The sequence below is a fragment of the Brassica napus genome, chromosome A6, assembly GCF_020379485.1.
Source record: "Brassica napus cultivar Da-Ae chromosome A6, Da-Ae, whole genome shotgun sequence".
NCBI classification, from domain to species: domain Eukaryota; kingdom Viridiplantae; phylum Streptophyta; class Magnoliopsida; order Brassicales; family Brassicaceae; genus Brassica; species Brassica napus.
The window spans coordinates 19,261,427-19,332,756 of NC_063439.1; the positions used below are offsets into that span (position 1 = coordinate 19,261,427).

The window sequence follows — 71,330 nt, forward strand, 5'->3', positions numbered from 1 at the left end:
GATTTGATTTTATGAAGTGTTTAATTAGATAATTAAGTTTAGGGCTTATGTTTAAGGTGTGGACGACTTATATTTCAGTCGTCTGTTGAATAATTTACTCGGACGACGTATATTTCAGTCGTCCACATCGTACCGAACCTTTAATTTTACCAATGTACGTTTTAACCTAACCGGATCATTTACCGGACATATAAAAGCTAGTTTAGGGGTTATGTTTAGGGTCTAGACGACTTACATTTCAGTCGTCTGGTGAAGAAATTAAAACAGACGACTTACATGTAAGTCGTCCAAATATTCCCGCCTAATTTTTTAAAAAAAATTATTTTCCCGCTTAAATAATTTAAACCAGACAGACGACTTACAAGTAAGTCGTCTGGAAAGTCTTCTATTTTAGTTTCCCGCTAAAAATATTTAATTTCCCGCTAAAAATATTAAACTCTTCTGGACGACTTACATGTAAGTCGTCTGTTTTAATTTCTTCACCAGACGACTGAAATGTAAGTCGTCCAGGAAGTCGTCTGAGTCAAAAATATTTAACCTAATTAGATTTTTTGTCTCCCTATATAAAGAAAAATTTACACATTCTCTCTCGTCCTCTCAAATGGCTGCAACAAAAATGTAATGTTCATCATTCTAAAACTCTCCAACCTCTCTATAATCTCTTTGACTTGAAAACACCAAACTTTATATGAATTTTTCAGTTTTGTCTCATGTATTTCTTACTAATCTATCTCTTTTGCAGGTTTTTAATCAAATGGTACTCATCTTCAACTAATTTAAAGGTAAATCTATTAATTTTATATATGTATTTTAGTGTGTTCTATAAATGTAGATTTATCTAATCTTCCACTCATTTTCTCTATTTTTAAGTCATTTGAACGTTTTTGGATATACAGGTTTTTCAGATCTGGATTTGATATGCAGGTATTTCAGATCTGGAAGACTTCTGGGACGACTTACCTGTTAGTCGTCTGGAAGTCGTCTGGAAGTCGTCTGGACTTCTTGGAAGTCTTCTGACAAAGTCGTCTGGACTTCCAGGAAGTCGTCTGGACTTCCTGGAAGTCATCTGGACTTCATGGAAGTCTTCTAACGAAGTCTCCCTTTCATAATAGATCTGAGCGTTTTGGTAAGTTCTTATGTATGATTTTTCTTCATCTGGTAACTTCTTGTTGTATAAAGTTCTTACTTTTTTCCCAAACTAAAACTCTCCAAACCCACTCTAATCTCTTTGACTTGAAAACACCAAACTTTATATGAATTTTTCAGTTTTGTCTCATGTCTTTCTTACTAATCTATCTTTTTTGCAGGTTTTTAATTAGATGGTACTCATCTTCCACTAATTTAAAGGTAGATCTATTATTTTTAGATATGTATTTTTGTGAATTCTGTAAAGGTAGATTTATCTAATCCTCAACTCATGTTTTCTGTTTTTAAGCCATTTGAACGTTTTTGGATATGCAGGTTTTTCAGATCTGGATTAAATATGCAGGTTTTTGCAGATCTGGAAAACTTCTGGGACGACTTACCTGTTAGTTGTCTGGAAGTCATCTGGAAGTCGTTTGGACTTCTTGGAAGTCTTCTGACAAAGTCGTTTGGACTTCCTGGAAGTGGTCTGGACTTCCTAAAAGTCGTATGGACTTCCTGTAAAGTCGTCTGGACTTCCTAAAAGTCTTCTGACAAAGTCGTCTGAACTTCCTGGAAGTCGTCTGGACTTCTTAAAAGTCGTCTGGACTTCTTAAAAGTCGTCTGGACTTCCTGGAAGTCTTCTGACAAAGTTTTCTTCCATATCAAGTGGAGTCCAAGCTTGTCTTTGTAGAGGAATGATCTATAATAGTTTTGTTTGTGGTCTGTTTTGTGAATTGCATGTTTACTCTTTTAGTTGTGAATTTTTTGTAAAATCAGTAATAATGTTTTTCAAGATGTATTAAATGTGCTAACAATGTGTTTACACATTTACAAATCAATGAAATAATAGACTTCACTAGCCTTTTTCTTATCTTTGGATCTCCCATATGCAATAATAAACTCCAATGGCCTTTTTCTCATCTTAATAAACAAGAATGTTGGTAGCTTCATATTGATACAACATTTTAAGAAGCATTTTAACTCTTCTTCCAACTCATAACAATAGTCATCATTATTGTCTATAACAATAATACTTAAGAGATGGAAACAAACAATAGTAACTAGTCAAAGCCTATCATATTTTTTATAAGTTTGCGTTGAAAAACTTAGTCAAATTTAGTAAAACTAAGGGAGAGAACATATTTTGTAAATATTAGTTTTACATATCTGGAAGTTACTTATCACTCTTAAAAATAAAAGTTATTCAAAAACTAACGTAGAAGACTTAAAAACTAGTGGAGAAAACTTCCATGGAAGTCTTCTCGGATCAGTTAGAAACTTTAACTAACGTGAATGTTGGTAACCTCATAAATATCACCAATTAAGTTATAAATTTCATTCAGTAGCCCAAATATTCATTAATAAACATGAATTAACAAGAAAATATTAAAAAGTCTTTATAGTTTTAGAGAAAATGCAAGTTTAGTAAACATTGACGCAGACGACATCCACATAGGTCATTTAGTAGACTTCCAGAGAAGTTGTCCATTTAGGACGACGCAGACGACTTCAATCTAAGTATTCCAGATGACTAAAATATAAGTCGTCTGGTCAACGCATAAGTTATTTTTGTAATTGACTTTGAAATCTGTTATTTCGGACGACTGAAAAATAAGTCGTCTACTATTGTTTGGTTAAAAAAATACTCCAAAAAAGCTAGACGACTTACATTTCAGTCGTCATAGGTTAGTTTTGCATTTGACTGTATTATTTCTGAAGTTTGACTTTCCTGGACGACTTACATTTCAGTCGTCTAGTGAAAATTAAAATAATAATATTTTTTTTTTAAGTAGACGATTTACAGTTAAGTCGTCATAGGTTAGTTTTGCAACTGAAAAAAAAAACTTCAAGATTTAATTATATACAGACGACTTATAATTCAGTCGTCCACGAGACGACTTACATGTAAGTCGTCCAGGATTTACGAGGTTTGACAAGAATCTCGGAAAAAAATCCTGGACGATTTACAAGTAAGTCGTCTCGTGGACGACTGAATTTTAAGTCGTCTGTGTATAATTAAATCTTGAAGTTTTTTTTTTCAATTGCAAAACTAACCTATGACTACTTAATTGTAAGTCGTTTACTTTTTTAAAAATATTATTATTTTAATTTTCGCCAGACGACTGAAATGTAAGTCGTCTGGGGAAGTCAAACTTCTGAAATTATCCAGTCAAATGCAAAACTAACCTATGACGACTGAAATGTAAGTAGTCTAGGTTCTTTGGAGATTTTTTTGAAACCAAACAAAAACAGATGACTTAACTTTCAGTCGTCTCAGGTTACAGATTTCAAAGTCAATTGCAAAAATAACATCTGCGTTGACCAGACGACTTCCAGGTAAGTCGTCTACAGCCAGACGACTTTCCAAGTAAGTCGTCTGACGAACAGATCTGGAAAAAAACTCGATGTCATACCTTAAATTGGTGAGATAAGTTCCTTAGCATACATAAGGCTTCTCTAAGCACACATAATCACAAACGAAAGTGACCCACCGAGAATCGTTAGCTTTTATGACTCTATGAACCATAAAAATTTTAGAATCAAAATCTTGGGTTTTTTTAGCTCATTGTGGAGAGAAAGTGAGAGATATGTTGTGTTTAGTTCACAAGAATGGAAAAAGAAGAAGGGTAAATCGATTTTGAGAGCATTAAGAGCTTCAAATTGGTTGTTCATGGTGGTTGTGGTATTGATGATAATGGTAATCTTGTAATTACTTGAAGATGATGAGGGTGAGAGAGTAAAAATGTCATTTTCGAAAGAAAAAAAAAATTAATAGCATTTTCGTAAATTATATGAACTTGTGGGGTGAATAGGGCAAAACCAATTTTTTTAAAAAAAATTAGATTAATTTTGTGTTTAACTTTAAGTTGTAGGTCAATTCTGCAAAAAAAAAAAACCCAATTAACAAATGGTATTTACGGTGGGAAAATTATTATTTTCTTAAAGGAGAAAGGGAAAAGCTAAAAGAATCATAGATACCACCAATAAGCGAGAGTGTTTGGTAGTGACCCGTGACGGTGGCGTATTATCAATCAAAATATCAAATGGTAAATTTTGTCGAGCTTCAAAGTGCAAGTTGCTTGCCTTCTCTGTTTCGAGTCCGTGAATCTTGATGGTTTACAGTTGTTTTATTTGTGTGACAGACATTGTATACTCAAAAAGAATATATAATTACATTTAAAATCAAGTATATCATCAAATGTATATATGATATAGATCGAGTTTTATATTAAACGCGTTTTGCTTTGTGTCGTTGCCAATTCATAAATAGATAGATTGTAAACTCGGGGTTAAAAGTATTTTCGTTATAGTTTCCAACAAAAATGTATATATTGTCGAGGAAAACTTTTAAAAATATATGTATTATTTTTATAAAAGATATATGATTGGTAGTTGATGTAGGTGCTGCTGTCCACAGCCCTATTTATTTCTACAGCAACAAATTCAGAGCAATCAAGTTTTTTTTTTTTTTGAAATTACAGTTTTTGAAATAATCTACAGCTGTATAAATGCTCTGCAGAGCCAAATATTCAAAGCAATTATTTAGTGCTTTTCATAAAATTTTATAGTAATAAAATCTAAAACCACTACAGCAAAAATTTTAAAGCTACCGCCATTACCAATGGAACCCTATGCATGTGTCTGGACCATATATCACCCAAAATAAAATAAAAAGAAAAGAAAAAGAAAATTGTGTTCACGTATAGTTTCTATTGATTGACTGAGAAAAATAATAACAATGGGTTGTGATATATGTATATATATCTTCAAACCCATTGTCTAGAAAGTGATTCAAACTAAATAAAATTGTAAACTATAAAGTTTGTGTTGTTGCATTGCAAAATCGTTGTAGAATCCTCTAAAAATATTACGTTTCTAGAATCCTCCGAAAAATATTACATACTTCCTTTTTACCAAAAAAAAAATATTACATACTTCCTCACCTATGTCACGCTGAAATTTACAAGTTAATTATTTTGAAATAGAAAGTATAGACGAAGAATAAATCACTTGATTAACGTGTTACTTTAATTTGCATAGGACACATGTATCACTCACAAGTAAGAAAGTGTCTACACTCTATTTGCTCTATTTGCTTAATGAATTAAATTCCCAAAGATAATGATTATGAAGGTGTAAATTATTGGTTTATATATGCTTCTCATTAGATAAAAAATTATGTTAATATATATAATTAGCATAAATTATTTTTATTGTGTTATATATATGTGCTACTACTTTAACATATATTAGTTGCTAATTTGCCACGATCAGTGTATTTAATAATTGATAGTTAGGTTTTTGGCATTTGGGGACATATATATTCAACATAAATTACAGATTGGCTGAATCAAAAACAAACTAAAGTTGCATGGCTACGTGTAAGCAAATTGTGGGGAAAAATACATCAAATTAGGTTATTTACGTCTCGACTACGTTACGACAATGTCTCGATCATTAATCCAAATGTTTTTTCTAAAGTATAATCCAAATGGTTCTGATTTTTTTCCATATAATGTTTATGAAATGCACATTCTTATTTCAAAACTATGATATATACATATATATATATATTAATATATATATATATATATATATATCTATTTGTGCGTTATATGTAAAATCAAGGACTACGCGAGTTTACTTCTTTATTTACCACATAACACATACTCATTTTATGATGATATGCAGTCACCATATGATTATAATTTTATATATTTATCATTTTATCATTGTATATTGTCAGTTTTGCATGATACAACTTCTTTATGATTCTTCCATATATACGTTAACCACTGGAATCATAACTTGTCGGATATTACTTCCGTTTTGTATTTATATTCTTCATAAAGAAACGATTGGATATAAGGTCCTCAATATGATCTTTCACTATTAATTACATAAAACTTTTTGACCTAACGCTTTGAATAATATACATATGGTAGACTATGTGTTGTACACGGCATGTGGCATAAGGTAGACATTACTTACTATTTAGTTAGAGCAGGTGAGGTAATGATCGACGAAGACATAAGTACGGTCAATTATTGTAATTGGTTACATTTCAAAATCCAACAAATATTATTAACTTGATTAATGGATAGACTTTCAAAAACATGTAATACTAAACATAATCATAACATATATACTCAAATTAGATCGTGGAGGAGAATATATTGTTTTGTAGTTTCCTGTATTATGGCTATAACATAACTAATCACTCCGATAACTTTCTTGAGTAGTATGGATTTTCTTACACAGTTAACAATATGTAAAGCTAATATTATAGACTTTAGTTTATTATATACATATATATATACACATATATATACGAACCTGCCATGAATAGAAAAGGATCATACCTACTCAATCAATTTATATTTTAGTTTCAAATAATGCAATAATAATAATAATAATAATAATAATAATAATAATAATAAGTACTACCAACTTCAATAACACTCGCAGTGGTGTCACTAGACGATAATCATGTTCTTCAGTCGGTAGTTGCTCAGTCTATGTATAGAAATGGCTCCAGGCTTCTTTTTTGCCATATGTTTTTAAATTTATATTTAAACAAGTCTGTTTTTAGTTAGCAAAAAAATAAAAACAAACAAGTCTGTTTTTTCCTTGACATTGATTACTATTTCTTAAAATATGTCAGGTTGAAAATACACTGAGCATTTGTTAGTTAGATGATGAAGGCACTAACTGTACCTTGACATTGATTACTATTTCTCAAAATAAGCCTGATTTAGATGTTAAAATTAGTTAGATTTCTGTTGAACTTTGAAAACCTAATAGGATGAACTACTTGGTAGATATCAATTGCGAACAATCCCGAATCAATATATTCCAAATACAAAAAGGACCCCTTTCATACCAAATTATATATGATATGCAAACGAAAAGTTTGAAAATGGTGAACATATTACATATATTTTTTATTTATTTAATTTTATGAGTGAGTTATACCTTTCATAATGGATAACTTGAAATCTAAGCAACTTGTTCATTTGTGGACCCAACTTCAATCAAGTAACAAAACTATACCTCTACCATTTACATGTTTACATGTAACTTACTAACGAAGAAGATTATGATGGTTTTGATATCGACTTGCGACTTTATTGTCGCCATTGGTTAGGTGTTCAAATTGACAATGTCTTTCAACATCTCCATGATCTTTAATATAGATAATGAAATCCATCTCGGCCATGAAAACAAATCGAAAGTATATTTGAAAAGAAAGAATAAAAGCAACTTGATATTTTTCCAAAGTGACATAAGATTGCATCGACCTTTTCATTTTATCCATGCCCTACAGCCAGGCAAGTTGCATCAATTAAATGAATACAAAACTAGTAAATAAATTAAAGAATTTCAAAAAAAATTTTAATAAAACTGATCACATCTAATAGTCTAGAAAGATATAACATGTTATGTTGTGGTCTTTACTAACATTTTTTTTTAAAGAAATCTTATTGTCTTGTAGAATACATAATAAGATGAAGAAAAAACCACCAAATAATTTTAATTTTTTAAAAGAAATGGGTTGCCATCAAGATCTGAGGTTTCTTCTTTTCTTCTTCAACTTGAATGACAGCTTCTGTTTTGATCTCTTTAACCTTTTTATCCCAAATATCATCTACTAGTTTCCATGTGTCATCACTGATGATTTGCGTCTGCATACAACACAACGTAAAGAGGAGATATATATATAAGGGAAAGAACATAGTAGTTGCTAGTGTTATTTTTGATCTATGTGTTGATATGTACCTCCATGGGACGAGGAGCACCAAATGTTGCAAAACCAACGTTTCCTGGAGAGAATGTTACTCTCCCTGGAAGTGATACACCGTGAATTCCCCATCTTCCCGCATAGATCAAAGCTCCATATTCATCCACAGGTCTCACAGGTTTCTGTTTTCATCAATCAGAAAGAGACTTGGAAAACAGAAACAACCAATAAACACACAGAGAAGATAGAGAGTTGGAGAGAGATAACTAACTTGAGGAATCCTTGGAGCTGTGTTGTAAATGTTCCAAATTTCATCGGCTTTGATTTCTCCATTCTCAAGCAGCACATCTGAAAATAGCATCACACTCTTTAAGACTGTTGAGTGTATGATGAAACAGAGAGGACTTGATATTCTAAACTAAACCTGTGATTTCTTCAAGAGCTGATTGATATTCTTGTAAGATTGATGAGCATTTCTCAACAGCAAACCGCATATATTCATCGCGTAATGCTTCAAGTTTAGGAATAAGCTACACGCAGTAGGAGAATCACAAGAGCTCTTAACAAACAAACAAAAATAAGCAAGGAAAGTAAATGAAAAAAAAAGAAAAACTTACATTTGGAACAAGGTCTCTTTGGTTTCGGTAATAAGCTTTTCCAAAAGCAGTCATTCCCGTCTGAAGAATCAGAAACTCCGCACGCTGTGATGCTTCCAAAGTAGACTTAGCAGAGATCCAGGACAAGTTTTCTATTCCAAACATCTCTTCTTCAACTACTCTGGCTATATACACAGTCAAGGGAATGAAGTCAAGCAACAGAGATGTATCTGATCAAATCAGTAACAGGCTTTTCTGGCTTTGTAACTTACGAGCACATGCACGGATTATTGAGTTCACATAATCTGACTTTCTCGCAAAAACTCTCCCTGAAGTTTCTGTGTAACACATGTTTGGTTGGCTTCTGATCGAGTTTATGTCAGTCTGCAGAGAGAAGAACATGGTACAATTTGGTCTTAAAATCATGTTATAATCCAAAGGAGCACATGAAGGATTTCAATTTACCTCACTGATTGGACGGTACTGATCTGGAAGATAACAAGCAAGAACAGCAACAGACGCTTCTCTGTATGCCAATCTCAACTTCAACTCTTCTGGAACTTCCGTACTATCTTCTTGTCCCGTCTCAAATGTACCTTTTTGCTGTAATGAGGTGGAATCAGAATCTAAAGGTGGATAAACTGGAAATTAAGCAGTGGTTTACCCTCTTAAGTGCCTCAAGGAGTTCTTCTCTTCCAATATAGTCTAAGTCTTTTCTTGCAGTCAGGATTCCAGCTTCATTTCTGTAAACAATTAACCAAACATCAGTATAATTCTCTAAACACGTAGTTGAAGCTGAAGGTTTATTTATTACAAAACGTTTTGCAGTTCAGCTCCAGTAAAATCTTCTGTGTTCTCAGCTACTTCTTGCAGCAACTCCTCCTTCTCATCTTCGGATCGGAAGAATTTATTTCTAGCATGAACCTTTTCATACAAACAGAACCTTTAGCTGAAGCACAAAGCCAAACCAAAACTCTTTTGACTCAAGAAAGTAAAACCAAGTACCTTTAATATAGCCAATCTACCGTCTTTTGAAGGTAAACCAACTCTTATGATTTTGTCGAAACGCCCTTTTCTCAAGAGAGCAGGATCAAGAATATCTAATCTATTTGTTGCACCTATGACTAATACCTGCAAAAAAGTCTATATGATTAATAGCTAGAAAATGTTTTGCTGAAAAAGAAACTTAAATAGCAAATAGAAAACATTACTTGTGATGTAGAAACTTTAAATCCATCCATCTCAGTTAATATCTGAAGCAAACCTTGTTCTCTCTCTGCTCCTCCCTGTTCAATTAGGAAAACGATTAAAAAAAAGTTTATTCTCTTAAACTAATATTTAACTTCCGGAGAAAAGTGGAGAACTCTTACCCCGCCAATATCTGGTCCACCTCGCTTACTCCCAATTGCATCAATCTCATCAATAAAGATTATAGATGGTGCAAAGGATCTAGAGCTACCAAAAAGATCTTTTACACGAGATGCAGCCACTCCTACAAACATCTGACACATTTCAAGAAAGAAACTCCATTAACTCTCAAGACCTTTCAACTTTGTTCTATGTCTACAACACAATCAAAATCCCTTACTTCAACAAAGTCGGTTCCATTTGCCGCAAAGAAAGGTAAACCAGCTTCTCCAGCAATAGCTTTAGCCAACAGAGTTTTCCCTGTCCCGGGAGGTCCATGAAGAAGCACACCTTTCGGACAATAAATGCCTTTATTCTGAAACTCCTCATCATTCTTTAGAATCCTCACAATCTCTTGTAACTCCCTCTTTATATACTCCTGACCAGCAAAATCATCAAACGTTACACCAGTTCTCTCCTCTGCTGATATGAACTTTGCCCTGAGAGAGAGCAAAAAAAAAACTTAGACAAGGAGGAAATGTTTTCTTCCATTTGAGTCACTATCTAGTATCTGGTGTTTGATTTGACATACCGACTCTTGCCTAAGGATCCAAGTGCTTGGCGCTTGAGGGGAGTTCTGATCTTCTTGGTAGGGGTTCCAAGATCACAAGGGATCAGCTTGGCATAGATTGGCCTCGTTATATTGTCGATCCAAACGTAAAGCGAAACAAACAGAGCAAGTCTCATAGACCAAACCACAAAAGTGGCAACTGTAGTGTAGACTTCAGCTGGAACCACATCTACGTTGAAGACCTCTACATTGACTATCTGCTGATGCAGCTTGGTCCAAACATCATTCCAACCATCAATTGGCATCCGGTCCACAATGTGGCGACGGAAGATTATCTCCTTTTTGGAGTCTTCCTCTTCTCCTAGAGGCTCCCCATCTTTATAATAAGGCAATATCACTGCAACAACATCAACAATAAGTAAAAGATTTCAAGAAAATGAGGACAATTCTCAGTGACTTTGAAACCTGATATTGTCTGTCCGTAATTTGAATACTCCATGTACTGAACACTGTTGGAATCTAAGAGCTTCATGAAGTCGCTGAAGTTGATCCGGTGAGAGGTCTCAGGATCCCATTCTGTTCCCTTTAACTTCCCACGCATCGTTAACAGTGTCCTACTCCAATCTGAAGCCATGACAAGCTGCCTTTCTAACTGTAAATTAGCCTTTCTCTCTAGCTCTTCCTTGTTGCTGATTCGTTCTCTCTCAGCTTCCCTTAATCTCTGCCAAATCCACAACACAAAATCAAAGCTTTGACATTGCAGCAAACCCTCTTAACGATTCAGATTCCTAATTGCTTTCATGTTCTTCAAAACTAAATTCGAGAAAATAAAAACCTAAACTTTGACTCAAAGAGAGAGATAAACCTCAAATAGACGATTCGACTCGGCATCTTCTTCCTGCGACTCAGTAGACTCAAAGCTCGATGATTTACAGCAAGTAATCAACCCATTTCTTCGTGAAGGAAAGAGATTGAATTTGGAAGTTGGCTTAGCTTCCGTTGGTTTTCTCCGGCGGAGGAAGCTAGAGAGAGAGCTCGGAGATTGAATAGGGAGGAGGAGGAGGGTCTTAGAAGGGTTTAAGGGCTTCGAGAAGTGGGTTGGCGTTAACGAACTCGATAGATAGAACGCCATTGTTCAATCATCAGAGGAGGAGGAAAGAAGAAGCTCCGAGCTTTGAAGATGATAGCAATAGAAAAAGATTCTAGAGGTGAAATTTGAAGCTGGGTTCACGAAGATTGGAAGAGAAGATCGAGACGCTGCGTTTTAAGAGATTACCGGTACGATTATCACCGGTACACTACCAAATTTCTGAAAGTACAGTAATTTGATAACCAACCGGTGCGTTTTAATGAGATTCTCCGGTACGATCATAACTTGTACACTATTCTGGAAATACATTCAATTTAAAAGCGAACCGGCAGCTCGAAACGATGCGTTTTATATCACTCATAAATTGAAATTGCTCAAAAAATGCTTATTTTTTTTAAACCACTACATTCTAACTAATCATAGTTGATAATTTCTTGTAACTCACTTGTTGTCTAGATCAGATTATGCATCTTTTTCTCAGTATATATTATACGGTTTAAATGTCGTAAATTTGATTTTTATAGTATATTTAAAACATTATACATTATTTTTAAGTTGTTAGCCAAAAACAAGATTCGAGGCCTATTAGATTAGAAAGTTAAGAGGATTTTTTTAATCCTCTTTTATTGTTTTTGGTATTTGAACAAATTCATTAAAATCTCAGCATATTGAATTAATTATTTGTACCAATTCTATAAAATTACAGCTTATTAGAAATTGGAGATTTTATCAATAAGATCTATTAAATGTAATTTGAAGGGATTTAACAAACAATTATTGTTTAAAGTTGATGAATAGAAATACCACCTATTTGAAGAGTTTTCAAAACTTTTTCTTAGATAAAAGTAAACATCAAAAGATAAAATTTTCAATATCATATTCTCATTTAATCAGAAAATAGAGTGTAGAAAAAACTAACAAAAATTATATATCGTTTTAGATTTTCTTTAGAAACACTTATTTAAAAAATATCCTAAATTTTGTTACCAAAATCCTTAAAATTCTAACAAGATCGCCATCAAAATCCATTTAAATTCCACCAAATCCAAAATCTATCCAATCTTATAAAACCTCTAATCCAACAAGGTACAGTTGATCCTTTTTAATATACAAATTATCTAAATCATTAATTTATTGCATAATTGTTCATAACTTATAGGTAATTGTCGAAAGTTAAACAAACGAAAACCTCTCATCTCCCTCATTACATTTATACTATATAATCTGGCCGAATCACAGATTATCAATTTATCATCGCTTATTTTTAGAGAAAAAAAGAAGCAATGGTCATACTTCCGAGTTTTTTCTCCTCACATTTCTAACAATTTCATATCTCACATCTACCGTTCACATCATCACCGATCACTAGAAATCTTCTGACCGAGATGGTGGCTACCGATCATTAGAAGGATCCCATGCGTATCTAAGCTCCTGGAAAGACTGACAAATAGCCTATGCCTCTCTCTCGAGCCACCCACTATGGATCAAAACACACTTCTTGTCTTTATGGATGATACGGAAGTAATACTGGAAGAGGATTTGTCTCCAACCTTCTCCAATGGTAGGGGATATGACTTCAAGCATATCTCATACCATGTTCCTCACCATTTCCTGAACAGTAAATGTATCTGCAAGACAAAATACAAATCAAGTTAGTCATAAAACAATAACACAGACAGAAAAAGAACTGTTCAACCTAATGAACCAACGAGATCAAACATAAGAACATCAGTTTACTTCAAAACATCCACTCACATCTAATTTACTTCAAAACATCTGTTTCTCCAGACAATATATGAAAACAAAGAACGTTCAACCTAACGAATCACCGAGATCAGACATAAAAATACAAGAGAGAAATAATAGTTTCCACCTATGTTCGTAACATAATGAAATAACATCAATTAAATGAGCAATATCTAAAAATTCACCACACAAAATAAAGCAGTGAGCACATACAAATAGAGACAGTAAATTCAATTACAGAACATAGACTATTATCAATAAGTAAAACGGCGGGTATAACCATCCACTTACGTCTTTACTTCAAAACATCAGTTTCTCCAGACAAGATACGAAAACAAAGAACCATTCAACCTAACGAGATCAAACACTTTTTGGCTGTTAGTTTAGTAGTTGTTTTAAGTTTTTGTTTTATTGCTAATTTTCAGTATGCTTCAATGCTTTCTCAGATATATTTGATGAAGAGCATTTCATGTTTTTGTTTCGTTTGAAAGATCTGAGTTTTAATGAAGTGACCATGGATAAGTGGCTTATTTTTAAAAAATGACATTGATTAGTATAAATGAGTTTAATAAAGTCCATTGTTGTTCAACTCATCAACATGGCATATGAACTTAGCAACTTTGCCACCAAGCTGCACTAAACTTACACAAACTAGTGACAAATTGCAAATTATAGTATTTTTGATTTTTAAGTTTTTTTTTTTAACTATGCTTGTAGTATTAGTTTCATTTGTGTACTACTATTTTATCACAAATTCTTCAACATTACATATGTTTCTTTCTTAGGTAAATATTTATACAATTTTCAATTTTTTCCCCAAAATTTACAAATCAAAATATTATAAAATTATGTTGGAAAGTCAAATCAAAATATAATTTTAAAAGAGGGCTCAAGCCTCTACTAGACCACTTTTCTCTATTTTATTTTTATACAACTAGTGGTAGACATATATATTAGACTTCATATCCTAATAATATATAAAAACATAACACACACTAAATATCAAACTCAAACTGAAATTGCTTTAATATGCTTAATCTTTCTTTTTGGAACAACTAATTAGTTTGAAATATCATTCTATGGCCCTGTTCGCTACGGAATCGCTGCGGCAGCGGCAGCGACCAGAAAATTAACACTAATGAAGAGCGAAGTAGCTATGGTGGAACATAAATAGTCGCTGGAAATGATCACCGGATAACTTCGTGACGTCTTTTATGGACACCAATTTTTTCAGTGACGTCTCTTGTTTGTAATAGATATGCTGCTGCGACACTAAATAGATCTGTCACCCACGTTTCACTCCATTAATTAATAGAATCACTATTGTTGAGGTTGTAAAATCTCATGTCCAACTCTATGTTATCTTATTAGTACGATATTGTCCACTTTGGGCATAATTGACAAGCCGACAAGGTTTTACTTTTGGTTTCCTTCCCAAAATATCTCGTACTATTAGAGTTGGACATCTATTTAAATATTAGACACTTTTTGTCTAATTCTCCAATGTGGGACTTAGTTTGTTATCTCACATTCTCCCTCTCAAACTAAGGATCATATTCATCTCGTGTCCCACAACTGACTTCCAGGATCTTTTGACTTGATCTCTGCCACACACACCTCCCTCCTAACTCGATGGATCCCATTTCTACTCGAAAGGTATTTTGGTCTTCTTGCAGATTTCTTGTCAACCGCTCTGATACCAATTGTTGAGGGTTTTTTATTAAATCCATGTCCAACTCTATATTATCTTATTAGTACGATATAGAGTTGGACACAGAGTTGGACACGGGGTTTCACAATCCCAATAATTGGTATCAGAGCGCTTCACTCTTCTCTCTCTGCAGCATCGTCCACATATATCTTGAGTAATCATCAATTAAGACAAATACATATCTATTTATATATTAGACACTCTTTGTCTAATTTTCCAATGTGGAATTTAGTTTGTAATGGGTGGACAAAATCAAATGCCGTTAACGAACTTGATAGATAGAACGCCATTGTTCAATCATCAGAGGAGGAAAAAAATGCTCCAATCTTTGAAGATGATAGCAATAGAAAAAGATTCTAGAGGTGAAATTTGAAGCTGGGTTCACGAAGATTGGAAGAGAAGATCGAGACGCTGCGTTTTAAGAGATTATCGGTACGATTATCACCGGTACACTACCCAATTTCTGAAAGTACGGTAATTTGATAGCGAACCGGTGCATTTTTTATCAACTTATGTTCATTTCATAGCCCAAATAGGCAAAGTGTACAAGTAGAAACTAGAATTATAGCCCATTGCAACTGAAATAAAGCCCAAATCCCATCTCATTTGGGTTAACTCCCTTGAGAAATACATTTGGTTTAAATACCCAAAGTTGTTACACAATATCAGAATTTACAAGATATACAAAGATATTATCTAAATAGAATTATTCCATATTCTATCACCTTTCCCGCAGTCGAATCATGGGGTTGACACACGGTTAGGCTGGTTCTGAATTCATTGAACAAACTGGTCTGTAACCCTTTTGTAAAAACATCTGCAATAAGGATGACACAAACATAACTTTAACTTCACCGACATCCACCTTTTCCTTGACAAAATGTATGTCAATTTCAATGTGCTTTGTGCGCTGATGACGAACAGGATTGCGTGCAAGGTAGACAGAGTTGATGTTATCACAATAAACAATGGAAGCTTTGGTATTGAGCAGGAATATAGGCAAAGATAATCATATTAACTTTTGTTGTACTACCATGCTAGATTCCATCGAAAGGATGTCCTGGATCTTCAGTTACTTTTCTGATTTCTGGCTCAGTGGACAACTCTTGCATTATATGGGATATGAACAAAGGTGATAACAAGTAAAAGAGGAGATAATGTTGCTTCCAGATTTTCTGTTTCTTATATATTCCTATTTTGCTACAAGGTTCTGTACATATGAGAGAAGAATTTCTTCATGATTAGTTGTGAATATACATTATGCCTGATTTCACAATGATTATGATACGCAGACGGTGAAAACCCATATCTTTCATGATGAGACATTGCCTTCTATCTTCCGGAGATTGTCATGGTCGCCTAATGGATCCTTTTTACTCATTCCATCAGGTAATTATACCTAAAAACCAATCCTCTTTAGATCATCACATATTAATTATGTTTATATCATCACTGTATTTTATTTTGGAGGCTCTTTCAAGCTTTCACCTACATCTGAAGTTGTAAATGCTACTTATATCTTTTCTAGGAAGGACCTTTCTAGGTAAGATAACATCTCTTGTTTGGAACATATTGTAAGCGTCTACGTTTTATTAATTCTCTTCTAAGTTCCAGAACTGGACTGACTCATTGATTCAATTGCAGTCAGAAAGGAAACCAGTGATGGCGAAGAGAAAAAGCATGTCCTAGAGGAAACCGTTGAGCTGATGACCGAAAATACCAGACGAGACAAGTAAACAGCCTGAATCAAAACAAGGCGAAGAGAAAGAAAAACCATTACCCAGTGAGGAGACAAAACAGGTTATGCATAAAACCGATGAAGTAGTGACGGAAACAAGACATGAGGGAAAGAAACAGTCACTGCAGAGCAAAGTTAACACACCTGCCTCAAATAAACCGGAAAGGAAACGCATCACACTGATGGCTATTGACCCCTAGCTACTGATGTACTTACACTTACTCTTGGTTTCTAGCTGTTTTTTTTTTACTTGTTACTATTGTTATCTTTATCATCATCATGAATCCATCTAGAAGTTTTGTGTGGCTGGCTCCTTTTACCTGTGTAGTTCTCTTAAAACAGCTAAGAAACTAACCATGTGGTTTTGGGTTTCGAAATCAAAGGAGAGGAAGAGCAGTTAATGTTCTTGAACAGACTACGCGATTCTTACTCAATTTGATAGAAATCATAAAGCGAGAATGCATAAAACAAAAAAAAACAGAAACAGAGAGTTCTTAATCCCAAAAACCAGCTAAGCAGAAACAATTGAAACATCTAGTTCTTAACCAAAAAAAAACAGAAACAGAGAGTTCTAAGCAACAGTTAAATCTTCATCGTAAAGCTTTGACCACTCGTAAACTCTGTCTTTAAGAAGCATAAAAGAGAGTCTAAGCAGAAAATACATCGTAAAGCGTTAAACTTGTTTAACAAATGTTCAGCAGCTGATAGCCGATCACTCTCCAACGCCAAATCCACTCCATCCTTTTGATCTCCTTACCGAAGGGTTTACGATAATCCCATGTAAGGAGATGTCTCTTCTCACTACGGTCTTTGGCCCATGTAAGGAGATGTCTCCTTACATGGGCCAAAGACCGTAGTGAGAAGAGACATCTCCTTACATGGGATTATCGTAAACCCTTCGGTAAGGAGATCAAAAGGATGGAGATGATCCAGTCTCAAGAAGAACATCATCACAGAAAGCGGAGAAAGATGCTGGAGGATCATAAAACAAAAATGTATTTTATGTTTTTGTTTCGTCGAAAGATCTGAGTTTTAATGAAGTGACCATGGATCAAAAAAATTGACATTGATTTAGTATAAATGAGTTTAATAAAGTCCATCGTTGTTCAATCATCAACATGGCATATGAACTTAGCAACTTTGCCACCAAACTGCACTAAACTTACACAAACTAGTGACAAATTCCAAATTATAGTATTTTTGGTTTTTAAGCTTTTTTAACTATACTTGTAGTATTAGTTTCATTTGTGTACACTACTATTTAGAAAATCAAATCAAAGTGTGATTTTAAAAGAGGGCTCAAGCCTCTACTAAATAATTTTTTATTATTATTATTTTATATAACTAGCAGTAGACATAGATGGATATTAGACTTCATATCCTAATAATATATAAAAACATAACACACACTAAATATCAAATTCATAAACTGAAATTGCTTTAATATGCTTAATCTTTCTTTTTGGAACAACTAATTAGTTTGAAATATCATTATATCTACTCCTAGTTGATAATTTCTTGTAACTCATTTGTTCTCTAAATCAGAATGTGTATCTTCTTCTATTTCTCTTGTTTTATACTTAATATTTTTTAGTCGTCTGTCACTTTAATGTTTTCGATAAACTACAGTCAAATTTTTTTATTTTATAAGTTTTTATAACTTTTTGCTGTGAATTTGAATTTTTATAGCTCTTTTTAAGACATTATACATTATTTTAAGTTGTTAGCCAGAAACTAAATGAGATTTTATTGGATTAGGGATTTGAGAGGATTTTTATTTCAAATTATCTTTTATTGGATTTGGTAATTGAAATCTAAGCTTATTGGATTAATTGTTAGTAATTTTTTTAATAAAATTCTAGTTTATTGGAAATTGAGGATTCCATAAATAAAATTCATTAAATGGAATTTGAAAGGATTTAAAAGATATTTCTAAAGTTTAAAGTTATACCACCTATTTGAAGTGTTGTTAAAACATTTCTTTAGTTTCAATCTTAACCGCTACAGCATACCGGTGGTTCGAAACGATGTGTTTTACAGTTCTTTTTTTTCAGCCGTTGTCAAAAAAAACAATGTACCGGTAGTACTAACCAAGCATAACCGGACGCTATTAAATTCAAATTTTCGGGTAATTACAGACACCAAACCGGTTTAGACCGATCAAGAAGCTTGATGTTCGTATGAGGAAAGAGACCGTTGTAGATTTTGATTGCTTCTTTGTCCTCCTCGAAGAAATGGTGAAACACAGAAGAAGCTCATCACGCTCTTCTTCTTCTTCAGCTAGATTTGTCTCCATAAAAACTATGTCTATCTATCTACTTGATCTTCGTATTTGCTTTTACCATCTTCAGCTCCAGAAACATACAAACCCAACATCAACAACATCTGGATCCAAGGAAGGTAATGATTCTAACTTTACTGTGTTCTGGATTTAAGATGAAGAAATGAAGTGTCTTTGATTTGGTTCTGGATCATGACAATTGATAAAGATGAACTCTTGAGCTACAGAATCTGAGGAAATCGAGTGAAGAAGATACTCAACTTTGGACTCCTCCTTTCAGCTTTGGTTTGGGGTGTTAAACCAACTACTAGATACAAAGGTGCAGTTTTTTTTTAAGTGTTGTTTATGAATTGAGAATTGTGATTTGATTTCATTACCGGATTGTTTCTTGGGTTTTTGTCTTGAAACATAATTTTCATTATATTTTGTAGAAGTTTCAGAAATCAGATTATTATTATAAAAGAGTTAGAAGTAATGGTGTACTAAATCAAATGTGCATTGGTGTAAGTTACACTAAACCAAAACCAGACAACATTTAAAGCTCTTGATTTCATATGAACAATATGTTTATTGTTCTTACAGATAGCGGATAGAGTGGCTGTTGGGCACATCATGAATGCAACTTTAGTCATTCCTGAGCTGGACAAGGGGTCGTTTTGGCAAGACTCAAGGTATTTAAACAAAAAATGATACAATGTGTTCTTGGCTCTTAGTTTTATATTCCATCCGTTTTTTAATATAAGTCGTTTTAAAATTTTGTATAATGATTAAGAAAATCATTAATTTTTTATATTTTCTAAACAAAAATATCATTAATTATTTACCTAATCACAAATCAACCAATAATAAAATAGAAAGTATATTATCATTAGTCATATAACATTAAGTATTAATAAATTTTACATTGAAAACCTAAAACGTTATATAATTTAAAACATAAAAAATTCTCTAAAATAACTTATATTAAAAGGCGGAGGGAGTAGTAGTTAAAGAGGTTTGTTCTATTGCTATGCTTCAGTTTTAAAATTTAAGATAATATTCGTTCCCAAAAAAGGTAGAATCTTTACCAAAATGTATTACTTACAATGCAAAGGATCAAACCATACACGAAACTTTGAGCCTATATTAGCATTAGAGGAAAACCTCTAAATTCTTGAACCAAAGGTTACCTACTACAAGAGATTCTAGAGAAACCCAAATTTTTTCAGTGAGTAATTAACCCCGCTGCCATATCACTCATCTCCTGCATTTTGATTATGTTTCCCTTGTGCTTTTTCATGAGGATGTCTAAGAAAATCCGAGTCCTGTAACCTCTGTAACACAACAAAATGGGTAAGTTGTTATCAACTTAGGAAAAAAAAAGAGAAAGAGTGAGCTTGTGGAGAGATGTGAGAGAGCAGAACAAGAGTTAGATGGAAAGAATACTCATATAAAGCTATTAAGAATTTCCCATAGCCTTTCCTTTGATATGGAGGAAGGGTACGGATGGATACAAGCCAAGTTGTACGCTTCTTCTGAATGCTTTTCCTGTACCAACATAAAATTATGATAAAATTGACGTCAAGCATATCTGTATTTCTAACCAACTGTAACCACAAACATAAATAGTTGAGTTTGTGCTTGAGGTAATTTTAGGATCAACCTACATGCCACTAACCAAGTGTAACCACAACCAAAAATTTGTATGGTGGTACCTTTGAAAAGTATCCAGCCATGTGGCGTCCCCCGATCATCACATTCACTGATTCACACATAATATAGAACATGAACAAATCGACGTCGTAGTAAAGAGTTTCTTGGTCAAGAAATAACTTTGCCAGATAACACAGGTTCTGCGCATAGACCATGTCCTTCTTGCCATATATTTGTTAGATGTCATTAGAATTTTAGAAATAAACTCCAAGGTCATGAAAAACCATTACTAAATGTGTGAGTAAATTATCGGCTTCCAGATATAAAATTTTAAGTGATAACACCCAACATATTAGCATCACCTTGCAGGAATATTTAAGAGCTTACCTCAAACACTGACAAGATCGAGCTTTGAAAGATTTCATCCCCAGGGGATGCTTCAGATCACATTTCCTCTGCATGCCGCCGCAAAAAAAAAAATTTGGGTAAGAAACAGAAATATACGTGTGAAAGCTCAAAGGATACAAATTTAACAGAAAGATACAATATCAGAATTCAGAAATACAACCCGAACAAACAGCTGATACAACTCATTTTTTTTTAAATAAAGGTGTCAGTTTTTTTTAATTAGAAAAAAGGACAGGCAAAACTAACAGAAAAAGAGTTTCACACAGTCTTTGTATTCTGGTGGAAACGGAATACCCATATCTCCGTTGTTATATTCTTCGCTTTTGTGAACTCCTCATGTTCACGCAAACTCGCAGCATCCAGCTCTTCGTGACTGATGACCCTGTAAAAGCACATATCAGAACATGCATAGCGTGTCACACAGCTCACTAAAGCTAACCCCTTACCTCTACATGTGACTCATCAATATTCCGTCTCTCGTTTGGTGTCATCTTCCAGCTAGTCTCACCTATAACCAATACACAGTTCTACTAAATACAGTAAACAAAGGTCAAGACTTTGAAGAATGGCTACCTTTGTCTTCAACTTTTTTCATCTGAGGCGCATTCTACGGAATCAAGGTCAAGTTGATCTAGCTTAATCCATTCATCAAGTCTTGTGAAACGTTTAGTACTTTCAACTGCCTTTTTTTGAAAAAAAAAATGGTAAGCTAGATATCTTAAAGCACAGAGATTGCTTACTGGAAATAATTTGGGTTTCTCTTGAATCTCTAGTACGTAGTAGGTAATCTTTGGTTCGAGGGTTTAGAGGTTTTTCTCTAATGCTAATTATCTAGGTTCAAAGTTTCGTATATAGTTTGGACCTCTGCGTTGAAAGTAAAATATATTTTTGTAAAGATTCTACTTTTGTTTGTGTGATCGAATGTTATCTTAAATTTTAAAATTTAAACCGTGGAAGAAAAGGTGAAGAGAAGAAGAATATGAGAAAAAGTTGTTAAATAAAAAAAGAAAGAAAGAATATGAGAAAACAAAGGTGAAGGCATAGAATTAGGGCCTGACTGGTTTAACCGCAGCGGTTGCGGTTGCGGTTGCGGGAGTTTGCGGATGCGGGTGGTTGCGGTTTCTAGCGGTTTTAAGAGATTTGTACGACTGGTTATGCGGTTAGAAATTTGTGCGTTTGCGGGATACTTATGACTAGTTAACTACCAAATGCAGCAGCAGTTAAATAATAAATTAACAATATTTACATTTTATACAATTATAAAAATATCAAAAATAATAATATTATAATAAATATAAAATTTATATTTAGAAAGTTATAGTTTAAATTTTTTAAAAATATAGAAAATATTTTTATTTTAAAGTTTTATAATATTAATTAAAATTTAATTGATATATTTTAGCATTTTTATAATTTCAGTTTAATTTTTTTATTGAATTTTTTTATTTTTGTATTTATATTGTTTTGGAAAAAAAATAATTTTTTTTTATCCTCCCGCAAACGCCCGCAACCGCAAACGCTAGCTGGAACCAGCTTTTGAATTTATGAGGTTCAGAGCGATTTGGAGCGATTTGGAGCGGTTTAGAGCGGTTTGAGCGATTGTTGCAAAACGCCAGCAACCGCTACCAACCGCAAAAGCTGCGTTTGCGGGTGGTAGCGGGAAAACCAGTCATACCCTTAGTTCTTTGTTTGGGATCTTTAAAACGTCCAATGACTGCAATACTTGACGTGAGATGTTTTTGCATGTAGAAGGAAAAATTAATAATATCCAATCGTCAAACGCTTATATATATATAACGCATGTTTGTAGTCACAAACAACTAACTCTCAAAAATATAGTATAGCCATGGAACATCCTCCACCTTCTCCCTTCATTTGCCCTGTCATACGATCCAAAGACAGTGGTTTTCCCAATTATAAAGTAATTAATGGATATGTTTCTTACATGATTGACAGTTCTTGTTCTTTACACGGCGTCTCTTCACATCAGGGTCACCGCCTTGACCCCTTGTATTGGTGCAACAACAAAGAATCAGAAGATGAGCCTTCTTGGTGTGGTGCTTGCCAATGTAAGGAATCCAGTACAACCTATTACTTTTGCAATGAATGTAGTGTATCCTACCACAAAGAATGCGTCGACTCTTCCCCTCTAATCAAATCTCCTCTTCACCCTAAACACCATCTCCAACTTTTCGCGCATCGTGGGTTAGCTATGACTCATTATCTCGACTGTAAGATAATTTCTTGTTCTTACTGTGGATCATGTGTCGGAGGTGATCGTACAACGTTATTTTACTACTGTTTTATTTGTAAGTTTAGTTTGTATCCTGTTTGTGCAAGAAGACCCTCATTCTTGAACTATCAAAAAAGACATGAGCATACTCTTAACCACTTCCCTAGAAAAAACGATTTGATATGTGACGTTTGTGGAGTAGTTGATAGCAAAACTCTCATCTACGTGTGTCTTCAATGTGATTTTGTTGTCCATAAAAATTGCATTTACTTACCGTTTGTCATAAAAATAGCCCGTCATGACCACCGTCTCTCTTTTACCTACTCTCATCTTAGAGTATTATTGTCTTGTGGAGTTTGTCATCAAAAGATTGAAGAAAATTATGGAAAATATTATTGCACAAAAGATTGCAATTACGTAGTGCATTCCAAGTGTGCAACTCGTAGGGATGTGTGGGATGGAAAAGAACTTGAGGAAGAACCAGAAGAAGAATATGAAAATCTAAATTCTTTTCAAGTGATAGGTGATGGAATTATACAACATTTCAGCCATTCACATTACATGAAGTTTGAAAAGAAGATCACTGGCATATTATACTATGAAAATAAGCGATGTCAAGCATGCGTACTTCCATTTTATGGTGGTAATGTTTACAATTGTATGGACTCCAAGTGTGATTTTGTACTTCATGAAGCATGTGCAAATCTTCCTCGGATAAAACAACATATTGCACATCCCTATCCATTTATTCTACAAGTGAGTGACACCAAAAATTGTTTCTTTTGTGAATATTGTGATCGTTTTTCATGTGGTTTCAGATATGTTTGTTGCAAAGGGGATGAGTCTATAAGTATAGACGTGCGATGTGCTGCAATATCTGAGCCACTCTACCATCAAGCTCACCCACATCCTTTGTTTCTAAGCAATGAACTTGGAAAACATAAACCATGTTCAATGTGCAGAAAAAACAGTACTCGAACCTTAAACTGTATCGAATGTGACTTCTGTTTGTGCTTCCATTGTGCTACACTCCCATATAAAGTAAAATATGAGCATGATGAACATTTCCTCACCCTTTCTTATGAAGAGAATGCAAGTCTGAATTGGTGTGAAGTTTGTGAGAAAACTTTAGATTCATACAAATGGCTTTATACATGTAACGAATGTGGGGTGGCATTCCATATTGCATGTTTGCTAGGGAAATGTGCATTTTATGTCAAGCCTGCTCAAAATCTCTCATTCGCTAGTCATAAATTCAATATAATTCTGATTAATGGTCTCACTCGGCCCATCTGCGAAGAATGTAAAAGTCGTTGCCAAGATAAACTAATGATCCAAGAGCTTTATGATGGTAAAGAAATAACAGCTTGTTATCGTCATTGGGAAGAGAACGATATTTAAGGTCAGGGATTTGGATGCTGGTGAAAGAAAAAAAAACAGCAACCAAAATTTACATGTTCTGGTTATTCAAGGATTAGAGGGAAAAAGAACATTAGGTATTGTGTGCTGTTTTAAGAGTCTACATTAATGTAGTTTGTAAAATAGTATATATATTTTTAACTTCTAATTAATACAATATGTTGAAATTCTCTGTATTCAGTATAAGAAATATATAAGTTCTCAAGTTGGCACCATGATGGAGAATTCAGCTCATAAAACAAGTACTAAGATAATGTCAAACACTATGTCAGAAAAAAATGTCATTAAGCTGAACATAAAAAGTGTTAATGATTAAGAAAATAAAACATTCAAGCAATGTACGATGAAAATAAGCCCCATAGGACACCTCCTAAATGCATAAACTACTGAGAAATGGGGATAAATAGTTTTAAAAGAAGGGGAAAACAAGTGACAGAGGGAGTTTTTTTTTCGTGAAAGGGAAACAGCCAAACAGCTTTCTGATTCGTAGTAATCACATGATGCACAGATCAAAACCTAGCAAAGTTCCAAGATGCAAAGACCAACACACAACTCATCATCATGTCTTTGAAGTTATGGTCTATAGATTCGCACACCATGATGTTGATAAAAGGAAATTCACATTGTAACTTTACAATTTGTATATTGTAACTAAACTTCCATTAAGTACACAAGTAACACAACTACTTGGTTTTCTCCTCGGGTTATGATATATGTATCATGCTGATAGTATTAAAAGTATATAACCCATTCCTATTCAGTTTTTTTCACATGTTAACACGCTATATTATATCGCAACCTGACAAAAACAGGATTATATATCGCAACCTGACAAAAACAGGATTAACACATTAACATCGAGAATATAATATTGCGATTACCACTCAAAACAAATATATATTCTCGTTTATTATTTTTAATACGTATTATAATAAACTACCCAGGATATAAGACAAAAGAATCATATTTCTTTATATATCTCTCCATAAACAGCTGCTTAAAATCCTATTCTTGAAATGGCTAAGGCTACTTCTCCCATCTTTCTCCTCCTCCTCCTCGTTATCCTATCATCAACCCTACTGTCAGTCAAACCCAACACAACCACAATCGAAACAACTTGCAAAACCACAAACTACTATCGCCTCTGCGTCTCAGCTCTCAAATCCGACCCAAGAAGCCCCACAGCCGACACAAAAGGTCTAGCCACCATTATGGTCGGCTTTGGTATGAAAAGCGCCACCGCAACCGCCACTTACATAGCCGGAAACCATACCGCCGCAGCCGCAAACGACACCGTCCTCAGGAAGGTCTTAAAAGATTGCTCCGACAAGTATGCTCTCGCAGCTGATTCTCTTCGGCTAACGGTTCAAGATCTTGATGATGAAGCTTATGACTATGCTTACATGCATGTGTTGGCGGCGCAGGATTATCCTAACGTTTGTCGGAATATTTTCCGGCGAGCTAAAGGTTTGGTTTATCCTACGGAGATTCGCCGGCGTGAAGTGAGTTTGAGACGTATATGTGGTGTTGTCTCCGGGATTCTTGATCGCCTTGCTGAATGATTATTGTTGTACTATTTTTTGTTTTTAAAAAAAAACTTTGCTAAAATGGCAAAAACTCTATTTGTAATTTTATGTTAGTTATAAATCTCTACTAAATTTGGAATTTGTAAGTTTTATTACATTTTCTCTATCGTTCTTCTCCTTTGCTACTTGCTTTCAAATTGTTTTTTTTAACTACTTTTTTTATATCATTTTAGAAAGTAGAAAAATTACATGATCCCGCAGGATTACAGCCCTTAAATCAATCAGATAATTTATATCTGCATACCTCCAAAAAAAAAAACAAAATAAAGGCAGATAACTACAGAAAATACTGCCGCCAAGTCGAGAGAAAAGTCACCGTTGATGGGAGATTCCTTTGCTCTCGTGAAAGTGTGTCCAGCTTTGCTCTCGTGAAAGTATGTCGGATAAGATGGATTCTTGTGTTCCTCTCCTTCCAAAGCGGGTAGACACAAACTCAGACGAGTAAATTGTTAAGCAGAACAATGTTATTAGAGATCATTATCTGAATATTTACGTTACAGATTTTTGTCCTCAAACATACAAAATCCTTAAGTCGTGTTTAGTGCCAAAGATTTGGGGGGGGGGGGGGGGGGGGGAGGGGGGGGGGGAGGGGGGGGGGGGGGGGGGGGGGGGGTTTAAAAGACTTGGGAACCAGAGATATTTTATTCGATGGAATATTAATATATATGGTTATGTAGCTTTTGCTTTATCGATATGCATTATATGTTAAAGACATTTGAAATGGCGATAAGGTTTATAAAAGGGAAAAGGCAACGTCGTGTTGTTATTATGCAAATATATAAAAGCAGAACCATTATGGACCTCAAAACTGCAACTACTTTTGAGACGACGTCGATTGATCCGCGAATTAAAAGCAAAAGACGTATGACTTTTCTTTGAGTTTTACGTGGACGGACACGACACTTTCATAATGCATTATGTAGGTCAGCGAGAGACTGACTACAGTACTAGTCCCTCTAACTCTAATCATTGAACTCGACCGGTCAGGATTAACCGGGTTTTTAGTCGGTGGGACAAAATAGTCATTTAACACGTAGAATATATTTCCCGCCAAAAAGACGCGCCAGAGTGGGAGTTCATTTTAGTACTCTCTTTCTTCTTCTTCTTCCATAAACCCTAATTTTCTCGAGAAAACAAATCCGCCACGAATCTGGGCAATTGGGCATTCTCCGTTACCAGCAAGATGAAGGGAGGAACCATACAGATCAGCTGGCACGACGGGAAGCCTGTGCTCACCCTTGATTTTCACCCGGTTTCCGGTTTACTCGCCACCGCCGGAGCCGATTACGATATCAAGGTAATGCAATCAATTCGATTTTCTCCAATTGGGGATCTGGGTTCCGCTTGATTGTTCGAAAGTCGCAAGCTTTTTGAGCGTGTGAGCTTCTAATTGGGTTGATGGATTTTTAGAGAATCAGAGGAATGTTATTGGTTATTGATTGTTGACTAAATTTTATTAATTAAAAAAAAAAATACAGCTATGGTTAATAAACTCTGGTCAAGCGGAGAAGAAGCTTCCCAGTGTATCTTACCAGAGCAGCCTTACTTACCATGGATGTGCTGTCAATACCATTCGTTTCTCTCGCTCTGGTTAGTACTTTTTGTTTCTTCGGTAATCTTCAAGTTTATACTGCATTAAGCATTGTGTTATCAGATATGCTCTTGAGCCGTTTTGTATGTATGCTTATGATTGTTGTATGATGATTTGCAGGGGAACTGCTTGCCTCTGGAGCAGACGGTACGACTGTGATCAGCGTTTTGATTATTTTGAGTGCTTATTGTAACCAATGGGCAGTTCTGTTTTTTTTTTTTGTTATAATGCAGGAGGCGAGCTTATTATATGGAAGTTGCATCCTAGTGAAACCAATCAGTCCTGGAAAGTTCACAAGTCTTTATCGTGAGTCTTTTCATCTGAATAATAAGCTACACTGTCATGCTTTTGTAAGAACCATCCTCAATATTGTTGCTATCAAGAAGAGGGAGTGCTTCTATAGGCTAGTAACATAGTGGAAAACTTATGAAAATTTCCATGGGCTTATTCGAATGTAGACTAGTCACATCGCATGGTGGAAAGCATAAGGTGTTAGACTGAGCAGAGGAATGTAGGCAAATAGAACTATTTTGACTTTTGTTGTACTACCCTGCTAGATTCCATCGAAAGGATGTCCTGGATCTTCAGTGGTCTCCTGATGATGCTTTTCTGATTTCTGGCTCAGTCGATAACTCTTGCATTATATGGGACGTTAACAAAGGTGAGAACAAGTAAAATAATAGATAAACCATTTTTCATGCTGCTTCTTAGATTTTTCCTATTTTGCTACAAGGTTCTGTCCATCAGATACTGGACGCCCATTGTCATTATGTTCAAGGTGTTGCCTGGGACCCCTTGTCAAAGTACGTAGCCTCTCTTAGCTCGGACAGAACATGCCGGATATATGTCAATAAGCCTCAAGCAAAGAGTAGAAGTGTTGAAAAAATGAATTATGTTTGTCAGCATGTTATCACGAAAACAGATCAGCAACGAGGAGATGACACTAAGGTAAGAGAGAGAGAGAAGAATTTCTTCATGATTAGTTGCGAATATACAGTATGCCTGATTTCACAATGATTATCATACGCAGACGGTGAAAACCCATCTCTTTCATGACGAGACGTTGCCTTCTTTCTTCCGAAGATTGTCATGGTCACCTGATGGCTCCTTTTTACTCATTCCATCAGGTAATTATCATCCCTTAAAAGCATTCCTCCTTAGATCATCGCATAGCTTATCCGGATATTAACTGTGTTTCTGTCATCAATGTATTTCATTTGCAGGCTCTTTCAAGCTTTCACCTACATCCGAAGCTGTAAATGCTACTTATGTCTTTTCTAGGAAGGACCTTTCAAGGTAAGGTTACCGCACCTTACCATCTCTTGTTTGTTGTGGAACATATTGTAAGCGTCCAAGTTTCTTTTTTCTTAAAGCTGGGCCAAGTGAACTCAATTGCTTGAGCTTATGTATGATATAGTTAGAAAGCAATACAAAGTCTCACACACGCTCATTTCGTTTTTTTTTTCCTTTTCCTGCGAGCAGACCTGCACTGCAGCTTCCAGGTGCTAATAAACCGGTTGTAGTGGTTCGGTTTTGCCCTGTTGTATTCAAACTCCGGGGTTCAAGTTCTGGTACATGCTATGTTTTCTTATAATACTAGTTTCAGCTTCTTTTAAGATAGAAAATCAAGGCCTTCGAGATGCAAGTCTTTTCCTTACATATTCTCATTTTGGTGATCATGCAGAAGAAGGTGGTTTCTTCAAGCTTCCTTACCGTATTGTCTTTGCCATTGCAACATTCAATTCGGTGTACATATATGACACGGAGTGTGTCGCTCCAGTTGCAGTCTTGGCAGGTCTCCACTACGCTGCTATAACTGATATAACATGGTAATAAGAATATCTTCGTTATTCTAGATCTCTGAATAGTCCTTCCTTCTCAAGAAATTTATGGTTTTCAAATGTAAGCAATGATCAAATATTTTTGTTCTAAATAGGTCACCAACTGCTTCGTACTTAGCGCTGTCCTCACAAGACGGTTATTGCACACTTGTTGAATTTGAAGATAACGAACTTGGAGAGCCTGTCTCCATCTCAGGTTTGCCCTTAGGACTCTTAACTCTCTTCTACGTTCCAGAACTGGACTAACCCATTAATTCAATTGCAGTTGGGAAGAAACTGGTGGATGGCGAAGAGAAAAAGCATGTTCTAGAGAAAACCGATGAGCTGATGACCGAAACAGTACCAGACGAGAGAAGTAAACAGGCTGAACCAAATCAAGACGAAGAGAAACAAAAGCCACTGCAAAGCAAAGTTACCAGTGAGGAGGAAAAACAGGTTATGCAGACATCCGATGAAGTGATGACAGAAACAAAACCAGACGGAGAGAAACAGCCATTGCAGAGCAAAGTTAACACACCCGTCTCAAGTAAACCGGCGAGGAGACGCATCACACCGATGGCTATTGACCCCTAACTACTGATGCACTTACACTACTCTTTGTTTCCATATGTTTTTTACTGTTACTATTATCTTTCTTATAGGCAATCATCATGAATCAATGTAGTAGTGTTGTTTTTTACTGCTACTATTATATAGCTCAGTGTCATAAGTCCGTTGGCTCGCGTTTTCTTCTAAGCATTCTAAGTAGGGTGTTCAATCCGGATATCGGTTCGGTTTCGGTTCGGTTTCGGTTCGATTTTTTTTGGTATTTCGGTTAGTAAAATATAACTATCATTTTAAATCCATATTTACTTCGGTTCGGTTCAGTTTATATACTGTCGGTTTTCGGTTTATTCAGTTTTATACCAAAAAACATAATTATTTTGTTTGAGATCATATTATATGAATTTTAGAGTCATATTGTCAACACATTCATTTATTAAAAATATATTACATGTTTAAATAATTGAACAAAAAAATAAAAATGTTCCTACCATCAAATAAAATAATCAAATCTATAACTAAAATCAAAACTTGAAATTTTGAAAATAAAAATATGAAACAAAACAGAAACATGAAAGAAAAGTTTTTCCACTTTTCCATATTTAGTGTTCATTAAAGTCATGCTTTTTCAATTGAAAATTTTCCATTAATTATGTCCATCAAATTTATAATCTTCATATTAATTTAGAAAATAAGATGTCTGAATTGCAATGTATTGTTATTTAGTTATAGTTCAAGTGTTTTACAAATTAAGGTTTTTTATTACTATAAAATTATGGTAATAGTTAGTAACACAAATTTAACTTATGTAACAAATAGATTTTCATGTATTTTTATAAAATAGATACATATTTACATGTTTCTACTTTTAATCGGTTTTGTTTGGTTTATTTGGTTTAGTCGATTATATACCAAACCATATCTAAACCCTACAGTTTTTATAAAATTATATCTATTCGGTTTATATGTTATATATCAAAAGTAAACTATATTGTCTATTTCGGTTCGGTTTTACGATATTGAATAGCCCTATTCTAAGAGCTAAACATGTGGTTTTGGTTTTTGAAATCAAAAGAGAGGAAGAGCTCGTTAATCCTTTGTCTAGAGATATATTAATGGGCTTTAGCTCGTTTCCATTTGGCCTGTTAAAACTAAATACGCTAAATTTTGAATCGACAAAAAAAAAACTGACCAGTAAAAAAAAACTTAATTTACCCTAATTCTAGTTGCTAAACCCCATTCTTCCTAACAGCCGTAAAAAAAGGAAAAGTTAAAAGAGGTAAAAGAAACAAAACCCAGAAATTTCTGACATCTTTAATTGCCATCCCTCCCCCTAAATCTCATCCTCTGTATCTCTCCCTCACTCAGATTTCAATTTTTCAATTGATCTTTTGATCAATATCTCTGTACATATACCTATATATAATAAATATCTCTCTCTAATGGATTCTCCGAAACTCCCGCGCTCTCTCTCCACCTCTTCCTCCACCCCATTCGCTTCCTCCGCCTTTAAACCCCACCGGAAAAACATCCCCTCTCGCAACTTAATCCTCATCATCATCGCCGTTTCCGCCATCCTCCTCCTCCTCCTTACCCTCATCATCTACTCCACCGTCTCCAAATCCTCCCACAACGCACCGCACAAACCCCCTTCCTCCGCCGCTCCTCCTCCTCCCAAGACTCCTTCTCCTCCTTCCCCTCCTCCAATCGCTCAGATCCGCCTCGCATGCAACGCGACGCGTTTCCCGGACCACTGCTTCTCCTCCCTCTCTAAACCGGGCCTGGTCCCTCCCGATCCCAAACCGGTCCAGATCATCCACTCCGCGATCTCCCTCTCCTTCGAGAGTCTCAAGTCCGGCCAATCGCACATCAAGTCCATCCTAGACTCCTCCGCGGGGAACAAAAACCGCACGAACATCGCCACCATTTGCCTCGAGATCCTCTCCTACTCCCAGCACCGCACCGAATCGACCTCCGCCGCCGTCGCCAGCGACGGCGGAGGGATTAAAGACGGCCGCGCGTGGATGAGCGCGGCGCTCGCGTACCAGTACGACTGCTGGTCGGGGCTCAAAACCGTCAACGACACGAAGCAAGTCGTCGACACCATCACCTTCCTCGGCGATCTCGTGAAGCTCACCGGCACCGCGCTGGGCATGATGGTGTCGTTCGATAGCTTCGGAGACGACGTCGCTTCGTGGATCCCCCCAGCAACGGAACGTGACGGGTTCTGGGAGAAGACTAAACCGGGTTCCGGTACGGTTAAGGATGCTAGTTTGGGTTTTCCGTCCGGTTTGAAGGAAGACGTGACGGTGTGTAAAGACGGAGGAGGGAAAGGGTGCGGTTACACGACTGTGCAGGAAGCGGTTGACGCGGCGCCGGCAACTAACGGAACCGTTAAGTTTGTGATACGGATTAAGGAAGGCGTGTATGAGGAAACCGTTAGGGTGCCGTTTGAGAAAAAGAACGTTGTGTTCATTGGAGACGGTATGGGTAAAACGGTAATTACGGGTTCGTTGAATGTAGGTCAACCAGGGATGACAACGTTCAACTCCGCAACTGTCGGTGAGTTAATGTTAACGTTACAAGTATTTTGTCTTGTAATTTTTGGACATGTTAAATAATTATTGTTTGTATAGGAGTTCTCGGTGATGGGTTCATGGCACGTGACTTAACCATAGAGAACACGGCGGGATCAGACGCGCACCAAGCGGTTGCGTTTAGGTCAGACAGCGACTACTCAATACTCGAAAACTGCGAGTTTCTTGGGAACCAAGACACAGTTTACTCTCACTCACTTCGGCAATTCTACAAACAATGTCGGATCGTAGGCAACGTGGACTTCATATTCGGTAACTCAGCTGCTGTATTCCAAGATTGCAGTATCCTAATCGCTTCAAAAAATTCGAAACTAGACCAAGGAGGCGGCGCAAACAACGCTATCACAGCACACGGGAGGATCGATGCGGCGCAGTCCACAGGGTTCGTGTTCTTGAACTGTTCGATTAACGGAACAGAGGAGTACATGGAGGAGTTTCTAGCTAACCCCAAGGGGCATACGAACTATTTGGGAAGACCGTGGAAGGAGTTTTCGAGGACTGTGTTTGTAAACTGTAATCTTGAGTCTTTGGTTAGTCCTGATGGATGGATGCCTTGGGATGGGGATTTCGCGTTGAAGACGTTGTATTACGGTGAGTATAAGAATACGGGTCCTGGTTCAGTTAGGTCTAAGAGGGTTCCTTGGAGTAGTGAGATACCTGAAAAGCATGTTGATGTTTACTCGGTGGCTAGTTTTATTCAAGCTGATGCGTGGGCTTCGAAGTCTGCTTGATGTTGTAAAGGAGAGTTGAGTGTTTAGGATTTTGAAAAGAGGAGAGATGTCGTTGTAAAGTGTTAAACATGTCAAGCGTATATAACATATCATATTTTTCTGAGTGGTTGAAGACGATAACCTTATAATATAGATGCAATAAGCATATGGGATGGGTAAAATGCTTTCAAGAAAACTTGCATAAATGTTTCTAAGGGTAAAAAGTAAGTTACTATGTTATTCTTGTGAAACATATATTGAATGGTGGTGTGATGATTAAGGTGATACACAAAGCTATGGGTTTGAAGGAGAGACAACACGGGGGTGAAGGAAACAAAACATGATCTTTCTGGTGTGAGAGAGCAAAAGAGAAGTTATGTTTCATGGGTCGGAGTCAGAAGTTTTCTCCTCCTTTGGTGGTGCGTCCTGCCTCATGAGACGGGATCTTGCCCATGGGTCAAGTGGCACTCTAGGTGGCGGTTGAGTTGTTGGTGGTTTCGATTGCCTTAGCTCATTCTCTCTGTCGATGAACCTGCAAAAAAAGAGTATGACAAGTTAGCTCACAAAGTGAAGTTTCCAAATTAAGAATCAAGAAAAATACAATGTGATACTTCCGTAAGGTGTAAGCAAAATGAGCAATAAAGGAAAAATAATTGTTTACTAGATACAGGCCATTGGTGGAGCATCACCAACTTGTATGCGAGTGCGGAGCATTCTTGTGCATCCACCAGCTCTATTTCTGTTTTAAATCATCAAACAGTGTACTTGTGACTTGTGAGGAGATATGTAAAATTTAGGTTTAGAAAATTGACTTGTATCGATAAGCTAACTCTGTGAAAGTCTTGTGAATAACATCATCTCCTCTAACAAACCCAGCAGCTCGCCTTGCTGCATCCACAGTGAGCCCTGTAATTAAATCATTTCATCAGCCATTTTCTCAACCAAAAAAAAAACTCATCTAAAACACTTATCACGTAGAAGCAAAACCAATTCGTGAAGTTAAAACCATATTTTTAAGGAAATGAACGATAAACCCGTCTCGTATGTGGACCCTTTACTTAGTAATGGGCCGCGTTTTTAAGTCTTAGCCAATAGAATAATAAAACGGCTGTATGACCCATATTCTAAACCGGTTCGATGCTAACCGATGGGCATAAAATGATCTGATGATTAACTAGTTTTGGTAAGCAAACTGAACCGAACCGAGTCAAATTGAGCCAACCAAACCCAAACCTATTCAAACCAAACCAAAATACGAACCGAACTGAGAAAACAACGTGTTTTTGTAATTATTTAAACTAAACATATGTAGTATACCAAGATACTAAAATCGTAAGACTAAATCCACATATTTGTTATTTTTTATTCAATGGCATATATTTTTCTAATCTAATATGTAATCATCAAAAGATTTGATTAAGAAAAAAAGGAAAAGTTTGATTTCTTATTTTCGTATATATAAAAAGTATGATAGAAATTATGAACGATATTTTTTTTAGTTAACTTAGTTTGATTGAGTTTCTATAAACTCTTTTGTAGCTTTTCAAAAGCTTTTGTTTCAGTTTTATATTGGATTTAGTTCACATAGTTTATGTTTTAAAACATGATTTCTCTTAAAAAAACTAAACTAATAGAAACCCAATTAAACTAAACCAAAACATAAACTGAACCAAACTATTTACGATTCACTTCAGTTAGAAAAATGTTAGAACCGAATTAACCAAACCAAACCGATAAAGTAACCAAAGTGCCCACTTACAAAATCTACAAACTTAACTGGTTGTATTTTTGTAATGATCAAAATATTTCTATAATATTATTTGAGAAATCAGTTTTTATGTATCGTTTTCACGTTAATGATAAGAGTGGCTAATTACATAGACAATGTTTGTAAATTTTAAATTTACTTATATGTGTCATTATTAAGAGTTTTTCTTATATTTCCTTCTTTTTTTTTCTTAATAATATTCAAATTTGATTTTCGTTTTTAATATTATATCATGCACCATATAAATATAAAAATTGAAATAGCTTTAAATTTTTTAAATATAGACTATATATATTAGGTGACTTCACTAAGCAAATTTCAAAACAGATAGTCAATTTAGCCCAAAAATAATTTCAAATAGCATAATCATCTTATATTGCAAAACGACTTCTAATCATAACATTAACTAATTGTTAATATGCTTCAGTCGTTTTATAAATATTTCATATTAATGCATGAGAATTTTAAAAAAATATTAATTATGTTAGCTAATGTCACTCCGAAACGATCATCATTTCAATTATTTCCGGTTGTTCTAGACATACAAAATCTCATTTGATAAAGCATAAATTAAATAAATCATCAAACCGATCATCAACATCATAAAATATAATTGATATATAAAATGATCATAAAACTGATCATAGATCATCAAACTGATCAAACTGATCTAAATTCTAATACTCAAAAGCAGAAATTTAATTGAGTCAACAAAATTTTATTTTTTACAATAATTTTGTATTTAAAATTTATACATGTAACTACAAAATTCTTTAAAATATATAAACAAAAACATAACAGTAATTCATTATTATTTATTTTTTATAAATATTTAGTTTTGTATATTTCAAAAGGTTATTGGTTATATTAGTTGTACAATCTCAAACCAAAGAACCTCTCATTTTTTTCCTATTTATTTTTCAAAAATACATCTATTAAATTATACACAAATTTATAGAAATATATATGTAAAAAATCAAATTAAGTAAAATTAACAAAAATATCAAATATAGAATACAAAAATTATGATTTAGTTCAGAATTAAAATATAAAACTCAGTTTACCTAAAATAACTAAACCAATTGAACTTTGTATACCATAGTCATATCTATATTATTAAAAGAGAAGTACCAAATAGAAATACCCTTTAGTTTTACCACTTATTTACATTAGAATGTCATTGAAATATTTATTGAACCTATATTTAAGCATGTTTGTCTTTTCCTAATTTAAATAATAGATTTAAGCATTTAATGTCTTTCCAAAATTTAAATAATAGATTTCCTTTATCAAATCATAACCAAAATAATTTTCCTAATATATTCCATATTAACATATTCAATATTTCTAATATTTATAAGTAATAAATAGTAAAATAAAAAAAATTACACATCATAATCAATTTATATAACATATAAATAAAATATAAAATAGTTTATTCATATATTAGTATAATGCTTTCATAATATAAGTCCAATTAGTTATAAATATTGGATTTGTTTATATGATACATTGTGATATAATAGACGATTAAAATCACAAAATATAATTTTCAGAGTAATAAATAAAAAATTTATGTTTAAAAATGTTATATTAACAATTATGTAATATATTTTAATTTACATATATATATATATATATTATACCATTAGTACAAAGAAAAAATTAAAGTGAAAGCAAATATTTATACGGTCACGGTGAAGATCTATAAATAAATAACAACAACAAGATTATTTTTCTTTAAAAATTTTATTTTAATTGAAACTATAGTTCCAAATATGTTTATATATTTTATGTATTTGTAAATTTATTTTCTTTGTCTTTAAGGAAGCTTGGATTCTTAAATTAGAAAAAAATATGACCACCTCTATATTATTTTAATTAGAAAATTTAAAATTTATATCAGAATGTTTTATTAAACTTTTAATTTTTCTTTTTATTATAACTGTAAAGATTAATTTTCAATATGAATTTATGTTTCAATATTACAAATGCATCATTTAATATAAACAAAAAAAAACTAAAAACATAAAATAAATACCCGCCCGGTCGGGTCAAGTTCTAATGTTTAATTAAGATCATAACATAAATTTTACTTATTTTCCTTACATATGTATTGTAAACCAATTTTAATTATAAAGTAAAATACTGAACAATATTATAATTTATATCATAAATATTTATCATGTCACCTAATATTTTAATATATCACCTAAATTTATAATCATGTACAGTCGACTGGTTCAATCAAACCGTAATCGTGCTTTATTTCTTTCAAATCACGAAAGCAAAATAGTACCATCTTCTTGAATTATTTATAGACTTAATAGGTTATCAATCAAATTCAAAATGGTTTAATGGTCGACTAGCTAACTTTTCACGCATTTATAAAATCTTTGTTCACGACTTTTCCTAAGACCAAAAAGATGATAACAAAACAGAGATCCCAATTTTCATACTTCGTGGGCGGTTTGTCGTCGACTCTGGTCTCATTCGAGTTCTGAGTCAAAGGCCAGGTCTCAAAGTTGGACTAGTGGAAAGAGTTTACAATTAATCAAACTATTTTTTATTATGTATCTTTTGCCGGAATCGTATAAAAAATAACAACGCTTAAGGGTATGACTGGTTTTCCCGCTACCACCCGCAAACGCAGCTTTTGCGGTTGGTAGCGGTTGTTGGCGTTTTGCAACAATCGCTCAAACCGCTCCAAACCGCTCCAAATCGCTTTGAACCTCATAAATTCAAAAGCTGGTTCCAGCTAGCGTTTGCGGTTGCGGGCGGTTGCGGGAGGATAAAAAAAATTTCTTTTTTTTTCAAAACAATATAAATACAAAAATAAAAATATTCAATAAAAAAATTAAATTAGAATTATAAAAATGCTAAAATATATCTATTATAATTTAATTAATATTATAAAACTTTTAAATAAAAATATTTTCTATAATTTTTAAAAAATTTAAAGTATAACTTTCTAAATATAACTTTTATATTTATTATAATATTATTATTTTTGATATTTTTATAATTGTATAAAATGTAAATATTGTTAATTTATTATTTAACCGCTGCTGCATTTGGTAGTTAACCAGTCATAAGTATCCCGCAAACGCACCAATTTCTAACCGCAGAACCAGTCGTACAAATCTCTTAAAACCGCTAGAAACCGCAACCACCCGCATCCGCAAACTTCCGCAACCGCAACCGCAACCGCTGCGGTTGAACCAGTCAGACCCTAAATATAAGTCCAAAACGCACACCAAAGTTAGTTCCACGCATGTAGTCAACATGGAAAAAACAATGTACATCTTTTTTTTTTTTAACGAAAACAATGTACATCTAAGACCATCCGCAACGGTCGAAATGGGTTTATCTTAGCGCGAATTCTTAGGCAAAACCTAATATAATAATAGTTATATTTTAACTTTAGGTAAGAAAGAGTCCTTAGGGAAGGAGGTTTAAGGATTAATCCTTAAGTGTGTGGCATCACGTGATAGGCTAGCGGAAGGGGTGTGTTTCGCGTGGGGGAAAAAGATTCATTTGGTTTCTCGATCACGAAAAAAAAAAGCGCTCTCACGATATCAAAGGCGATTCAGCGACCGGAGAAGGGTGAAGGTAAATCGGAGGTTTCACCGTTTTTTTTGGCATTTGGAGTTGTTGCATGTTGATTCATCTGGTATTAGGGTTCTATGTGGGGCTTAACTAATTGATTTCGGTTCTCAAATCGAGTTGGGGATTTTTTGAATTAGGGTTTTCTTCAAGATTTGTTCACCGCGCGTCGGTTAGTTGTTGTTTTCGTCGTTATTAAGGGTCGGGATTGAGTTATTAAGGAGTGGATTGAGTTCTTTATCGATTTAAGTCTTGGGTTTAGTTTCTAAATCGATTAGTTTTTGTTGTTGCAGGTGTTGAAATGGAGGAAGAATTAAGAGATATGAAAGCCCGCAAAGATTACTACAACATGCTTCATGCCGTTTCAGATGCGCAACAAGGTATTCCTCAATTCTGCCCCTGTGGATCACTGACGAAGGAAGTCGTTGATGAAGACGACACATATGACTACCTCCCTGGGAAGAGATACTTCATCTGCTGTGAGTTCGAGGTATTAAGTTTTCTCTCTTACTAAATCTCTTCTTCTTTGAAATGAATGTGCAGTTTGATAATGGTAATTATGTTTTGGCAGAACGACGGGATGCATTTCAGGCAACCATGGGTTACGGGTATGCAACAAGAGGTTGAGAGGTTCAAAAAAATATTCAACGAGCAGGAAAAGTTGAAGAGAGAATGCGAGGCGCTTAAGGTGAGTGGAAATATAAATTGTAACATGTTTGTGCCTGTTTGTAACGCAACCTGTGTAACAAAAAGATTGGTTTGTCTGATATATGTTCAGGAGCAGGTGAAGATGATGCATTTGCGGCTGAATGAACTTGAGAGCAGCCATTCGAAGGTTAGTCTGTAAACGTATTTGCGTAACTTTAGCAATATAGTTTAGCTAGGTAGTTTTTAAAACTCTAGGTAGATAGTCTTTCAAACTTTATTGTTGAACTTTATAGTTGAAACTTTATAGTTCAACTTTAGAGTTCAAACTAGTATAACTTGTTGTTGTGATTTCGAAAGTGATTTGATATGTTATAAATGAAAAGTAAACCCGTCTTTAATTGTGCCTAACTGCATTTAGGCGTCTTTACCTGTAATGAGAAGACACTTTCCTACTAGAAGTAAATTCATTTATGTAGAACATAGGCTTTGCTAACTACTTATTTAGAGCCACCCCCTTTGCTTAGAGTCCAGTAAAACATAGTCTTCTTCCTAAATGGCAAACTCCTCCACAAGTTTTATTAACCTTTTAGCGAGCCAAGGGGTTATTGACCTTGGCTCATCGGAACCTCCGTTCGTTAGCAGCGAAGGGGTAGCCACCCAATGTTCCGATGAGGGTACGGTCAAAGAGAGGAGAAAATGGACACCAAAGGAGGATATAATCCTCATTGGTGCTTGGCTCAACACGAGCAAAGACCCAATAGTCAGTAACGAACAGAAAGGCCTTGCGTTCTGGAAGAGGATACTAGACAACTACAACTCCAGCCCTTTACTGGTTGGTACAATCCCCCGCGAACTAGGGCAAGTGAAGCAACGATGGGCCAGGATCAACGATGTGGTGTGTAAGTTTTGTGGTAGCTACGAGATGGCACAGAGGGAGCAGAGAAGCGGGCAAAATGACAACGATGTGATGAAGGCTGCATTGGAGATCTTCTTCAATGACAAGGGCTTTAAGTTCAACTTGGAACATGCCTGGAGAGAGCTTAGGCATGATGTCAAATGGTGCTCCACCTCTCTCGGGAAGGACAATGGGAAAGACAAGCGCAAAACAGGTGCCTCAGATGCGGGAGGGTCAGTGACAGAGCCACAAGAGAGACCCATAGGAGTGAAGGCAGCTAAGGCTGCTGGTAAGAGGAAGAAATTAGGAAAAGAAGAAGAATTAGGACAACTTAAAGATTTGATGGAGACCAAAAAGCAAATCTCAGATCAGAGTTTGCTTGCAAGCTTGTTTGCTAAAACCGACCCACTGACTGAGATGGAAATAGCTTTGAAAATGAAATTAATGTCTCAGATGTTGTGATGGTTTGTTAACGCTTACTTACTGTTGTTTACTTGTCTTTTTACTCATGCTTACGAATCTCTTTTTACGTGTTTCAGGTGAAGAACAAGCCCATGTGAGCGAAGTCACGGGTTGTCTGGAAAGCTGATGTGTGTTTTGTATGTTTCTGCGACTCTTTTCATGTGAACCAAGTCACGGGTTGTTTGTAACCCTTGGCTTTATAACTATGTTGTCTCGGCTTTGTAACTCTACTACTCTTCTTCTCAAACAACTTGTATCTCTCTGCTTTCAGTTTGTTGTCTTTGCTCTTGATCATCTACATTTGTAAGCTCTCTGTTTCTTGAAGTAGATGTTGTTTATCGCATCACTTGTTTTTTATCGAATCACTTGGTCGCATCATTTCATTTTTTTTATCGCATCACTTGTTTTTTTATAGCTTCATTTGGTCGTTTTCTTATAGCATCATGTTAATGAACTTGATCATCACTTTAATGAACTTGATCATCACGTTAAAGAACTCCAATTTATATTCTAACTCCAATTTATATTCTAACTCCATTTATCTAAGCTCCAATTTATGTTCATCTAAGAACTAGATAATCACTTGTCCACGTTTTTTATCGCATCATTATTTTTTTTTTCTAGTTTGTGTCAATTTTTCTAGTTTGTGTCAATTTTTTCTAATAAGGCAGATACAAAACTAGAATGTTTAATTAATGAATTTTTCTAGTTTGAGTCAATTTTACAAAATGTATTTAATAATTTAATTAATTATGGATTGTTTCATCACCTTTTTTTTTTAAAGGGATTACGAAATATGGAAGATGAAGTCGATCGCAGATTGAATGCGGCTTTGGATGAAGCTGTCGATGAATATTTTGAAGATACATACAACAACATTGCGAACAACCAAACTAAGAAACAGAGCAAACGTGCATATGTCGAACGCAATCGCGAAGAGGGCCATACCCGACTATGGAACGACTACTTTAGTGAAAATCCGACATTTCCCCCAAATTTTTTCAGACGGCGTTTCCGCATGAACAAGGCAGTTTTCATGCGTATCGTCGATCGTCTCTCGGAAAATTTTCAATTCTTTCAGCAAAGAAGAGATGCGACAGGGAGGTTAGGTCTATCTCCACTACAAAAGTGTACGGCGGCAATTCGCATGCTTGCTTACGGCTGTGCTGCTGACGCCGTTGACGAATATCTCCGACTTGGAGAAAGCACAGCACTTTCATGTTTAAGCAATTTCACAGAAGGCGTAATATCTTTATTTGGAGAAGAGTATCTACGGAGGCCCACTCCAGAGGATCTCCAACGACTACTCGATATTGGAGAGATTCGTGGCTTTCCGGGAATGGTAGGAAGCATCGACTGCATGCATTGGGAGTGGAAAAATTGCCCAACCGCCTGGAAAGGACAGTACACACGTGGATCAGGAAAGCCAACAATTGTCTTGGAGGCCGTAGCTTCACAAGATCTTTGGATATGGCATGCTTTTTTTGGTCCTCCGGGTACATTAAACGATATTAACGTTCTCGATCGGTCTCCTGTTTTTGATGATATTTTACAAGGTCGAGCTCCAAGGGTACAATATGAGGTCAACGGACACCAGTACGATTTGGCATACTACCTCACAGATGGCATATATCCAAAATGGGCAACATTTATCCAATCTATATCAAACCCTCAAGGGCCTGAAGCCGAGTTATTTGCAAAAGTTCAGGAATCAACCAGAAAAGATGTGGAGCGTGCCTTCGGAGTATTGCAAGCTCGATTTGCAATAGTTAAAAACCCGGCTATTTTGTGGGATAAGACACAAATAGGGATGGTAATGCGAACATGTATCATATTACACAATATGATAGTAGAAAATGAACGCAATGGATATACTCAATATGATACATCTGAGTTTGAAGAAGGAGCCTCGAGTAGAAGTTCACAGGTGGATATGTCATTTTCTCCCGCGGCTTCAAATCTCCGTACTATGCTTGACATACGGCGACGTGTTCGTGACCCGCACATACATGCACAATTGAAATATGATTTGATTCAAAACATTTGGAACAAGTTTGGTAATGATGAAGATGTTTAGTTATTGTATGTTTACATTTAGTCTTTCAATAAATAAAAAATTTTATTTTATATTAAATAAATTTAAAATATTTTAAAAATTCAAAAAAAAAAAAAAAAAAAAATCTAAGGATTCCATTTCGGATAACACCATTGGACCTACATTAATGCTTAAAGTCCTTAACTATTTAAAAAAAAAATATATATTATTTTAATGCTAAAGATTCCAATGGTGATAACACCATTGGAGTTGCTCTAAGTAGTTTACTTTTCGTATTCAATATAAGTGGTCCGGAGGCCAGCTCATTCATTCATGGGTTCCCTCGAGACCATCTCGGCCATTAAACTTATCTACATTTTTGATTAATAGTATCATACAATTAATAGTCAAATACATATATTCGTATACTCTCTAGAAGTCTCCCTTGATAGGATGGTTAAGTAAGTCCAAGGAGATCAAGACCATGATTTTCATTGGAGATAGATAGGTCGGTTGAAAATTTAGTGAGTGTATAGTAGTATTCGAGTTTTTATATATGGACTATATAACGCATGAAATTATATCACAAGATGAAGGGAAAAAGTAAAAGATGATTAGGACTCGTATAGGCTTATGTCTATGTCGTGTGTGATGTATTCGAATCTTCTAAAGACGAAATTGAAATCACATGTAACATCGTTACACATTGTGGGTCGATGGGAACTATATGACGTATTCATCTTTTTGGCAAACTTGGACCTATTCCCAACAGAATATATATTAAAATTCGTATTTAGAAAAAGTAATTTCATATCAATGATACGAACAATATGATTGGAAAATGCAAGAACATAATAATTTGATTTTACTTTACATTAATAAGAGAATTATTGACTACCCATTCGATGAGCAATGAATTGAATCTTTTTTTTTTTTGAGTTTATATTCACTATTCAAAAATTCAAAATGTTTACAGTTTGATGCTTTTTTCCACTCTCTCCCTCAATAATGTATCCTCACAAAATCAAATTCTATGAACCCTAGTGAGTAAAACGAATTGAATTAAAACGGCATGATATGTGTCGTTTTGGTGTCGTAAGCCGAAAGGCAAGATCTTGAATTCACCTTGAAGACCTTAAGAAGATCCGTTAACATCCGCCTCACGGCGGGAGAGCAATTGCTCTGTAACAGTAACAGAATCTTCGTAACGCCGTTAGTACTCGTAACCGCTTCAAGCGCCTTCTCTTCTTTGAAAAGATAAGAGACGCTCCAAAGCACCGTCACGGCGTGCTCCGTCGCCGCCGTCGATACTTTCATCAGCTTCTTAACCACCGTCTTCAAACACTCGCCGTCTCCGCCGCAGATTTCCGATCTGCCTTCCTTAGTGGATGCTAAACTCTCGAGAAGCTTCAAAGATTTCTCCGTCACCGAAACGCTCGCCGTCGTTGGATCCGTTAACAGCTTCGTGAGATCCTTGATGAGCTTCTCTCTGATTAGATTCAGCTTCACGCGTCTCGGCGAGCTGATCGCGATCAAGCATGATAACGTTGCTTCGATTAAGCTCGAATCGGAGTCTCTGCTAATTGATTTCATTAGCTCGACTACTAAACCGTCTCTCTCAGCGATTGACACCTTTGACTCGGAGTCGACCGCGATGAATTCAAGTAAACCGGCGCAATCAATCTTCAATTCAACATTCCCGGTTTTGAAAAAATAGACGATCGTCGTTAACCGATCTCGACCGTTATTTAAAACCAGATTCGAAAACCGTCGCCGATCTGAGATTTTGGATCGAATCATGCTCAGAATCTTCACCGCCTCTTGAACAATGAGCAATTTAGCAGCGGAGGTGGTTTTGAAATCTACCTGGCTCATGAGATCCACGAGAAGTCTCACGAAATCATCTTTCCCGGCGAGGAACCCTCTGTTATCGTCGGACTCTCTAGCGAACCGGAGAATCTTCGCCAAAACCTCGCGGTCAAACCTCTCTTCCTTCTCCACCTTCACTCTATCGATCGCATCTGCGATCTCGTCTCTCGTCGGAGCAGCTAACTCCGACGGTTCGACACTAGCGCGCCGGCGAACAGAGTCTGACCAAATCTCAATGAGACGCTGAAGAGTCCGGTTAGGTATGAAATCCTTGTTCTGAAGAATCTGCATCGTCGCCGGACACGTGTTGTTCCCGCCGTCGAGCCACCGTTGGATGCTAGCGCGGTCGTAGGTCACGCCGGTGCAAAGACTCACCGGAGATTTCATGACGTCTAAGGATATAGGACATCGGAAGAAGCTTGGTACGGTGATGTATAGATCGTCTTTCCTCATTTTTTTTTGTTGATTTTCCGTTTTGCTCCAGATAAAGCGTGTGGGATTCCGTCAGAGAGAGAGAGAGAGAGAAGAACTGTGTTTATGTTTGAGAGAGAGAGTGCGTGGGGTTTGGTTTAAAAGATGAAAGAGAAAAAGAGTCAAACTTTGCTGACGTCAACTTTTCCTTTTTTGACGGGCGTGTTTATATTTAAATATCTTTTTACAATATTATAATGAATAAATCGTATAGCTTTTCCTTTAAACGTACATCGAATAATTTTTCTCTCTTTATGCTATTATAAAAAAACTATACTACAAAATTAGAATATAATTTTAGCGCACTCTAAAGTTGAAAATATATATTCTTATTCAGGAAATATATTAACTAAAGTCATAATTAAGCATGATTTATTATAAATGTAGAAAATTCGTTTTATTTATCGTCTAGTGTTGGTCGTTGGTCAAAAGAATTCTTTCGGCGCGTTATACTGGTTACATTACAGCTATTAATCTGAGTTTAAAAATATAACGTGTTGGAAATGGACGGTGAGGATTTGCGGATAGTGGATGTAGATATAGGCCGAGTTGTGGGGTCCACCCTCAATCGGTTCATCACTGGGTCAACTTTACGAGCGCACCGAGTTTGGGGTTGTGAGATTTCACGTTTGAGATTTATTGAAACGCGGAAGCTTTTTTTTTATTAGCTTTGACAACCCTACACTTTATAACTTTCTATAAGTTCTCCTCTATCTCTTATTTCTTAATTTTCCGTCCACATTTCACATGTAAAATTTTATAAGATCTAGACATGGTTACATAAATTAGAGGAATATGTGCTCAAACATGCTCTTAGATTTATTTCACCCTTGTTGCCAAGAAAAAGGTTCTGCTAGAGTTATCATGGCTATAAGCTCTTTAATAAAAAAAATCAAACACACATTATGTGGTAACACTAATATTTGAATTACAAATCAACAGTTTTGTGATTATATCGTAGTTTAGAAACTCTCGACATATAAGCAACTGATATATAGTAGTAGCAAACGAATGTTTTATCATATAAAAGAAAAGAGCAAACTATTTTTCATTTCGCGCTAGATATTAATTGATATCATGTGTGTACACTTATGTAAACTTTTGAAAATCTAGGCATAACTCAATAATATCTAATAAGAAACGAAAAAAGAGAGTACACAAAAGAAGAAAAAAGAATAATTTGGCAACACTTTGTTCAATTGACCGGACAGATTCTATGGGCTATATTGCATCTTTTGTTGCTCCTCCACTTCTGTGTTGTTTTATGTCCGCAACTAGCAACACATGATGTGGACTCTTTATTCGCAAGAACCCCCTTCGATACCAAGTTTTAGACTTGTCTACTTATGTTCATTACAAGTTCACATTCTATTAGTTAACGGTTTACCTTTTATGGTTCAATATCATAATGTGTAATCAACTCTAATTAATTCAAGCTTAATAATATAATATATTTATAGCCAAACAGTTTGTGTGAAACTCCACAAAGTCATTTCTTAGAAGCAAGAGAATACTATGTAATTTTGATAAATTAAAGTAATTGACATCTTATAAATGACTATAAATGTTAACCGTAAACTCTTAAACAATTTTTCGACAAAATGTATTATTTTGGACTATTAAGCCGTAGTGAAGTTTTGATAAATCAATTACTATTCAAATTTTTAGTAAAAATATTTTTTTGTTAATGATCAGTAAACTAAAACTATTTTCAAAATATATGTGAAATATTATTTTTTCAAATTTTAAACTTTGAGATTTATTTTGGATACAAAAAATATAATTTAGTATAAATAAGAAAAACGGAATGAAGGTAATAGAGAAATATAATAAAGAAAAATGAGGGGCAAGATTGTTATTTTTAATCTTGGGATTATATGTTCGGTTCCGGGAGGAATACATTTTATGATACAAAGTGAATTAGCCAAAAAGTGTACCATACTGCCTGACCCAAATTTAAAATGTTTTTTAACTAATGTGAGGGGATGGACCAGTCATTTATTACGGTTCACCATGTAAATTATTTGGACCGAAATTTATACTGGCTAAATAATAATAATTTAGTTCCTAGACTAAACTAGTTAAATAGTGATAATTAATTACCATGAGAAATCAAATCCAAGCAAGAAAATTACCCGTAGACTATCACCAGTTCATTGTTTTTTCGTGTTTCTTATATTTGTGTAAAGTAACATATATTACAAATCTAACCCCAACTCGTGTATCATGCAAGATATTTCTAAGCCAAAAATTATCAATATACAAAACCAAATTTACAACATGACCATTAACACTAAACAACTAACGTGCATTGAACCGTGCAGATTCTTAAAATTAAACTCATAAAGTAGTTGCTTGCATTACAAAGAAAAACCCTAATTGTCTGCACGTGAGAGGCTGCGTGCTGTGGCAGTTTCAAACGCTAACGTCCCGCACGTTTAAGTTTCTTTTTCTGGTTTGCATGAATGTCACACACCAAACAAGAAACAATGGAAGTTTTTCGAAAACTGAAATTCTAATTAATTATTGACAACCATATGGTATTGACCCCACGCTTACCCTCTGACCATCTTTTTAATATTCTAATGATCTGATCTATCTTCTCAAATATTTTGCGATTTCAGGATTCAAATTGTAATGATTAATTATAATTAATCATGATACTTTTAACTTTTAAGTCAAAGCTCACGGCCATAATGTTCGTATTCGTATATATACATTTCGTTCGCAGTGTTTGTAGTCCTCGTCGCCATATTTTTAGTTATAACTATATTATATGATTTCGTGCTATTTTAACTGTGGCAAGTTTCTTAAAACTAACTGATGATTCCACGTAAGAAAAATTATTAAGTAAAAAGGTAAAATATTTACTCTTGATTTTTAATTACTTATTATTCGCCTAGCTAAGTAAGTGATGGCTTTTAGTCAAAAAAGCTTTTCTCTCTCAACTTTGTTCCCTCTCTAAAATCTTACACAGAGGAGAGAGAAAGTTTTGTTTCTTGGTCGCCGGATCTGTTTCCGGTTTAGTTTCCCGTTCATCGGATTTTGTTTTTGGGAAGAAGAGGCTTCTACAGTTTTTCTTCGCCGGCTTTCGTGATGGTTGGAGCTTCATGTCGTGATGTGAAGTTCTTGGGGTATGCGTTGTGGTTTTGGCTTCGAATCCTCTTGGCGGTGTGATTTTACCACCGAATCTCCTTTACCTTCAATATAATTGTTGGAGGTGGATTTTCGGCGGTTGTAATTGAGGATCCGGTGGATTCTGGTGGCGAGTGTTTTGTTTCGTCTGGTGGTGTGTTAAGTCGGAGAAAATGATGGAGAATGGTGTTCCTGGTGTGACGCCGTTGTGGGTTGGTGGTTCCGGGGCTCCGGCGTTGAATCTCGAGATGATGGAAGTGGTGGTGGTGAAACGACGCGTGGGTCACGACGTTGTGATCGGGTGACACGTGGGCATCCTTACGTTCTTGCGGGACGCATGGCAGTTTAGTGAGTTGGGCTTAAGGCCTATTTCGTTTAGTCTCTTTGTGTTCGGATTTTTTGGATTATGTATGTGGGCTTGCCTTTTGGGCATTTGGGCTTAGTTCTTTAATAAAAACTTTTAGATGGCAAAAAAAAAAAAAAGGGCTTTTAGTCATTAAATCTACTCTAAAGAAAATGAAATAAACGGATTTATGATAAAAGAAAATTAATCAAAGAAATAACTAGTAGTGGTAATACAAAATGGTTGGTTTCATTGTACACATGGTCGTACCTGAGTACAGGAGAAACAAACATAAGTTTGGGGATTGAAATATTATATAACTATTAGGGATATAAACAGAAATAAGTTAATAGTTCGGTTGGTAATGCCTTTATTTGAATTAGACAAAGGCACACATTTCAATTTCTTTCCATAACGTTTTTAATTTTTATGGTTTTAGAGACCAAACAAATAATTGAGTTTCAGGACCTAATATTCTGAGACCTGGCCCTCATTGTATCCTAGTTTCAATCTTTTGGTATAAAAATTCTTTAAATCAATACTATTAAAACAGCAACATGACCAATTGATAAAAAGTTATGTCTAGTTTATTGTTTTCCTATGCAATATATTCAAAAATTAAACAATATATTTTATAACTGCTTACCTTTATTCCTATATTCTAGGATTCATAACTACCATGTTTACCAGAATGTACAAATAAACAATTGATATACGTTTGATTCAAATCTGCATAATAACTACATCATTTTTTTGAAAACATTTACACATTTTGTTACAAACAATATATGTTATAACCAACAAATAATACTTTACTTATACATTATACATAAGTTAATCCAGTGAATTAATACCCATCTTTATTCTTATGATTATGACTACTAATATTTAAAATCTAAGTTTATGCTTTATATTTACTAACCTGCCCTTTTAATAAAATATATAATATAGTAGTATAATATTATTTACCATTGAAATAGTTAATATAAAAATATTTTTTTATTTACCAAATACAATTAGAATTTTATTTCATTTTCATGAAATGCAAATTATTTGACTAATTTATCTACCAAATTAGGATTTCACCTTTAAATAAACAAATTATAATTATCATGAAATTAAAATAAATTTAAATTAAAAAATAAAAGATCATTAGATTTATCTAGGTTTTTTCGGGTTGGGCTTTTAACCGGATTTATGGAGTTTTTAAATAGAAATTTTATAATTTAATCCAAAATCTGAGCTGGATTATATGCAGATCACTCGATTTACCATTTTTATCGTCGATTCAGATCAAATATGAAAATATCGCGAAAAGATCTAAAATTATATTATAAATTAAATTTAGCAAAATTTAGATAAATACAATATATTAATACTTTTGAGTATATAGGTTGGATTTAATCGGATTCGGGACCCATACTTACGGGTAGACTCCACATTGGTTTCCGAGTATGAATATTAATTATATTAATAATTCAAAATGCTAAAAATGTAAAATATCATGATTTTATTAAAACCAAATTACATATTTCATCATCAAAATTATTCCTGTCAAAATGTCAAAATATTATAATCTGCACAATTATAATACTTTTTTGTAGCATTTAAATATAAATAATAATAAAAAATATAAATATATATCAAATAAATTTGATTTGTTTTGGAAATAAATCCACACTTTAAAAGCGCACGGGCATACGGGCATATGATTACAAAAAAACGGGCATACATGCATATTATTACAAAGAACCGAGTGTATGTCGGGTCAATTTTTTAAATTTCTATTATTTTATAAAATAGACTTTGATCAAGATTTATACACATATATGATTACAAAGAAAAACATAAATATGATTTCAAAGAAAAACATAAATATGAAATTAAATTTCTAAATATATATACCCGCCCTTTGAGGGCGGGTCCGAATCTAGTCTTATATATTAAAATAGAAGTCACAACCTTGATTCATGTGTGATTTTTTTTTAAAATGGACCTAATGGACCTATTCTTAGAAATTCATACTATATTTTAATTCAGACTAATAATAAATATAATTTTTAAAATATTTTAATCATAGTATCTTTTGATATCTTTTCATTTTAAATATAAATATATTTATTTTAAAATTCTAATAAATCTGTTTAAAAAGATTTTTACAAGATCTTCATTTTTGAAATTATATTTAAATATTTTCACTAATTTCGAAATTAGTTTAAAATATTATTATACATTAATATATTCAGTTATATAAAATGAAAAATAAAAAAATCTATAATATTTTAGTTATTATATAATCATAATCAATCATATTAAATTAAAATTATTATATTGAGCTAAATATAATAAAATTGTATTAAATTTATATATTTATATATTTTATTTTCGTAATTATAAAATATTTATGTTTAAAAATAAAATCTAATATGTTGGTAAAGTGGGTTAACATTATCAAACTATATAATACATGTATAAAAATTTAACATGTATTTCTTTAAAGTTAATAATATAAAATCTTTGTAACTACTTTAATCATAATATATTTTCATTTTAAATATAATATATATTTATATATTATATTTTAAAAATTCTAATAAATTTGTGTAATATTTAAACAGTAACTTAATGTATTTTAAGTTATCGTTTAGAAATGAAAATAAATAAATTATATCATATTTTATCTCTTTTTATAGTCACGATCATGTTAAAATATAATTATTATACTAAAATAAATATGATAAAATTATATTCAATTGATAAATTTATAAATTTTATTTTCATAAATATAAACTAATTATTTAAAATATAATATGATGATAGAACGACTTAAAATTAACAAACTATATAATATATGTCTAAAAATTAACATATCTTACACTTTTATATATACAATAATAAATTATCTAAAATTAATAAGCATAAAAATATTGGTAAAAAGAAATCCAGTTTTGAAATACGGGTCAGAATTTAGCATAAATTAAATACAAATTTTTTTAAATATATTTTATCATGAATATATTAATTTGCTTAATAACTAAATGCAAATAAAATACGATAAATATATAATAAGAAGTGACAAATACATAAGGTTTAAACAATTAATTAATTATAACATGTAGATTATAAAATTATTATATTTGAAATAGTTATATAAATATTTAAGTATATGATTAACATTAAAAATATATATCACTTATGTTCTAAAATAATAATTTATGTATAAAAAAGTGAAAACAAACACCCGTACGGTTGCACGGATCAAAATCTAGTTAGAAATGTTAAATGCCAACTCTGGATATTAGAGTTGGATATTAGATCATGGATCGAGTTCCTGAAATTCACACTATCTAAAATACTTGTGGTTAACAACAATACTTTCTTTCAAAACAAGTTTAATAAAAATAAAAAAGCAAACAATGAAATCTATGGGCTTCAATATTTGTTTTCCAATGGGCTTTAGCCTATAGTAGCCGAAACCTGGATGTCTACCCTTAGTCAGGAATTAGGAAAGCATATCTATCCTTGTTTCTTTTTGACAGCAAACATTTATCATAGATTAATTACACACACACATATATCTATCTATATATATATAAATATGTTCGCCTCCCTCCTGTGATGCCACGTCATCAAGTCGTGCGTTATGGAGTGACACATGTTCTTTTTTATATTTGGAGTCAAAATAAAACAAAAAACTGTCAAGAGTAATTGAACCCAGCACCTCAAACACTGGTAATTTCTCTTAGAACCACTAGGCTAAAGTCACTTTTTATAAATATGTGGCCGCGAAAATACTTATTATCGTGTTGGCTGGAAGTCCATGCTTCTTCTGTTTGTGGCCAGGGCCGGCACTGAACTGACGTCAAGATGAAGATCGTGAAGTTAAAAACTTTGCTCCAAACAATTTTGCAATGTTTCCAACATTTATAACTTGATGCATATAATATATATCAAAATACATTTGTTGTACACGCTTTTATTAGTTTTGCTTTTAAAAGAATGTATTTGCAGTTATAAATGTTTTGTGCCAGTGAAATAATGGTTGAAAAACCTCTATACATATGTCATTTTAAAATAACACCCAACTTCTATATATAGTCAATACATATGTCCATGTTATATTCTACACTAAATATTTTTTTTTAAATATAGAAAACAGTTTTTTAGTCTACAAGCAAATGTTGTATAGCAAGTATGCATTATACAAAATAATATATATGTAAAATCCATACGCAAAAACATAAAAGTTGATATAGACCTCTTTCTGACACATGCACAATCCACTATGAATAAGAATTAAAAAAAAAAATAGTATTGTCATCAAACTTTATCACAAATCCACATTTGTACATCTATAATTATGAGTTGGACAATTAGTTAATTTGATACAATACCAAAGCAAGAATAATCGAAAAACAACTATACCACCGCATACTAATAAGTAACACATAACAGATAACCAAATTCTTGAATCTTAAAACAAATTTCAACTCAAGCATTTAGTGAATATCAAATTAACTAATATCCCACCCGTAGGGCGGGCCGACCCTAGTATATATATATATATATATATCTGCATAAACTATTCCACATTGAATTCTATACAAATGGCTGAAAATAACTCAATACTATAGTACTAGGTTCGAACATTATATTATATATAAAAATTATTTTATGTATTATTTGTTTTTAACATATTATGAGATAATAAATATATTGAATAATTAAAAATTCAGTAACTATTACTTATAGAAATAAATTGTTACAAACATATAAATAAATTTTATAGTCCAAAAAATATTTTTTTCTATTTGATATGGTATATAATTAAATTTAAATTATAGTAACATATATATATATATATATATAATATACTTTAATATTAAATACATATTAAATGATGTTTTTACTCATATGTTTTTTTATCCTTTGCATATGTTATAGCAAAAACTTTAAATTACTGATAATAAAATTTTTATTGTAAGATTAATAGTTTTAGTAGTTTATAATATTTTCAAACAAATGAAACGATATATATTTTTTATCAAAAAGTATTTGTTCAAAGTAAATTTCAAAATTAAAATATTTATGTATTTTTATATGGCATATAGTTTAATTTAAAATGATATATATATATATCATTTAATCTTAATACTTATTAAATGAAACTTTCAACTTATATGATTTTGTAATCATTTTGTATCATGTCATAACAAAAATTTTAAACCATGGATCACAAACTTTGAATGTGAGATTCTTAACAGTTCTACTAATTTATACTCGTTTTTTAAAATTTAAAATATAACATATACAGAAAAATCTAAACTTTATTATATGATTAATATGATTGTTTAATTTATTTTAATAGTTCAAAATTAAACAGATATAATATAAAATACACTTATTTTTATCAAATCTTTATTATTCAAAGTCATTAATTGTCATATATACATTAATCACATTAGACAATTCTGTAATTTCATTTTAGGAAATAATAAAGCACATTAATAATGTATTTATGGTTAGTTTAATAAACAATTTATTTTATATTTTGATAGACCAACTTAATTCTTTAATAATTTTAAAAATCATTTTAGCGATGACACGTGGCTAAAAAAAATGTTGTAATGTTTTCCAATTAATATAAAATGGATTCTTTAAGCCATAAATTATATTGTAAGATTGTTAACGGGTAGAAAAAATGTTGTACTATACGCTGCTATTTGCAGCATTTCATTACCTGAGGCCAGAGAAAAAAATCAGGTTGCCGTTTTTGGATTGTTGATAACACAAACATGACGTCTAAAATTCTTTGTGGTCCTTAAGATTAGATTTGACAATTTTAAGTTTTGCCGAAAGGCAGAGAAGACGAGAAACCAAAGCACGTGTGCGATCAGTGTTCTACTTATCTACTATAGTTGTCAAAGTCAAACTAAGATATTCGAACCAAACACATTTATTGTGTTATGACATAAAACTGTTACGCGACGAAGAAAAAATGGTTTAGATGAGTATCACTACGTAGTATATTTAATGAATAATCGTTTTCACAAAGAAAATAGGAAAAATTGCCAAAAAAAAAAAAGGCACAAAACCAGTTTTATTCATTTTGTCTATTTTTTACTTTTTCTATTTCTGAAACTTAGTGAAATAAATAGTTTTATGAATCAAAAAAATTATTAAAAATATAAACAATTAATAAAATACTCATATACACAAAATGATATTTTTTTTAGTTGGAAAACTTAATAAATAATTTTTTTTTATATTTTACTAAAAGTAGATTTTGTCTTCTACAGAAAATGAGTTAGTAGAAAACGAATTCTAGATTATACAAGTTCATCTACATTTTTTATAACGAACAATCTTCTTTTTAATTAAAATTCTAAATATGGGGAATGCTAATTTTACTAATTGTAAAGATATCTACTTTTCTCCATGATACAATTTCTACTTTTACGAAATATTCTAAAATTCTCGGAATGCGAAATCTAAACACTATTTGTACGTCTACATGAAGTAGAAATTGCATTCTAAACTTTTGTCATTGTTCTACACAGTGTAGAAGGTGTCTTTTACGGATAAGAAAACATATTTTTTTGTGAAAATTAAGGAAAATTCAGTTAAGAAAATATTCTAAAAATATTTTAACTTCCTTAAAATACGTATAGGTCGATTTACCTTGTCAAAAATGTTGTTTCCTTTTTATTAAACGTTAAGAAAAAAATTATTTCCTTTTTTGTTAAACCTTTTAATAAAAAAATAAACTTTTTAATTTTAACGTTTTTAAAACGTTTGTAGAAAAATAAAAATAAAACTTTGTAAAACGTTTTTAAGAAAATTTAATAAAAATAAACTATAAAATAAAAATAAAACTTTATAAAAAAGTTTTTAGTAAAACATTAAATAAACATTATAAAAATGTTGTACTTAGTTTTGTTTTTATAAAAAAATTAAAACGTTTGTGAACTTTTTAGTTTTATAAAACTTTTTAATAAAATATAAAAATTAAAATTAAAACATTGTTTTTCTTTTTATTAAACTTTTTAAAGTTCAGTTAAGCTTTTAAATTGTGTTTAATGTATTTAATTTGATTAATCAGTGATTAGTTTTGGTATTATAAAAAAGAATATACTAAAAGGACAATTTAATGATGATATTATATCGAATAGACAACCATGCTATTTTTTTTGTTTCGTTTTGGCAAATTTCTCAAAAAAATGTCCAGTTTCGCAAAAGAAAAGACATGTAAATGATGTGGATGCACCGAAACTATTTTGTTGAAAAGTATACGTTGCGATTGATTTATTTAAAAGGCGTACACATTAATTCATCGGAAAATCAAAAGGTAGCGAACGAACTTGTTAGTTCACCAAATTGTCCGTGTCTTCTTCCTCCTTCCATCCACAAATATATGATTCGACTTATTAATCCACTTGTCATTTCAATACATCTGTCATATTATGATCCAAGTTGTTTTTCTCCAAATCAAAAGGACCAAAAACATAACCTTCTCGGGTTTATGGCATTGAGATGTTTTGAAAACTAATTTATTCTCCAGAAAGCAATCACAATATTCTAATATAAATATGCAAATGGTTGTATGCCAACATACGCTGAATTTCAAGCTGGTCATATTAAGAATCCAACATGGGAAATGCAATATCATAAATAAAAAATATGTATTATTTAAAAGGTATTGAATAACCATTTAATTCCTAATTACATTTTAAATAAGAATGTAATTTCACTGTAGTCCGAGTTTGTTCGAGTTAGTGTTCTAAATATTCGATCTGTTTCATAAAGATTGTCGCTTTGACAATTTTCGCACATATGATTGAAATGAATATATATTCTTATTAATTACACTTATTCAACCAATAATATTTGAGATAAATAAAACTATTTATCATATCAATGCATTTATAATTAATATTTAGTTGGAAGTAAGTATAAGTTGTATAGAAATTCTTAAATGAAAATCTGTATAACAAAAAAAAAATGTCAAAATGACACTTTTGTAAATCATATAGAGTAAAATATAGTTTTGGAATTCGGAATTTAGAATCAAACAAAATTCAAAATATTAAAAACCCATTTGTAAAAATATTTGTTTTCTGGTTGAAAAGGGGAAATGCTTGTGATCCTATATCAAAAATGAAATAAAAGCTAAAATATTGTAAATATATGAATTATATATTTCATTTCCGAATATCTCTATGTTGAAAACCTGTAAACTTCACAAATTAAATGCAACAACTGTTTTACTAGTCAATTTGTAATAATTTAGCGTAGCAAATAATTCTGGTCGTATATATCTATTCAACTACCCATTTGATGCTTCTTGCAATGTCACAGTATTGTTTAGTGTGTAGATTACAACGTTTTGGTTTATGACCAACTATTGACCCGTACGCAGTTTTAATTTAATTAAAAGATAATATTGCATAAATCTACTATACTTCTACTCTCCGTATAACTATAATCGGCAATATGGATGAGATGTGTATGTCAACCCTTGAAACGATATTTGGTGCGACATGGTCATGTGAATCCTCCCTTTCATTGTAAATTTATTACTCAAGATTTATAGACATGACTCGTGATTCGACTCATGAGTCATGCCTCGCACCACCTTTACACTCCGACCGTTCCGTACACTATACGCGTACGTAACGTTGATTTTTCACAACTACAATATGTCAATATGTCTTCTCTAACACATAAGCACGATCCCACGAATGTATTATGTATATATTATATATACCATGGGTTCAAAATATTTGCAGCACAAGCACGGAAAGGGTATAAATGGTTTATTAAATGTGTGTTTTTGGAACTATTTTTTTTGTCAAATGGCCTGTGTTGTTTATCCAATGATTAGTTAAACATTACAGTTAATCATATTGACGGTGTTGCAATCTATTTCCACGTTTGGATTCATAAAGTAAAACGTATGGTGATGCGTCTTGGGTACGTTAATCACAACACAAAAACGGTCAGTGTATTACTAATCAGTCCATATATACATAATATGATAATAATGTGGCAAAGCACACACAAAATACGGTACCTAGCTAGCCGATACTATATACCTATATATGTGTGTGTAATGTGACATTACATTATATAAATCAATGGTCCATAACTATACTTCACTAGAAACCTGTACAACCAATCTAGGGCTTGGCTAGGTAGAATTGTCAGTCAGTTTTCGTGTTGGCCTGAAATAGTTTTTATCGACATAAACGAAATAATAATGGATCGAGATGTACGATTTCTAGATTTGTAATAAGAGTAGCGAAGACGTAGTCAGTGTTTGAAATAGTAAAGATAGGTATGGAACTTAGACCAACTTCAGATTTCAACTGTTGGTACTGACATTACTATGACTCTTCTATTTTTGTTTACTTTCTGTTCTTCTACTCTATCTCGTAGACATGGACGATATGGTAATTTTAGTCCATACTCATTGAATTCAAGTTCTTTCTTTCCATAACAAATAATTCGTATAAGTTATTATGGGTGTGATTGCATTTGCCTGATTGGTAGTCTTTTAAGCAACTAAGATAAGATGGTATTGGTAGCCTTTTTCTAAAAAAAACACTAAGATAAGATGGTTTTTACTTTTTTTTTTAATACTGGGTAACACATTACATCATCATATGATCTCTAAATCTATTATATATGATGATCAACTACCTGCAACATATGCGATATTGATGAACAGCTCCACGAATAATGATTCCACGATGAAACTCTCCCCGAAACACTTGAAACCACTGATGGTTCTGCATGTACGACATTTTCGATGGACATGCTCTCACTGCAACATGCGACCACAATAAACGGCTCTGCTTACAGTATTCTGGAACCTCCGAAAGCTTCGCATCCTATAATCTGTAAGAAATTGCATAGTCTGGGATTCGAACTCTAGACCTGAATGTAGAAGCCTTTAAACCTTAACCAATAGGTTACGATGGTTCCACAAATGGTTTTTACTTGTGTTCTAATATTTTCATGTTTCCTACTAGTGTGTATCACACAATACTTCTCATGTATTCGAATTCTATTAATTACAAGGGTTAATGAAAAATGATAAAATCTTGGAAATGTAGGGATCACGTTGCATTGAATAAGAAAAACCCTTAATTCTATTGACATGGTCTAAACAAGAGATTCAAATAGCAAGAACGGTGATTGATAAGGGCACTGTACACATACGTGTGTCTATACAAATTATAGCAAAATATATGCATTTCAAGTAGCAGATTGAGGAAGATTTTGCAATAAAGTTCGAATAGTGTCTGTATTGTAATATAATTATAATCGGTCACTATGTTTATACTGGGGCCTATCATGTTCTCTCCTAACCAAAGAAAGAAAACAATATAATTGTATATAAGTAATTGTATATAAGTAAATAATATAAAGCTTTTTGAGTCTTGACATAGCATACAAAAGGCCACACCTTACCGTATGACTTTATATTATTAATTTCTCTTTTCCCACTGTTTACGTTCTTTCACTTTCACTGAACTGAACATAGGTGATGAAACGTTTAATTTTATTTTAATATGTTCAGTTACTTGTAAGAAAAAACATGGGAAGTGAGTGAATCAATTTATTTGTTAAAGCATGATTAATGAAGGTTCTTAGAGATAAAGTTTTTAGCATAATTTAAGAATCAGTTTTTAATTTTAACAAAGAAAAATGTTAAGAACCGGTCTTTTTTTGTTGTTAAAATTAAGAACCGATTTTTAAATTACGCTAAAAATCTTATCTCTAAAAACTCTCATTAATCATGGTTTTATATCCTTCTTCTTTTTATCAATTAAAGATATAAATAGCAAAGAGCGTGATCTGAACAAAGATGTGATCAGCTATAAAACTGAAATTTCTTTTCTGTAGAACTGAGTCTTAGCGAGCTGACATGAGTTTTAAAAAAATTTGAGTTAAATGTTGGAATTTTTTTAATCTAATAGATAATTTTCTGAGACTTGATCAGCTATAAAACCGAAATTTCTTTTTTGTACAAACTGAAATCTTACCGAGCTGACATGCCTTTTAAAAGATTTTGAGTTAAATGTTGGAATTTATTTTAATTTAATAAATAATTTTGTGAGACTTGGGCAATATCCGCCCCCCCCCCCCCCCCCTCCCCTCCCCCAGACCGAACACCATAGATTTATGTTTACGGTGTTACTTCTGTCGAAATATATAATTCCTAAGCAGCAAGCAACTATTCAGAAGAGAAAACACATTGTTGGGCCATACAAACGTCTTTTCTGAATTCAAGAAGATGATTATTTAGAAATATATTATCATAAATTAATAGTAACAGTTACTAAACTAACCGTACATTGTTTTAATCAGTAGTATTGATGAATTAATAATGGGATGTTATAGAAATGAACGAATCTAAATTTTGGTGTATATAAATATTTTTAATTTTTTTAAATTAAGAACTGTTTTTTATTATTTGGGAATTTATATCTCTGTAAAAAATCTCTCAAAATTTGAAAACTAAGACCTATGATTTATTTGACTGTATCCATATATGTCCTAATTTTAGAGATTCCATATTGATAGTTTATTCAAAGAACTTTTATGAATAAAATAATAAAAATAGAAAATTAGAAAAAAAAGAGTTTGAGAATCTCTTGTTTTATAAATTTTACTCTATTTTAGATTCATCCGTCATTTGTCAAAATCTCAAAATTTAATTTTGTTTAAAATATTAATTTTTTCGTTAGGAAAAATCAGTGAAACTCTCACCAATGTCGATGTTCTTATTATCTAAATAATTTTCACATAGTAGCGAAAGACAAATATAGAAGATACAAAATGTTTATTAAAATAAATGTTTCATCTTTTTAATGTTGGTTAATTATTTTTTGACAAACTATTGAAATGTTATATATATATATATATATAATTATACAGTCGACGACTAGTCTCGTGAGGATTTATGTTTGTTGCAATATCCTGAACTTCTATGAAGATTTCTTAAAAAAAAGTTCTCCAATAATATGCATAATTCAACTTTCTTGGACTCAAAATCCAAACATCTTGTTATAAAAGTATTAATGAGCTTTTAATGAAACCACTCAACTAAAAAAACTTCCATACTTTTCACCATCTAGGAAACATTTTTTTTCTCCGACTAGTTTCGCATATTGCTCTTGTTTTTTTTATAGACAGAGTAGAATTGTTTTTTTTTTTTGTAAACTGGCTTCAGAGTAGAATTGTTTAAGCTACAACTTTGCTGATCCTAAACTGGGGTAACTATATGTTCAACTTGACCTAAATGCACCAGCTCTAAACCCAAACCACCTGAACAAGGCTACAACGATGCAATAACAAAATCTACACTTGCTCGGTAACTTTTTATGGCTAAGAATATGCAAAATATTAGATGTTCGACTTCAAATTTTGGCAAGGCGGCAACCGAATGGGTTATGAAGCTTTGGATGAATTTTAGTAAAACTCACAACAGTCGCAAACTTACAAGAAATGTATATTTTGTTTCTTTTTACTGCGACGAAACTAAAATATAAACAAAAAACCTAAAATATCTACAATTATAGTCAAAGAAAACCCAACACTAAACAGAACTTCGGCGTGTAGACCAAACGTACTTGACAAATACAAATGACAACAAGTCTATAAGAGACTCATAAATGTATAATTTTATCTTTTTACTGCGATGAAATTCAAATAAAATTAAAAACCTAAAATATCTACAATAAGTCTAATAAAACCTAACACTAAACAGAACTTCGGCGTGTAGACCAAATAAATATACTTGACAATTGACAACAAGTCTACAATTCCTTGCGTGGTTCGTGATTTATTCAAAAACATTTTGTTTTTGAAAATAAATAGAAAATATCAAAACTAAATAAATTCACACATAAAACCTCATATTCAGAGTCTTCTCTCTCTCTCCCACAATCTCTAGCTGCCCATATTTCTTGCTGTCAACAAATTCATTCACCAATCTCCTTCTTTCCCATCAACAACAAACTTAAAACACAAAGTCTTTTCACTATATTAAAACCATTTCACCAAAAACTCTTCCTCAAGGAACCTCTCTTCAACAATGTCGTCTCGAAACTACATATCAGGAACCCACTTTTGGTTTCTTCTTATCCTTCTTCTTCTTGGTTTCTGTAACGGAGCAAGAACAAGCAAGAACGTCTTCAACGCGAAACTACACAAGAAAGATAACGACGTCGTTGCGTCTTCATCTCGACAGTTCTTGGGATTCTTACCACGTCACTTCCCTGTTCCAGCTTCTGGTCCCTCTAGAAAACACAATGATATCGGTTTACTTAGTTGGGATCGATCTTCTCCGTGAAAAGCTTTAAAGGTCACCTACGTACTTTTTTATTTATTTTTCTATTAATTGTTTTTCTTCTTTCTTTTATTTGGTTTTCCTACTTTACCCCCTGCTTCTGAATTTTAAGCTGGTGTAAATGGTTTTGATTTTTTTTTTTTTTGAGATCCCCAAAAAATGTGTTTTTGGTTTGATTCTTATCAACGAGGCAAAAAAAAAAATATAATCGTATGATTAACTTGTAACTGGAAGTTGTAGTTTATTTTTGTAACAGGAATTTGTATTGTTGCACGTATCAAAGTGTAAGGGCCGACTTTGTTCGAGGACTAGTTATGCATGTTGTAAAAGAGTTTACCAATTGTTCAATTTTAAAGAGAACTGAAATATATGGTGTAACTATAAAGTTTGATGCAGATTGGTCTTGAGATATATGATCGACTTCTTTGGGATCTTTTTATTTGTTTGCTTGTAACCAATAATGTTCTTTTTTTTTTTTTTTTTAACTACCAATAATGTTCTTTGAAATGTCAATCGTGAATTGTCAATGTGATGGACCAACAACGCTTTGCATACATGCATCTAATATCGTCATTTAACTTATTTTAGTTATTAGACATTCTACAAATCTAACAATGCAATCATCACCCTTACAGACTTTTTCCCTTAAATTTGTATTTTTCATAATCATTCGGTTTCGTAGTTAAAAAATAAATAATGTTTATCATGATTGTCTAAGAGAAAGAACAATGACACGGATCTTAGTACTAAGAACACGTGTACTGGTTAATTAACTAAAGGAAGGTGATGTTTCATTTTGTCTGCGTAGCATTTTGCTTCTTAATCATCGTTTCTATCTCCATATCCATTTGCTTATTTATCCACGATTTTTTAGAAAGAGGTTTTCTTTTCCTTGTGTAGTTATTTTAAATGATCAGTGCTATAATTAACAATATAGTCATCATCATCATTACATGTTTGTTTAAAGTAATGAGTTCTAAAATCTCGAAAAAGTAACTTTTTCTTTTCATGCTCTGTTGTTTAAATTCAGGCAATCATTCTCCTTTCCTGTAAGTTAGCTGAATTACGCACGGCGGTTACTGCTGATGTTATTAAAAATACTGCTACACACAGTATAGTTATGGGAAACTACAAAGTAAAAAAAAAGTATCAGTTATTTTTTGTAAATCTACTTTCCATGTAAAAGATGTTTTTCTGTTTTGCAAAGTTAACATTAGGTTACTGTATATCACTCTGTATCTGTCTAGCAAATTATATGTTGTTTCTGAACGAATTGTTTTCAAAACATGCTATAAAAGAACAACTCCAACCCTATATCTTTTTGATAATTGACTCTTTATGGTAGTATAATATAATTTTTATCAATAACTCCTGATATTCGGTAATAATTATCCTTTATTCCTTTGACAGTCCATTTGTGAAAGTTACTGTAAGTTACAGTCTGTAAACCATTATAAGATAGATTTCTATTGCTTTTGCAGAAGAAATCATCTCTGAGATTTGATTTAACAATTGGCTATTATCGTTTGCAGTGTATATACAGTTATCAATAATCAATCTAATTTGGGATTTAAGTCCATAAAAACTTTAAACGTGAATGACATTATTTGGTGGTCCATCGACCATTCTCAATTTTTCTTGTAAGAACAAGACCAAGAAACAACAAACAGCTTACACCGAACAATCAAACGTTAAAAGCCTAACCGAAAATCATGATTCAACAGGAGACTCAACTTTGCTTTCCTCAGCTGCATAGAAAGGGATGGGTTTCTTCGGAGCAGGAAGACGTCCGATGCTATCGACCCGATCTTGTTGTTTAGGAGGTGGTCTCGCTGCTTTTGGCAATAACCTTCCTTTCTTCTCAAACCATTCCGGTTTAAGCAATGCCCTCAACCCCAATTTGTTGTAATACACTCTTCTCACTGATCCTCCTGCTGCCTCCACCACCTCCTTAGCCCTAACTGTCACTCTCGAAACCTGTAGTAAAACATGCCCACATTAAACTAGCGAACTCATGGACTGATGATGACAATGACTTGGCACCACAGGGAAAATGCAAATGACAGTACAGAGCAAAACATCATAATTCAAATAGAAACCTCTAAATGAAGTGGCCATTTAATCTCATCAGCACCACGACCCATTAGTCTTACTCCGTCTTCTATTTGCTTCCCTATGGCTCCCACATCCTGCAGATCAGCGCTAATGTTTCAGTAAGAAGTAGAGACACATGTGAATAGAAAAGAGTGATGAGTGTGACCAAACCTTGAGCGTTTTCATCGTGATCAACTCATGGGAATCTATCTGCCCAGCGTTAATAAGTTTAGCGATCTTCCCCAAACCAACTGGCTGCACCACACAACAACCATATACATCAACAGAGCGTTAAGAATCCAAATTCGAAACCTTTAGACACAGCATCGGTGATATATATTCTCATTTCAACCTAATCTAATGAGTTCTGGACCCGTTAGAGACAAATCTCAGAACCGAAAGATGAGAGCTTTAACCTGAAAATGGAGCTTAAACTTGTTCTTGAAGCCACGTTTAGGTAAACGGCGTCGTAACGGAGTCTGCCCACCTTCGAAACCAAACTTCATGGTCCCTCTCGCCTTCTGCCCCTTGTGACCTCTCCCCGCGGTTTTACCTTTGCCAGACCCAATACCTCTTCCTTTCCTCGTCTTGAGCTTTCTCGGCACATTGTCTCTCAGATCGTTCAAGCTCAACAAACTGTAAGCTCGAATCCCCTGAAACGACGAAACTCCGCCCGGAAAGCTAGGAACTTGAGTAAGGATCGGAGATCGACGGCATTGGAGAAGCGGCGAAGAGACGATGAATCTGGGGTTGGCGGAGTGATGAATCGAGGAATTGAAGAGAGATGCTGAAATGATCGAAGAGATTCTTCTTCTAATCATCTTCTTCGTTTAAGGAACACGCACGTCGATTCCGATTTGGGATTTAGGGTTTATGAGAGATCTCAGTTCTGGATCATCATCGTCTTCTGACGTTCAGGTTGCTGCTATCATTGGGCTTTTGCGTTCATTTTATAGGCCTGTTTATGGCCCATTTTATAGGCCTGTTTATGGCCACATTCTTTTATATCAAGTACAAGCTTTTTAGCTACATTGTCATAAAGGGCAAGAACTCTGCGGTAAATTTGGTCCATTATGATGATGAGAATGATCTGGACCATGAGGATGATCAAGCCCATGACAAAGATGATCAGGAGTTATTGCCCTTTATGCTCTCTTGGTAGAGCTTAACAAGGTGTTTGAGAGTTTTGCATTTATTAGCCCAATGATTAGTCATCCCACAACGATGGCAAGCAGATTTGGTCGAGCTCGAGCCATGGGTTTTGAAGTCGGACTTATGCCCACGGTTAGCTTGATGACCTCGGCTATAGCCTCGGCCTCGGCTGCGACCAAGATGGTCTTGTGGTTGAAATCCACGGCCACGTGGTTGAAACACACGGTTACGACCTTGCCATCTACCACGGCCTCTCATGCGACCACAGTATGACTCTCTTGGAGTCTCATCCTTTGGCTCTACGGCCGCATGTGCCTCAGGCAATGCTTTAGCACCAGGAAGCCTTAGCTCACTGTTCATCATGAGCAACTCATTGTTTTGCTCAGCTAGCAACAAACAAGAGATTAAGGCAGCATAAGTGGAGAAACCCTTCTCTCGGTACTGTTGCTGAAGCACAACATTGCTGGTGTGGAATGTGGAGAATGTCTTCTCCAACATATCAGCATCAGTAATAGTCTCACCACAAAGTTTCAACTTTGAGACTATTTTGAACAAAGCCGAGTTATACTCTTCCACAGACTTATAGTCTTGGATTCTCAGGTTTCTCCAATCATAAAGGGCTTTTGGCAATATCACAGTTTTCTGATGATTAAATCTGGTTTTCAACTCTGTCCAAAGTTCCTGATCATCTTTGTCATGGGCTTGATCATCCTCATTGTCCAGATCATTCTCATCATCATAATGGACCAAATTTGCCGCAGAGTTATTGTCCTTTATGCTCTCCTGGTAGAGCTTAACAAGGTGTTTGAGAGTTTTGCATTTATTAGCCCAATGATTGGTCATCCCACAACGATGGCAAGCAGATTTGGTCGAGCTCGAGCCATGGGTTTTGAAGTCGGACTTATACCCACGGTTAGCTTGATGACCTCGGCTATAGCCTCGGCCTCGGCTGCGACCAAGATGGTCTCGTGGTTGAAATCCACGGCCACGTGGTTGAAACACACGGTTACGACCTTGCCATCTACCACGGCCTCTCATGCGACCACGGTATGACTCTCTTGGAGTCTCATCCTTTGGCTCTACGGCCGCATGTGCCTCAGGCAATGCTTTAGCACCAGGAAGCCTTAGCTCACTGTTCATCATGAGCAACTCATTGTTTTGCTCAGCTAGCAACAAACAAGAGATTAAGGCAGCATAAGTGGAGAAACCCTTCTCTCGGTACTGTTGCTGAAGCACAACATTGCTGGTGTGGAATGTGGAGAATGTCTTCTCCAACATATCAGCATCAGTAATAGTCTCACCACAAAGTTTCAACTTTGAGACTATTTTGAACAAAGCCGAGTTATACTCTTCCATAGACTTATAGTCTTGGATTCTCAGGTTTCTCCAATCATAAAGGGCTTTTGGCAATATCACAGTTTTCTGATGATTAAATCTGGTTTTCAACTCTGTCCAAAGTTCCAGAGGATTCTCAATTGTGAGATACTGATCCTTGAGACCTTCAACAAGGTGATGGCGAATGACAACAATTGCCTTGTAATTATCCTTGTCTGATTGCTCAGTGATAAAACAAATGTTCTAAATTTTAAATGGAAACCGATTTTGTCTAACTATATGCAAACAGTGTGAATCATTTAGATGCAAACAACATGAACCACTTCAGACGCACTAGTATCATCATTGCTAAAGCTATGCGAACATGTATGTTTGGTTTCAACAATATGATACCTATGTCCAGTTTTAACAATATGATAGTTGGATGCATGCAAAGGTCGGTTCATGGATGATTCAAGTTCGATCTAATGATGCTATCAGGTATGCAAATGATCAGTACATAATTTAATCACAGAATCAGGTTCAAGGATGAAACTAGATCAAGTTTTATTTTAACTAGCAAACTATGTGATCAAAATTCAGTATGAGATAAATTCGGTTCATGGTTGGTTTAACAACAATATGATCAAATGATTTCAAACAGATTTTATTCTACCTTATGACATATCAATTTTAAAACAAGACTATGGCTTATAAAACTTTTAGAAATAATTTTCAGTCAAAGATATGCATTTAATAAAATCAAACAAGCATTTATAAAATCGATTATGCATTTATAAAAATCATAAAAGGTTTTTAAAACTTTGACAGTTACAAAACAAATATTAACAGTCAAGGATATGCAATGAATGAATTTAATTTCGATTTTATTGATGGGTTGACTGATTTTTAGGGGATCTGGCCGAAAATGGCACAGCAAGGATTTGATGGAGTTTTGTTTTGGCCAGATTATACACTTATGTTTATCACATCTGGTAAAATGGTCAAACAAAAGGATTGAATCAAAAGGTTTAAGCTTTCTCTAATAATTTTATGATTCATAAGTTTTTATAAACAAGATTCATATAGATCTTTAGGTATTTTAATAAGTTTTTAGAGAAACATAGAACCTTTAGAGAATTTTAAGTTTTATGGATTCAAAATAATTTTAGAATCAAGTTTCATATGGATCATAGAAACAAGATTAATATTTTAAATCCATAGATTGTTTATAAGTTATGGATTCATATAGATCCTAGATTTCTTTCAGATATAATGGTGTTCTTTAGATTTCAAGGTTTTGATTTGTCTACCTTTTTCACCACAAGAATCTGAGAGGACCACCGTGAGAGAGAGGCTGAGAGTTGGCCGGAATTTGAGAGAGAGAGGAGTTTTCCGGCGGAGAGAGAGAGGTTGATGTAGCGGAAGCTACGATAACACAATGAATCCTATTTAGTCTGAGAATACCTAGGATCAAAGTCTTCTTGATTCGTTGAGAACTCTCGAGTTCTAGCCGTAACAAGGAAATAAAGGGTTTCAAACCTCTCTTTTATAAAATATCAATATCAATAATCTGAATACAACTCTAGGCATAGACGCCTATTTATATGAAAACCAAATAACTTTAAAACTATTAAAAATCCTTAAGATAATTATAACTAATTAAGATAATCACCATAATAAATAATAATCTAGATATATCCAAATATCTCTCTCCATCATTCTCTCCGGGTTGGAAAGATTCGTCCTCGAATCTTAACCGTAGTCTTCAATTAACTTTCTTCTTCTACTCCATATGTAAAATTCTTCAAGCCATTGAATATATTGATCCTTTGTGTTAAACCCTTTTGTTTGCCAAGAAACTATTACAGCACGTGACATAATCAATTGCCTCCTTCCCCTCTTGAACTTCATAGCAAATAATTTGTATAAAGATTCTTTTGCCAACGGGTTAGAACACGTAACGTTCAAAGACGTGTCAAAAGCTTTGTCACCAAAGACAAAATCTATGGTTTTGGCATCTTGTGCACACACGTCAATAACAAATTCTACCTCATCAAAGATAGAAACGATTGGATCATCAAAGATCAGATCAACACCATCATAGAGGTCAAAGATCGGAGAGCCATAAATCTCGTTGAGATCTCTTTCAACTTCGTCTCCGTATATGTCGTACACCGGATCACCACGAACTTCTATGTAACTGATTTCTTCATTTTCCACGAATAAATTCTCCATGATCCAGAATCGTTTTGATTAAGAAACCAAAACACCAGCTCTGATACCACCTGATGTAGCGGAAGCTACGATAACACAATGAATCCTATTTAGTCTGAGAATACCTAGGATCAAAGTCTTCTTGATTCGTTGAGAACTCTCGAGTTCTAGCCGTAACAAGGAAATAAAGGGTTTCAAACCTCTCTTTTATAAAATATCAATATCAATAATCTGAATACAATTCTAGGCATAGACGCCTATTTATATGAAAACCAAATAACTTTAAAACTATTAAAAATCCTTAAGATAATTATAACTAATTAAGATAATCACCATAATAAATAATAATCTAGATATATCCAAATATCTCTCTCCATCAGAGGTGGTGTTGTAGTACCCACGACTGAGGTTCCCATTATCCGCAAAGGTCCTACCACAAGGTCCGGTTCAAGAGTTATAAGAGCTGGATTTGCCAAAGCTCTCTAGGAGTTGCTTGCACAGGAACAAACCGGGTTCAAGCAACTATTGATCCAGGAGTTGTCTGACTTGAAGCTGGAAGACACCGGTGAACCACTAGAGGTTCCAGACCCTGTCCATTCGATTCTCCTCCATCGGCCAGAATGAAGCCGGCCGGCCTGACCATTTCCACCTTCATACTCAATCCATCCAACCACCTTGCTTCCGGTTCAGAGATATAGCCGACCATCAGAAGGAGTAGTATGTGTTGTACTTTTTTTCCTTATCGAGGTTTTGTTCCACTGGGTTTTCCCGAAAGGTTTTAATGAGGCAACAAGCAAGCATACTATGAGTTCTGATCCGGACATCTCAAACCGCGACCGGTCTATTGTTTTCTTTATTTTATTTCGGTTAAAACTTTGACCATTTGTCTAGGCCTTTTTTTATCTTTAAAGTCCAGTGAGGAACATCTATTTAAACCCTAAGTCTTTCAGTTGTGCAAAACCATTGAGAGCAGCCGTGTGACATATCAAAGAGCCGATCCATTGTTCTTTGTGGCGTCCATCGATCCATTCCATTCCTTGTCCGAATCTTGGCGGGAAAATTTGTTTTCCGGTTTTGGTGGGAAAATGCGTTTTTTCTGTTTTGGCGGGAAAATGCGTTTTTTCGGTTTTGCGGTTTTGGAAGGAAAATACGATTTTTCGGTTTTGGTGAGAAAATGCGTTTTCCGGTTTTTATACCAAATATTTATTTATAAGTTCTTATACCAAATATTCCATAACGTTTTACAACAGAAAATACAATAGAATGTATAACTATATGTAAGTGGTTAAATATAATCATGAGCACATGAACAAAATATAGTTCTAGAAGGGATTTTTTTTTTTTACTACGAGGGACATTATAACAATGTTTCTTTCATTTTGCGAAAGTCAAATAATATTATGATATTATTTACTAATGGTCTTTATTTAGTTTCTTACTATTATTCTTGGGGATATATAAAAAATATCAATGTTACTTAATTTTAAGGGCTCCCCATTTTAATGCATGTATTTCTATACAGAAGGTTAGTTTTATTACTTAATAATATTTGTTTCTTTTTAATTATGGATGGTTTACTAATTTCTCTTACTTATAGGACAAGGCAATAGAAAAAGAAATAACCAATCTATCTCGTAACAAAAGCGGCGCTTCTTCATAAGTTTCAAAGCTTGATACTTCTTCTCTGGTGGCTTCTGATGTCAAAACTCCAGAAATCTTTGATGTTCAGACTCGAAATGACCTCGAATATGTTAAGATACCAAGAGATTCCAAGGTTAAGACTCCGGAAACGCCCAAAGCCAAGGAAGCTGAAGACCAAGAAGTTAGTTTTTCAGAGAATTGGGAAGTTAAGTTTCCAGAGGAGTTGGAAGCTACCAAAACATCTGAAGTTTTCAAGGTTGCAGAACAGTCGAAACTTCAACAAGTTTCTAAGGTTTCTGCTCCTAAATTGTCTCAAGTGAAGGTTAAAAAAGAGCCAGATGTTCCTGAGGTCTTGGATGATAGGAGTGTTACAGAAGTTTTAGAGGTTCATGCTCCTTCCGAAGTGTCTGGAATTAAAGTTTCAAAAGAGTCTCATGTTCCTGAGGTCCTGGATGATAAAAACGCTCCAGAAGTACCTAAAGACTCATGACTGATGAAGTTAAAGCTGCAGAGTCAGAACTTCTAAAGGTTCCAGAGGCTACAACTTCAGAGGATTTAGAGACTGAAGTTCCAAAAGTTTTTGAAGTCAAGACTCCTGAGACATTGAGCGTTGGATCAGAGATTAAGATTGGCCAAGACGCAAGCAAAGTTAAGACTACAGAAGAAACAAAGGTTTCAGAGTTTGTGGATGCTCAAGAGAAGATTGATAAATCTGAATCTCAGATTCTTGAGGACACTAAAGTGACAGAAGACAAAAACAAAATTGTGAAGCGTAAAACAAAAAAAGGAGAAAAAGATACACAATCTAATTTA

General features: G+C 33.8%; 8 protein-coding genes, 1 long non-coding RNA gene and 1 other non-coding gene across 12 annotated transcripts; 6 read left to right on the forward strand and 4 right to left on the reverse strand.

Annotated features, from left to right (window-relative positions):
- Nucleotides 1-7,504: 7,504 nt before the first annotated feature.
- On the reverse strand, nt 7,505-11,635 carry LOC106348033 (probable inactive ATP-dependent zinc metalloprotease FTSHI 4, chloroplastic). Its single transcript, XM_013787675.3, has 16 exons — nt 11,247-11,635; nt 10,847-11,102; nt 10,403-10,778; nt 10,052-10,310; nt 9,834-9,965; nt 9,675-9,749; nt 9,469-9,594; nt 9,278-9,387; nt 9,128-9,206; nt 8,929-9,066; nt 8,736-8,847; nt 8,485-8,648; nt 8,292-8,397; nt 8,139-8,215; nt 7,906-8,049; nt 7,505-7,811 (listed from the first exon to the last, which is right to left on the reverse strand). The coding sequence occupies exons 1-16, from the start codon at nt 11,511-11,513 to the stop codon at nt 7,668-7,670; spliced, it is 2,565 nt and encodes an 854-aa protein (XP_013643129.2). The 5' UTR covers nt 11,514-11,635; the 3' UTR covers nt 7,505-7,667.
- An 8,295-nt stretch (nt 11,636-19,930) lies between these two features.
- Nucleotides 19,931-21,685, reverse strand: LOC106351912. 3 transcript variants are annotated; one of them, XR_007314497.1, is made up of 4 exons: nt 21,148-21,685; nt 20,967-21,034; nt 20,642-20,688; nt 19,931-20,474 (listed from the first exon to the last, which is right to left on the reverse strand). It is a non-coding gene; the product is annotated as an uncharacterized LOC106351912 (long non-coding RNA). The 3 variants fall into 3 exon arrangements; XR_007314496.1 differs by having other exon boundaries at nt 19,931-20,260; nt 20,373-20,474; nt 20,967-21,685; XR_007314495.1 differs by having other exon boundaries at nt 20,967-21,685.
- A 3,854-nt stretch (nt 21,686-25,539) lies between these two features.
- LOC106348032 (cell wall / vacuolar inhibitor of fructosidase 2) lies at nt 25,540-26,336 on the forward strand. The gene has a single exon (XM_013787674.3). The coding sequence runs from the start codon at nt 25,656-25,658 to the stop codon at nt 26,199-26,201; it is 546 nt and encodes a 181-aa protein (XP_013643128.1). The 5' UTR covers nt 25,540-25,655; the 3' UTR covers nt 26,202-26,336.
- A 944-nt stretch (nt 26,337-27,280) lies between these two features.
- On the forward strand, nt 27,281-30,357 carry LOC106348030 (chromatin assembly factor 1 subunit FAS2). Its single transcript, XM_013787673.3, has 12 exons — nt 27,281-27,522; nt 27,704-27,815; nt 27,937-27,963; nt 28,050-28,122; nt 28,374-28,477; nt 28,550-28,764; nt 28,847-28,943; nt 29,040-29,112; nt 29,299-29,387; nt 29,501-29,645; nt 29,753-29,853; nt 29,923-30,357. The coding sequence occupies exons 1-12, from the start codon at nt 27,409-27,411 to the stop codon at nt 30,228-30,230; spliced, it is 1,458 nt and encodes a 485-aa protein (XP_013643127.2). The 5' UTR covers nt 27,281-27,408; the 3' UTR covers nt 30,231-30,357.
- Nucleotides 30,358-31,495: 1,138 nt separating this feature from the next.
- LOC106348029 (probable pectinesterase/pectinesterase inhibitor 64) lies at nt 31,496-33,631 on the forward strand. Its single transcript, XM_048735415.1, has 2 exons — nt 31,496-32,762; nt 32,837-33,631. Exons 1-2 carry the CDS (start codon nt 31,643-31,645, stop codon nt 33,526-33,528), a joined length of 1,812 nt encoding a protein of 603 aa, XP_048591372.1. The 5' UTR covers nt 31,496-31,642; the 3' UTR covers nt 33,529-33,631.
- Nucleotides 33,632-40,082: 6,451 nt separating this feature from the next.
- Nucleotides 40,083-40,886, forward strand: LOC125609989 (glutathione S-transferase T3-like). The gene has a single exon (XM_048781623.1). It carries the CDS (start codon nt 40,083-40,085, stop codon nt 40,884-40,886), a length of 804 nt encoding a protein of 267 aa, XP_048637580.1.
- A 778-nt stretch (nt 40,887-41,664) lies between these two features.
- LOC106408002 (putative nuclease HARBI1) lies at nt 41,665-42,963 on the forward strand. The gene has a single exon (XM_048781624.1). It carries the CDS (start codon nt 41,683-41,685, stop codon nt 42,961-42,963), a length of 1,281 nt encoding a protein of 426 aa, XP_048637581.1. The 5' UTR covers nt 41,665-41,682.
- An 871-nt stretch (nt 42,964-43,834) lies between these two features.
- Nucleotides 43,835-45,366, reverse strand: LOC111198655 (U-box domain-containing protein 27). Its single transcript, XM_022687561.2, has one exon. It carries the CDS (start codon nt 45,241-45,243, stop codon nt 43,984-43,986), a length of 1,260 nt encoding a protein of 419 aa, XP_022543282.2. The 5' UTR covers nt 45,244-45,366; the 3' UTR covers nt 43,835-43,983.
- A 14,852-nt stretch (nt 45,367-60,218) lies between these two features.
- LOC106351910 lies at nt 60,219-62,510 on the forward strand. The gene is made up of 2 exons (XR_007314498.1): nt 60,219-62,114; nt 62,356-62,510. It is a non-coding gene; the product is annotated as an uncharacterized LOC106351910 (transcript).
- A 1,139-nt stretch (nt 62,511-63,649) lies between these two features.
- On the reverse strand, nt 63,650-65,115 carry LOC106348027 (50S ribosomal protein L15). Its single transcript, XM_013787670.3, has 4 exons — nt 64,610-65,115; nt 64,365-64,448; nt 64,199-64,288; nt 63,650-64,076 (listed from the first exon to the last, which is right to left on the reverse strand). Exons 1-4 carry the CDS (start codon nt 65,012-65,014, stop codon nt 63,810-63,812), a joined length of 846 nt encoding a protein of 281 aa, XP_013643124.1. The 5' UTR covers nt 65,015-65,115; the 3' UTR covers nt 63,650-63,809.
- Nucleotides 65,116-71,330: the final 6,215 nt, after the last annotated feature.

Bases quoted from the DNA above. Each gene is read 5' to 3' on its own strand.
- LOC106348033 (XM_013787675.3), bottom strand. From the start codon at position 11,513: ATGGCGTTCTATCTATCGAGTTCGTTAACGCCAACCCACTTCTCGAAG. The intron at 11,103-11,246 runs GTTTATCTCTCT...TGGATTTGGCAG, and splicing joins AGTCGAATCGTCTATTTGAG to AGATTAAGGGAAGCTGAGAG. The intron at 8,398-8,484 runs GTAAGTTTTTCT...TACTGCGTGTAG, and splicing joins AAAGAGACCTTGTTCCAAAT to CTTATTCCTAAACTTGAAGC.
- LOC106348032 (XM_013787674.3), top strand. From the start codon at position 25,656: ATGGCTAAGGCTACTTCTCCCATCTTTCTCCTCCTCCTCCTCGTTATC.
- LOC106348030 (XM_013787673.3), top strand. From the start codon at position 27,409: ATGAAGGGAGGAACCATACAGATCAGCTGGCACGACGGGAAGCCTGTG. The intron at 27,523-27,703 runs GTAATGCAATCA...AAAAAAATACAG, and splicing joins GAGCCGATTACGATATCAAG to CTATGGTTAATAAACTCTGG. The intron at 28,944-29,039 runs GTAATTATCATC...TTTCATTTGCAG, and splicing joins CTTTTTACTCATTCCATCAG to GCTCTTTCAAGCTTTCACCT.
- LOC106348029 (XM_048735415.1), top strand. From the start codon at position 31,643: ATGGATTCTCCGAAACTCCCGCGCTCTCTCTCCACCTCTTCCTCCACC. The intron at 32,763-32,836 runs GTGAGTTAATGT...TTGTTTGTATAG, and splicing joins GTTCAACTCCGCAACTGTCG to GAGTTCTCGGTGATGGGTTC.
- LOC125609989 (XM_048781623.1), top strand. From the start codon at position 40,083: ATGGCAAACTCCTCCACAAGTTTTATTAACCTTTTAGCGAGCCAAGGG.
- LOC106408002 (XM_048781624.1), top strand. From the start codon at position 41,683: ATGGAAGATGAAGTCGATCGCAGATTGAATGCGGCTTTGGATGAAGCT.
- LOC111198655 (XM_022687561.2), bottom strand. From the start codon at position 45,243: ATGAGGAAAGACGATCTATACATCACCGTACCAAGCTTCTTCCGATGT.
- LOC106348027 (XM_013787670.3), bottom strand. From the start codon at position 65,014: ATGATTAGAAGAAGAATCTCTTCGATCATTTCAGCATCTCTCTTCAAT. The intron at 64,449-64,609 runs GTTAAAGCTCTC...TGTGTGGTGCAG, and splicing joins AGTTTAAGCTCCATTTTCAG to CCAGTTGGTTTGGGGAAGAT. The intron at 64,289-64,364 runs GTTTGGTCACAC...GCTGATCTGCAG, and splicing joins TCACGATGAAAACGCTCAAG to GATGTGGGAGCCATAGGGAA.